General features: G+C 38.0%; 1 protein-coding gene, 1 non-coding gene and 2 pseudogenes across 2 annotated transcripts; 1 reads left to right on the top strand and 3 right to left on the bottom strand.

The window, feature by feature from the left end:
- Positions 1-10268: 10268 nt before the first annotated feature.
- LOC149007618 (putative 2' cyclic ADP-D-ribose synthase BdTIR pseudogene) lies at positions 10269-10727 on the top strand (annotated as a pseudogene).
- Positions 10728-42130: 31403 nt separating this feature from the next.
- Positions 42131-44387, bottom strand: LOC149007617 (aspartyl protease family protein At5g10770-like). Its single transcript, XM_089165941.1, has 2 exons — positions 44163-44387; positions 42131-43439 (listed from the first exon to the last, which is right to left on the bottom strand). Exons 1-2 carry the CDS (start codon positions 44338-44340, stop codon positions 42175-42177), a joined length of 1443 nt encoding a protein of 480 aa, XP_089022067.1. The 5' UTR covers positions 44341-44387; the 3' UTR covers positions 42131-42174.
- Positions 44388-63705: 19318 nt separating this feature from the next.
- LOC149007616 (small nucleolar RNA R71) lies at positions 63706-63812 on the bottom strand. Its single transcript, XR_016175442.1, has one exon. It is a non-coding gene; the product is annotated as a small nucleolar RNA R71 (small nucleolar RNA).
- A 5523-nt stretch (positions 63813-69335) lies between these two features.
- LOC149007615 (aspartyl protease family protein At5g10770 pseudogene) lies at positions 69336-70741 on the bottom strand (annotated as a pseudogene).
- Between the last annotated feature and the right edge of the window lie 1348 nt (positions 70742-72089).

Below are 72089 nucleotides of genomic sequence, written 5' to 3'. Positions count from 1 at the left end.
AGTAGTACTATGTGTAAAATCCAGCTTTTACCTAACCTTGACCCGACACGGAAATTGTTGTGTTTGTAGGTCCGAAGACCCGAAGTGGTGGTAGAAGGGACTTGTGGACCCTACTAGTTGATGACGTGGTGTCGGAACTCCATTATATGGGCATTGATGATGTTGCTCATTCCTTGAGCACATTATCAGTGTTAAGTTAGAATCTGCGCACTGATGAAGAATGAGATAATTGAGATATCAAACAGACTCTTGTGCACAATCCTAAGGTATTCCTAGAAACTAGACTTCTTGAGTGAACTATAGGAGAAAACCCCATGTAATTTGACCTTGTATAGCCCTCCAAGTCCACACCTAAAGTTTCTGAACTGTTTCTGAAAATTCTGCTGAAACATGTTTGGGTCGATACTGTGGGTCGATACCATCGACCCAATGTATCGACCAACACATACTGAATCCGGATTTAAAGATTCTGTGGAATATCCCCTACTCTATTTATTCCATCCTCGTGTTTTGAACCCTATTCTAATCATTGAGGCACCTGAGAACGTGGATGAGACTCCCAATAACTCCTCCTTGGTAATGGTGAAGCATCTTCCCCACTAATCATTGCCAACTACTCACTTCCACTCTCTTATTTTACTCTCAATGTATGACTCTCTCTCCTAGTCTCTTTCTCACTCATCTTTACTCTCATTTTTACTGTTGGGACCATGGCCAAGGTACTGCAACCTTGCAAACAACTTGCCATGAGTCTTCTTTACCTAATACATTAATGTTTTCCCCAATCTTGCTATGATTTACTTACCCCTTGATCATTAACTATGCATTTCCATGATTTGTTGCTCACCAACTTGCTTTATTAACCAAAACTGAAAGGTAGGCTATGATTAGCCTAATTTCTACCTTGCCTATGATTACAATAATGCTCCTAATCTATTCCCTACCTAATTCACTATGTTTTTCCCCAATTTGCATTAAGTAATAACCAATGCCATGATTTCCAACTCTTGAACTTGATATGCCAATTTGGGGAGTTTTAAATGGACCATTGGATTATGTTAATTCTTTGATAATTAGTGTCTCTATATTGTATTTGAACTGTTCCCCAAGTTTCGTATCGATCCGAGACCCGAAAGACCAATTTTGAGCCAAAACCCAAAAATCCAATTTGCTGTTCGAGATTCTTTGGGTCGATACTTGTTGATCGTTACCATCGACCCAATGTATTGACCAATAGTGTAGTTGTCAGCAACTTTTGCCTAGTTTTGATTCGTTCGATCTCCGATTGTTCTGATTTCTTCTCTAATCCTTCATATATGTTTGTTTAGGGTTTTAAGACTAAGTGAGCCACTTGCTTGTGATCTTGGACCATCTTCTTCTCCAACTCAAAGTAAGGATAGTTATTGCTATAATTACATAGGATGTGTGATTTTTGACTTGATGTTCCTAACATAGTGAACATAGTCTCTATCTCATATTCTTACCATTTTAGACTTGCTACATATGTCTTATAATAGTAACATTGTGTTTACATTAGTTTTATTACAATGCCTTATTATGTCTATCAATATATGATGAATTATATCAATGTTATGAATAGAATGTTTACTATGATGTTGTATCTTGTGAATTGATATGATGGACTTGGGCATGTGATTGCTTATGTATAACTTGGGATTGAGAAGTACCCTACTGGTGCTTCTGTCCTTGGACATTGAAGGGAATAATATGGGATGTTCTCCGAAGATGTCCATCGACGCTTTCCCGGGTTATTGGATGACATACATAGGACTTGTCTAGTGGTGTTTGGCTAGGATGTCCCTATCATATCAGACCCGAATCGGAAGGGCATTGAGATCGAACGACCCATGGTAGTAGTGGGGATTTGTGGGCGCTCAAGACCAGTAACCATTCCGTGAGAGGACATGAATTGCATTGTGGATACCCGAAAGAGCCATTTATTGGTAGATTTGCAAATGGCTAGGCTCACGGGCACTCAAGACTAGTGAAATGATCCGTGAGGGGACGTGAGAGCTTCCTGTCTACTATTTGTGGATGACCAATAGGATTGATGAGTCCGGTGGGTAATATCCGTGACTTTAGTGTGAAGGATACCGGAAAGGATCCCGAGAGGGGAGGAATGGACGTATCTGGAACCGACATGATATGATTGAGTAGATGATTTGCATTGGGCTAGGCTTTAAAGCATGTCTACCATAGATGACCAGCATACTTAGAGTTAGAATCATATTGCATCATATGTCTCATATCATCTGCATTATTTTATTATTGTTATCATGTGGCTTATGTGTTGTGGAATAACTACCTTGCTGAGTTCTTTTGAACTCATTCCTTTTCTGTTGCAATGTTTTGTTAGATTACTCTACAGGTGATTATTCAGATGGTATGTTCCCCGAGGCGGACTCGGATACCCCATACCACTATCCAGAGGATAGCTACAATGAAGACTTCGGTGACGGTACCGAAGAAGATCATTCGGCGTATCAGGGTTAGCCCTTGGATAGTTTGGGAGTAGCCATGTTGGATCTCTATAGTCTTCACTTTTGAAGAGAACTTATATGTTGTAGAGGAGACTTATGAGTAGATGCCCACCCCCTTTCTTTGGTGTCTGTTAAACTTAGAGAAATTGTAATAACTTTTGATTTCTCTTTATAACTTGGGATTGTAATTAACTAGTTTTGACCACACTTTCCGCTTGATTGAAGGAGTGGATTCCGCCCACCGCCTTCTTAATTTTATCTGATATAATATCTATTCCCGTACTCTGATTATCTCTTGGTATCTCATTTCTGAATTCCATTATTATATGCTTTTACCTTATTTATGATTGTTCATGATTGTGTTATCGTCGATGTGGGAGGTATGGTCTCCTTGATCAAGCATCCTTGGGCTGTGGATCACATCCCGAGTATGCCAGATAGGGTACCGGCTGGGTGGATGTGACACTATGCCTGTAACATCCTCTCCTGGGGTTTTATGAGAAATGTCTTCAAGATCTTCATGATCAATTGTTTCCATTTTATGACCATCTTAACCATTTGCTTCTTTCCTTTTTATAAGATTTTATCATTGGAAACAATTGGCATTCCACGTTTTAAACGTGGTTTAATTTCATTTGTATTGATAGATTGTTTTGCCGGTACATTAACCCAAATTGAAGCATTTGCAACTGGAATATGAGATTTAATAACTATTGACAAGTCATCAAATTTGACAATTGATTCATAATACTTTGTAGATGCATTATCTGTTGAGCTTCAGGTTCACATTGTTCAGTGCGAGGATCTAAATGAGATAATGAAAATTCATTTCAATCAATCTTTTTTTCAATTGTTTATTCTCTCCCCCTCATGTTGGAAAACTAATTCATCAAAATGATAATCAGCAAGTCTTACTTTATATAAATCTCCAATCATTGGCAAGATATTGAAGTATACAAGGAGATTCATATCTAACATATATTCCCATCGGGCGCTATGCAATCAACTATTGATCTAGTTAGGGAAAAGCATCCACCTGTTGCTTGGTTCCTGTTGGTTTGTCGAAAGAAGTCACACCCAAAGTATGCATTTATCTCTTGTCTTGCAATTCATTGTAAACTACCAACGTTAGACATATTAAATGCTTTGGGTTAGACACCAATGCAATGTGTGTCTTGTGCCAGATTGAAGATGAAAGTCACCACCATCTATTTTTCAGTTATCGCTTCTCTAAAGAGGTGTGAGTGTATATGCTATCACCTAATGGTTATCATGGCCATGAACCTTTGAGTTGGTGGATGAAGTTTGGTGGGCCACCACTCACTTTAGTGGGCCACCACTCACTTTAGTGGTGCAACTTATTTTCATTTATTTAAGTGTATGAGTTTTATTTCCATTGTTTATGCTATCTATCAAGAGTTAAACTCTAGGCAGTCTCGAGTTGTTGCACGAAAGCCCAGGCTAATTGTCCATCAAGTAATTACTTGGGTTCAAAGTCAGTTTCATGGCAATGCAAACATGTTAGATGGCACCGACAATAATCAATCTTTCTGTGCTCACTGGGTGTTCAACCTACATTAAATCAGACAATTCCTACTGTTTGTCATTGGTTTCCCCCACCGGATGGATGGTTGGCAGTCAATACCGATGCTTCTACTCATGGTGACTATGGTGGTTATGGATGTATTGGCAGGGATACTAGGGGGCGTGTTGTCTTTGCAGGTGCAGGTGGGACCTCATCATTGAGTGTCCTTTGTGAGCTATTCGGGGTCAGGTGTGGGTTGAGCAAGTCTCAGAGGCGTGGTGCTCAACATGTTCATGTTCAAACCGACTCCATGCATGTCATGTAGCTACTCCTAGGTGTCCTTCAGCCTCCTTGGTATGCGTTTGTTGGAGATATTCAAGGTTTGTGAGAGACTTTTAGCTCTTGTATTATCTCCCATATGGTGCACGAAATGAACCGTTATGCCGTTATTTGGCATCATTGGCTCCATTATCAGATATGTTTCATCTTGATCCTTTGTTTCTCCCTGCACAACTCCATCGCTATGTACGTGAAGAAGCAAAAGATAGACATTCTTACCAATATATATATATATATATATATATATATATATATATATATATATATATATATATATATATATATATATATATCAACTTCTTTCCCAAAAAAAAATATATATAAAACCATAGTGATCTTGATTATTGTTAGAAAAGGATAGTTGAATAGACAAAGAGAGAAGAAGAGAGAAAAGTTGGAGGAGAGAAAGAGAGAGAGAAGAATTCATGAAACTGTAAATCTTACTAAAACTAGGTCATTTCTATTGAACTAAAAAGGAATTGAATCAAGAATCAAAGAAATGTGAAGTGATGAGAATGAATATTTGGAGTAAACTTCTCTCACAAACCTGATACGACTAACCAAAGATTCCTGGAGACAGGGAAACGAAATGATCCAAAACATTGAGGACCAGCAACTTCCAATCAAGAATTTCGACTTTCTTATCAAAAAAGAGGAAATATAAATTCTGAATCCAGTGATACCTGCGAGATTTTGAGCCTGGAGTGTTGGATATTGCCTCCGAAAAACGAGTACGTCTTCGTGAAAATGAAGTAGAGATGACACTGCGTTCTATTTTTGCTTTCCCCTTCCCGTAGTGATCTTGATTACTGTTAGAAAAGGATAGTTGAATAGAGGAAGAGAGAAGAAGAGAGAAAAGTTGGAGGAGAGATACAGAGAGAGAGAGAGAGAGAGAGAGAGAGAGAGAGAGAGAGAGAGAGAGAGAGCATGTAAGTGAGAGAGTATTATTTCACATAAATTTACAAGGAGTTAGTACAAGGCTCTATATAGAAATAGAGTCCTTCTTCCTCAATGTTCTAAGACTCTTAAGTTACATTTTGGTTTACATGAAGGTAGGTGTTTTAGATTACATAAAATATTGACCAGGGTTTTGTACCAATCAGTATCAAACTCTTCTTTGGGTTGCCTAGAGTCTTTGTGAGTACCAATTGTAAAGTTCTTCTTGAATGTAGTAGCTACTGTGCGACTTCTAACAACAGTTGAACTCTTGGAAGCCTTGAATGTAGTAACTGGTGTTTGATCAGTTGTGGGACTTCTAATAGCAGTGGAACTCTTGGAAGCAACCCTAGTTGCGTAAGCTTGAGATGAAGTGGCAGCTAGGGTATCCCTAATACGCCCTTGCAAACTCAAGGGATGTGAAGTGACATTAAGGTTGGCCAGAAAGGTGTTGAAATGTGGAGTAGATAGTGGCTTGGTGAAGATGTCAGCCAGTTGATCCTTAGTAGATAAGAAACGAACATGAAGATCTCCACATGTTTGGTACTAGCATGAAATACAGAATTTGCAGTGAGATAGGTGGCACCAATATTATCACACCAGAGTACAGAAGCAACACTTGGAATATATGAAGCTCGCAAAGTAGAGATTTTAGCCAAGTGAGCTCAACCGTAGTATTAGCAATAGTTTGATATTCATACTCTTAAGGAGGCATAGTCCAGATGGATATTAAAGAGTTTGTAGTGTGGTGAAAAATTGCCCAAAACAGGGGTAGGAATCTTATTTATAAGAAATATTGTAGTTTCAAAAACATAGTTCCAAAATCTTCTAGGGCAAGAAGAATAAGCTAGCAAGGTAAGGCCAGTTTCAACAATATGTGATGACAGCGCTTGACAATCCTATTTTGCTCATAAGTGTGAAGACAAGGGAGGCGATGATCAATCCCACAAGAAGTGAGAAAGGTAGACACAATGCGAGATTTTCCACCCCAATCACTCTGAAATAGTTTAATCCGGCTTGAAAATAAATTTTCAACAAGTAATTTAAACTGTTGAAGAATCCCAACAACCTCAGATTCAAATGCATAGGATATAACCAAGTGTATTTATGAAAGGCATCCACAAAAATAACATAGTAGAAGAGGAGAAGTGGAGTTTATAACTCTTTCCTTTTTGACAAGCATAAAAAAAAAATATGAATTTTCTCAGCAGTAACAGGTAATTTAAATTGAGAAACAAGACGATGGACTATTTTAAAAGTAAGATGGCCAAGTCTAGAGTGCCACTTGGAGACAGAAGCGCGTTCACCAATGAAAGCTTGTGGAGAAAAGTCACCCAAGGGCATCTAGTAAAGCCCATTCCTAACAGTTCCTTGGAGAAAACAAGTCTTTGTTGCTCGATCCTTCACATAAAACATGTCAGGATAAAACTCAAAGATAGCATTATTGTCACGAGTAAACTTGGAAACAGATAAAAAGTTCTTTTGAATACAGGGAACATGAAGAACTTTATTGAAAAAAAATAGAAGAATTCTATGTAGGGAGAGAAAAAGTATTAGTGTGAGTGATTGGCAAGTCTATATGTTACCTACCAAAACCTTATTCGAACTCATGTAAGTTTGAGCCAGTTGAAGACTGTCAAGGGCATTGGTGATATGATATGTATCCCTAGAGTTAGGATACCAAGTGTTGTCTATATGAGGTCCTCTAAAGAGTTCAAAAACATGTATAGAGGGGGGAGAATTGGTTGTACCTTGAATAGCATAATTGTAGTGTTGATAACAATCACGAGCTTTTATGGCCGTGATGATCACAAATTTGGCAAGTAATGAGAGAGGACTGTTGTTGTTTGTAACCACTGATAGAGGGTGGAGTGGCAAGAAGTGGAGGACGGTAGCTAGAAGAAAATCCACGAAAAAGTTTGTCTTTGTAGTGTGATCGACCTCAAAAGGGAGGACGATAATTGAGAGCATTGCCAGTCTGAACCAGATTAACCAAAGGTAAAGAGGTGTCATAGGCTAAGTCATCCTCAAGACTAATTTCTTGAGTGGGTAACATTCCTTTTAACTCACCAAAAGTGACAGGGACGCCATGAGTTGTAATAGAAGTAACAAAGGCCGAATAATTAGGGCCCAATCCATTGAAAACATGAAGACAAATATCATCATCTGAAACAGTCTTATTGGAAGCCGCAAGTTGATCGGTAGTATGCTTAATATGAAGAAGATAATCATGAATCGTACTATTACCTTGTTTCATGTTTTATAATTGAAGGCGAAGTTGCATAATCTTTGCTATAGAGGGTTTGGCACAGGTAGATTCAAGATAAAGCCAAGATGCTTTGGCGGTAGAACATTCAACAATTTGAGCATCAATGGATTCTATGAGCGAGACAATAAGCCAACACATGAGAAGTTGGTCTTGACAAATCCATGAATTGTAGGAATGATTTGGTTTGCATATAGGAATGGAGTCTTCTTTATTGACTATAGTTGCCGGAGGACAGATGGAGGAGCCATCTACAAGAAAAAATAAGTCATAAGTCTTCAAGAGAGGAACAAGTTGCAACCTCCATAGTAAGTAATTGTTGTCCGTGAGTTTGATGGTTAGTAGATTGTTGAGGGAGAGAAATGAATCAAGGGAGAAGAAAAAACCTGGTGCTTTGATGCCATGTTAGAAAATGATAGTTGAATAGAAAAAGAGAGAAGAAGAGAGAAACGATGTTGAAGGAGGAGAGAGAGAGAGAGAGAGAGAGAGTATTATTTCACATAAATTTAAAAGGAGTTAGTAAGAAATAGAGTCCTTCTTCCTCAGTGTTCTAAGACTCTTGTAGTCGTATAGGACTCTTGAGTTACAGTGTTTTGGTTTACATGAAAGTAGGCGTTTTAGATTATATAAAATAATTGACTAGGGTTTTGTACTAATTAGTATCAAAACTCTTTTTTGGTTTGACTAGAGTCTTTGTAAATATCAATTGTAGAGTTCTTGAATGTAATAACCAATATTTGATCAGTTATGGGACTTCTAACGGCAATGGAACTCTTAGAAGCCTTGGATGTAGTAACTAATATTTGATCAGTTGTGTGACTTTTAATAGTGGTGGAACTCATGAAAATAATCATACTCGTATAAACTTGAGATGAAGTGGTGACTAGAATATCCCTAATAATTACACTGCACAACATACAAGACGAAGGACTTGCCCATTATAAGACCGAGGAAATATGAATAAGATGAAATTGTCTGATCCGTTAGAGAAAAATGCTTATGGTCATGACGAGTAGCATCCACTTAAAAAACAAAAAAGTAAAACAAACAAAAAAGTAAATCTAAAAATCCCCGTTTGCCACGGATTAAGAGGAGATAATCCATTCAAAGGACCTTCTGGAAGTCAATAATACACGTTTTCTTCATCTTTAATTAATTCAATTTGATGTCTATCGACATTAAAAGTACATAAGCATTGAATGACACTTGGCTGGAAGAATCTGTTATGTCTTCCTTTTTAGCGGCTGGAAGGAGCTGTCGCCCGTACATTTGAGACAATCTTCTTTTAGTGGTACGTGGGCGAAGGTGTAGACTATCCACACGTTGAAAGTGATTCACGTTGGGGAAAATTGCTTTAACACTGAGTACTGAGGTGTAAATAGTGTGAATGAATTCTAGTAGATCTTGAATACTCATTTTAATTTTTTTCCCTCACTTTTTGAATTACACTACTAAAAAAAATTATAATAATAATAAAATAAATAACACAACCACCACTATAAATTTGGACCATTCATAGTTAAGTGTTTCACACGTTAGATATTAAAACCCTATTCTTCTGGCCTCAAGTGTATTCCCTGCACTAATAATGAAGTTCTGTTAACAGTACGTTGTAATGGCAGTAGTAACCATGCTAGAACATTCTATTTGGCTACTTAATTAATGAACTCTTAATAATATTTAAAAGGAAGGTGGTGGCTGAATGATTGTGTAAATTGCTTGACTGAACAATTCTAGAAATCATACCATTAAATTTGGTGGGATTAAATCTGAATCGTCTATCATAAACGGTTCAGATTTAATTCAATACATTTAATTGTAGGATTTATTTAAACAGCTGTTTAGCCATATTTATGTCATATTTAAATTAATAATATGATGAAAAAAGTCATAGTCATACACAAAGTATTAGGGTTTTGAAAGTTGGAACGAAGGCAGGGATGCATGAATGATTTACATGCCTTTTCTCACGTCCAGGATGATGGCTTGGAAGGATGAATATGGCCAAAGGTAGGTATTGAGGGTTATCTGGGTAATTTTGCAATTAGGCACACGTCTGTAATGCTGACTGTAATAGTCTCTTATATATACCATTAATGAACCATTAATGGTGGGCCTTGATGTACTATTAATTGTGGGGATGGCCGGACTACCTCTTAACATATGGGACTTGTTTGTTAATAGAGGGTTAGTGAAGTGGTTGTGAGCCTTCCCTCTCAGTGGAGAGGTTGTAAATTCAACCCAATTTTCCTATACGTAAAGCCCCAAACATATGGGCACTGTGGATGGTAAAAGAAGTTGACTCCGTGTGTTTAACCTTACTTGATATGATAAAGTGTTAATTCCTTATTCATGCTACGTGAACTGCAGTGTGATTGGTTATTTGATGATACATAGTAATGCTTAATGACATATATAATGGATTTTTTATGGAAAGATTATTTTTCTGGTCGTGTAGTCATTCTGTCAGCAAGTCATTTTGACCCGATGAGAACTTATGTAAATATTATTTTAATTCACAAAGAATCCAACAGGCAAGGCAACAGTGGTATCATTAGTTCATTATTCACGAGGATTTCATGCTATAAAAGGACTGCTGGACATTGCTTGATCAAGCGTACGCTCCTCTGGTCTGGGTTTCCATTTGTCTGTTAAGTGAATTGCAGAAGAGATGAGCGGATCCTTATCCAAGGGGTTAATGATGGGTCGTAGAAACCACAGAAGCACCTATCAGAAAACTGGCATGGCCGGTGTCTGTGATGTTTTTATAAACCATAGGGGGATGGATACCAAGCATACTATAGCTGGGTTGCTGTACGATCGCCTGACCCATCTAAAACTCAAGCCGTTCTTGGATTCTAAGAGCATGATGCCAGGAGACGAGCTATGGAAGAGCATTGAAAGTGGCATACGAGAGTGTAAGGTTGGGGTGGCCATCTTCTCACCAAATTATTGTCATTCTTACTACTGTCTTCATGAATTGGTTCTCATGACAAAATGCCAGAAGAAGATCATTCCAATCTTCTATGATGTCAATCCTTCTGATCTTGTGCTTGTGGATGATGGCACTTATTCTGCCAAAGACCTGGACAGGTATAGATGGGCGCTTGAGCTGGCCAAACGCAGGATTGGCCTCCCTTTTGATTCCCGCAATGGGTGAGGATCATCAAACTATAGTTCTTTTATTTTTATTTTTTATTTTTTCATTTTTTCCCTTTTGGTTTGAGATACATATATCTATGAGTGAATATGAATGTTCTCAGTAAACTTTTACGGTTTTAAGACATTCTTAACAACATTCTAATTGTTTTTCAATGAATCGATCTCAAGGAATTGGCCGCGTCTACTAGATAAAGTTTCGACCAGTGTTGTGAAAAGCTTGGTGGAGACGGAGGCAAAAGAGAAAAATTTGGAGTATTAATAGGAGCACGTACCACCCTTTTCTTCATGTTAAATGCAAGATCCATAGATGTTGCCAACACAAAGTTGTTCTAGTGGTAAGATCAATATTTCTTAGTAAAAAGGTCATGGGTTTAGCTCTTTCACCAATTGCATATATTATGTAATACCTCATGTTAAAAAGTAAATCCTTGGAATGCTATGTTTAATGAGAAGGAGGCCTTTTTCTTTTTCTTTTTTTTTTTTTTTTTTTTTTTTTGGGGGGGGGGGGGGGTGGTGTAGAAATGAGAAGGAGCCTTTTACTCCCAAAAGCTGGCCAGAGGAGTTTTCGAAATTGCATCTACAACCCAAGATGTCCAAAAAGCTCACTGCTCTTCCGCTCGTCCGGTGCCTCCTGGTAGTACCAGAGTTAGGTCAAAAAGAAAATGAAGTTATTCATGTAAATTGTATTCATCATTACCTCTTTGATCTTTTCTTTGTCCTAGACAGCTGCATTTCAAGTCGTCCATGGAGCTTTGAGATGGCCTAGAGTGGCAGATTCATCATTTGGACTCAACTCAGATGAATTTGAGGCTCCTTTACTGGAGAAGCATCATCCTTGCTTAGATTCCACCATAGAACGTTGTATAGGCACCTTGGGTTGGTCTCAATTATTGCAAGCCTTACTCGTCTCTTTTGCTTGGGTCCTCGGTGCCCAACAAACCTTCGCTAAGTGTCTTCATCACTGACGCTGATCCCACTTGGCACTACACTCGCTTCAACGACAATTGGTCACAAGAACATGCTTTTCCTCTCGTGTTCATTTGTGTCTGTAACAGCGGCTTCCACCGCTTTTCTCCCAATGTCAAGGTTTATTCTAGCCGGAGACCGAGTGAGATGAGGACAGACGACGTTTTGGAAAGAGTGTGGAAACTAGGTTTTGCTTTCACTGGCCAAATCTTGTTGCATTCGCATAAAATCCGCTTGCAAAGCACGTGACTATATATGAAGGATTAAGAGAGTGAGATCTTTGAAATTATTTTATGAGATATCCCAATGTGCAATAAAATAAAAACAAACGCCAGAAAAGAAGCGATAATTTTCTAGGGATAATGGTATGCATCCCAGTTAAAGGAAAGATAAAGCATTTGCCTTCTACGGGCTCTAAATTGAATTCTAATTGAATATTGAGAAAATCATTTTCAAATTCAATGTCCTAGTTGAGACCTGGGGATAATATAACGTGAAATGTTTTTCTTTCTTTCAAAAAAATTAACAAAGAGAGTTGAATACCCATAATCTCAAATTATCAAAATTCTTTTTCTAATAACTCATGTTCAAAGAGGGGTCATCCCATTGAAGTTTGGATTTTTAGAATGTTCTGTTTTGGTGATTGTTTAACATTCTAAGTAGTAACGGGACAATATTGATTTTCCTTGCTCTGTTTAATTTCTAGATAAGTCCAAAGAAAAATAAAGGATGTGCAGCTTTCATACGACGGGCAACATTGTAACACTGCAATGTTGTGATCAAATCTCAAAAAACGAATACAAAAGTAAGTGTGATCAAATTACCCTCTTTACAGAAAATTGACACTATCTTTCTAGACAGTGCTGGAAATAGATGATTGCTAGATTTGACATATGGGAAGGAGACCCATCTTTGGGTTGGGTTTTGGGTTAGGGGAGGGAGATGAAGGGAGGTTGGGAGTTCGAAATTGAGAAGTTGGAACAGAGTATGTTATCTAATGTAAATCAAAAGACAACATATATATGAAGTCCCCATTGTACAGCAAGGAGAGCCTTCGCTGAAAAGCCTTGGAAAACAGAAAGGAAATTAAGGATAATCCCTTAATGAATGTATCTAACCAGGGATAGGAATATAAATAATTAAAATAAAAGGATGAAGATTATGATCTGCCTCCTACAATTTACACATCTCTCTAATTTTCTCAAGTTTCATGTAAAGGATGATTGGTCAATAAATCAAGAAATTATCAAATTGTCCTACATGAATCTAGTGACCCTGTACGCTAAATGACTTTCAGCTGATTCATGCAGGTGATTGTTTCAGCATAATGATCCTGTATCTTTAACAAGCTTCAAGACACAACTGGTATAGAACCATTTGAAGTATACAAAGGCACCTAAATAATTAGATTCAGAAGATCGAAAGTGGGGGAGAAAGCAGAAAACGGAACTTCATGTAATTCACACGAAAAAAAAAAAGAAAAAAGAAAAAAGAAAACAGTTGTTAATGTTTATTTTCCCCCTTTTTTATCATGTGGGAAATGCAAGGGGCAATAAACTACTGCTGCTGGATAAACCAATTTAAGAATAACAAAGAAGCATGTATACAAACTATAACAGATGAACAAACCAATGAAGAATGACAAAGAAACATGAAACCTTAAGAGTTCAGCGTCGGCTTTGACGACAATCTTCTATATTTCTTTACTCATCAGTGTTTTCAGACGTGAAGTGTAAGTGGTAATTGCCTGAAGCAGTTGAGGAGGATTCTTGAGGCAATTCAAAATAACATCGGCTGGGATTTCCCCCTCAAAATCAATACTTAACTTGGCAGCCTCTAAATGCGGATTCAGATGAATGCCACTCCCATTATAAGCTGGGAAAGAATTACGTATTCTGTCCATCATATGATCAGCAAGCAATTCACAAACCTTCTGGACATCCCTTTCCGGAGTAGTTTCAATAAGAATGACATCATCCAAAGAATTACTTCCCTTGACAGTAGAGTACACTGCCTCTTTATCACCTTTCAAATGGAAATCATTAGCTACGTCAGCAACAGAGTTAACACTGGACCTCTGAGCATCTCTAGCTTGATTAACATAGTGTTGAAGACGATTTCGATCCTCTGCAACTATTCTAGTAGCTTCATCGCACTATTGATCATAAGCCTCCAACATTACTTGTTTGTGCCTGCCCATCAGAAATGACGATAAACAAAAATAAATATCAAAGAACAGGTCAAACAATTTTCTCCTCTATGCGAAGAACTTGAAAAACACTGCAAGCTTTAACCCTCCCATGCATAACGACTAAGACATACTTGCTCATTAGTGTGAGCGTACTGAACTCCAGTAGAGTTACTGCATTTGTAATTTTAGGCATGCAAAAAATGGGCACTTGCAGGATGAAATACCAAAAAAAGGAGTGAAGAAATTAACAAGAGAGGATGACAAATTAATGGTTTTCAGGTAGCCCACCTATAATTTGACCTTTGGTCAAGCTTCCGTTTGCGCTCAGCTTCCTCCCAAGAGATCTCAAGCATTCGAGCTCTCAGCGGTGTTATTCTTTTTCTCTTTTTAGTTTTTTCCAGAACTAATGGTATAGATGTTATGCTGTAGAGGACTCACAACCAAACTTCAAGAAATCTAGAGAAGGTATTTAGAGTATAGTATATTAAGTAATCTTTTCTCATATTGTAACGATTATTTACATTCTATAAATACAAGATTATAATCTCATAGTGAGATTATGCATTCATTTAACATGGTATCATTCCCGAAGGTTCGCTCCTGAGATTTTATTTCGTTTTTTGCTCCCTTGCGCTCTTTTCTCTCTCCTCCTTTCTTGATATTCTCTACGGTTCTTGAGTTTTTGCTCTATCAATGGCTTCCGATTCAATTACTTCTGCCGCATCCATGGAATCTCCTTCTGCTCGCTATTCTTCATCATTGGGATTCTCGAACATTCATCACTTTCTCACGATTCGCTTAACCTCTGAAAATTATCTTGTTTGGCAAAGTCAGTTCCTTCCTTTGCTTCGAAGTTCTGGATTGATGGGGCTCATTGATGGTACCAAACTCATGCCTCCTCCATTCTTACATCCTGAGTCGGCTTCCCCTACTACAAATCCCGGATTTCTTGCCTTGCAGTATCAAGATCAAACTCTTCTAAGCTGGATTCTCTCTAGTCTCACGGAGTCTGTTCATTCCCAAGTTTTCGGTCTTCGCACCTCTGCTGAGGTTTGGGCTGCGCTCTCCTCTACTTTTGCTTCATCTTCTCAAGCACGGATTATGCAGTTACGTCTGCAACTCCATCAAGTGAAGAAGGGTTCTGACTCTATGGCCGATTACTTACTCAAAATCAAAAAGCTTGTTGATGCCCTAGTTCTTGCATCCCAACCAGTACCTGATTCGGATCTGGTGTTGTATATTCTTGGAGGATTAAGCTCTGAATATCAAGCCTTTGTGACATCTGTAACGACTTGAGACTCTCCAATCAAGATTTCAGATCTTTATGGTCTTCTTTCTTGTGAAGAACTGCGGTTATCCTCTGCTTTACAAGATCTCACCAATATTACTGCTCAAGTGGCTACTACATCTCGTGGGGGCTTCAATCGTGGTGGTTCATTTTCTCGTGGCAGTAATCCTCGTTTTCCGGAGGTCGTTTTGGTGGCCGATTTGCTTCTTCTGGTGGTCGTCATGGAGGACGCCACAGTGCTTCTTTGTTTTGCCAGATCTGTGATCGATCAGATCATACTGCAAAAACTTGTTTTCATCTTCAACGATATGCTTCAGGTTCTGCTCCCTTCTCTCCAAAGGCTAATGTTGCTACTGCAAATCGTGGAATAATGCATTGGATACCCGATTCTGGAGCCTCTCATCACACAACCTCCGATTTGGGTGCTCTTAGTTCACCTATCGAGTATCTAGGTGCTGATTCTATTCGTCTTGGCGATGGTTCAGGTCTGCACATATCTCATACTGGTTCTTCTTCCTTCTCTGTGAATGGCAATAATTTCCATCTTGCTAATGTTCTACATGTGCCTACTATTGCTCACAATTTATTATCTGTGCATCGTTTTGCTTGTTATAATGATGTTGTGCTTCAATTTGATGCTTTTGGTTTTGTTATTAAGGATCGGTGCTCGGGCCATGTCCTTCTCAGAGGTCCTGCTGATAATGGTGTTTACACACTTCCTGTGATGTTGCATAATACTTCTGTTAAAGCTTTCTCTAGTACATGTGTTACTCCTGATGTTTGGCATTTTAGGCTAGGTCATGCTAGTTTTCTTGTTGTCAATCGTATGATACATACCTTTCATCTTCCATCTTCTGGTTCTCTTTCTTCTTCTGTTTGCTCTTCCTGTCAACTTGGTAAATCTCATAGATTACCTTTTAAATCTTGTTCTACTACTACTGCAACCCCTCTTCAATTGGTCTATTCTGACTTGTGGGGGCCTTCCACTATTCTTTCCACTGAAGGCCATCATTATTATATTTCATTTGTGAATGATTTTACCCGTTTTACATGGCTATACACCATTACTAAAAAGTTTGATGCTCTTCAAGTTTTTCAAATTTTTAAAGCTCTAGCTGAATATCAATTTTCTTGTTCTCTTAAGAGTATTCAATCTGACTCGGGAGGGGAATTTCGCAGTTTTACTACCTTTTTGCAGTCTTGTGGTATACTTCATCGCCTTTTATGTCCTCACACCTCTGAACAAAATGGCCGGGTCGAACGTAAACATCGTCATATTGTGGAAATAGGCCTTTCTTTACTTGCACATTCTGGTTTACCATTAAAGTTTTGGTATGAGGCCTTCTCTACTACTGTCTTCCTTATTAATTGTTTGCCTACTACTGTTTTAGCTTCTGACACTCCTTTTCATAAGCTTTTTAATTGCCATCCTGACTATACATTTCTTAAAGTGTTTGGCTGTAGTTGTTTTCCATTCTTAAGACCTTTTCAAAAACACAAACTTGATTTTAGGTCTTCTGCCTCTGTTTTCATTGGCTACAACCCTAAACATCATGGGTATAAATGTTTGTCTTTAGCTACTGGAAAGGTTGTCATTTCTCGTCATGTTATATTTGATGAATCTTCTTTTCCATTTCGTTCAATGCCTTCTACTATTTCCCGTTCTTCCTTATCCCAATCTCCTTTATATGTTTCTTGTCTTTCATTACCTGCACATACATTTTTCAAATCAGCTTCTCATACTAGTTAGTCATCTCCTTGTTCAATCTTCACCGAGAATACACATATTGCCACACCCCACCCATCGGTCTCGGTTACCCGCCCGACAACCCGTGGGTGCGATCCGTCACAAGATCCAAGGTTTTAGTCTATCAACAATATTTAAGACAAATAAAGATAATCAAGAGCAAAGACTATTCAATAACTGAATTAAATGAATTACAGGAGTCCAAAATACTTCAATGTCAATAAATAAAGGAAAGAAATAATGAATAAAATGGATAAAGGTTTCAGCGGAAGTAAACAAAAAGGTTATATCAATTTCTTCCCGGTTTCCTTTTCTAAATCTAAAAAATGTTTTTCATGGATCTCAAGGTAAGGTGTTCTCCAATTCAACTTTATTCGCCGAGCAAACTTTCTGACCACCCTCCGCCTTTGATCATCAATAGGTGCGATAAGCGCACTCCATGTAGCTACAGGAGCTCCCGCACATGCTATTTCCATCTCCCACTGACGGTGCCACATCTTCTTCATACGGGATGGTTTCTTCATAGGAAACTAGTCCATCTTCCTGTAAAGTTCCTTCTTCTGTGCAAGCTAATAAACAATACAAAATAAAGACGTGAGTTCTAAAGAACTCAGTAAGAAACAATCAACATCCCATCAATATATCCAATAATGCCAAGATACATGAATAATATAAATGAAGGCAAAACATGAATGATACTATGATTTCTAACTATGCAGGTCTCTAATAGTTGATATGCTTTAAGTTAGACACCAGCCCTCCTCTGGGTAAGTCTCATCACTCTGATCCGGCAAGGACTGGCTACCTCTGTAGGGATCCTGGGTAAAAGGGGAAAGTCCACACCTGGCTCTCAATTCCATGGCTGGGGGTTAAGTCAACACTCTCTTACCATGACCATTGGTAATGAGTACTGGCGCATGTCGGGGTTTCTAATCCAATGCAAGGTCATATTGGTTACATGTCTACATGAAGTCCAGATACATCCCCTATGGCACCAACCAACTCGGTTCAGTATCCTTCGCAACCTAGGAGAGAGAATCTTCACGGACTGGATACCTCTGTTGGACTCCACTCCTTAACCCTATGGTCATCCACATATTATTGGGGTGGATGCTCTCATGATTCCTCATGACACCCGGTCCGATCCTTGGACATCCATGAGCCCAACCCTAACATATGCAACCCTCCCATTTATATGACTAACAGTGGACCACCAAGTCACATCACTGTCATCACGGGTCACTCGGTTTCAATCCCCCTACCAAAAGGGTAGTAGCATGTGGGGTACCTAACCATGCAATTTAGACTCTACCTAAATAATGCCATCAAATAGTAAAGACAGTGCTGGAGACATCAGTAGGCATGTGTCCCATTCCACAGCCTCCTGATATCCCTAGCTAAGATATCCCAAAGTAGATACCTCATCCATCAGAACCATATACCAACTACCATTAATACATAACATCCATCATCAACACAATATGTATATAATTAAGACAAACAGCAGTAAAGTAATATGATTTCAAATATACACTAGGTTAACATATTATAAGTCTATTTAAGAGATAGGATGAATTGTCCTTACCTGCATATAATAAGATTGTCCGTAAAATGAAATCCGATAACAATTATATGACTTTTCTTTCAAACAGTGGTTACCTATATACAAGGTTACAGTAACATATAAGTTAAATGAATCAATTTGAATCAGAACCAAAAACCATTTGGTCTCTGTTTACCAGCCGATCGCTTGGGCCGGTCGCTTAGGTTGAGCGACCGCCCCAAAAACAGTGAGTTTCAATCCGAAACTCAGGCTTCTGATTACTCAATTTCAATCTGGATTTCGAGTAATCTTGACCTACGTCTCGAATCAAACACTCCCTAAGCCAAAAGGGTGAGGGAAAACTAACCATTACCATCAATAGATTACCCATAACCCTCCCTTGACTGGATTAACCTTCTCACGGAAACAGGGTTTCGTTTACGGTTAATTCATCTCAAGTAGATTAAAAAGAGAGTTAAAATATCCAAGGGGGTAATCACAAAGACGAGGGAAAAAGGGTTAATATTAATTTAACGGACAAAGAGAGTAAAGAACAAAGGATTTATTCAATACCTCACGCCAGAGAGTCAGAGAAGGAAAGGACTGATCTTCCAAGTCACTGCCAGCACTCCAGAGACTCTTTCGAATCTTCCCCGCAGCTGTCCAACCTCCCAAATAAGCAACCACGAATAAAGTATTCGTTAATTAGACGAAAGTTGCCTTTTATAGAAGTCAGGGGGCAAAATAGGGCAAAATCCCCGAACACAAATCGGGCGGTCGCTCCAGGCGGTCACTTGGTTTGATCGACCGCCATTAGTAACCGCCCCCATGTAATTTGCCATACAAGGGTGCTTTTGCTAGGGGGTTGATACCCAAGGCCAACGTAGCCCTAAATAAGAGACGGGGGAGATCTTACCTTCATTCCGGACATCTCTAAACAACACCTGACTTTCAGAATTCCAAAATCCAACCAAGGCAGGCTCTTCAGATAAAGGATCCAGATCCATGGGTCCAGGGTATGGATCATGGGCTTCAATCCGAACACTCCACAAGTTCACCCGACTAGACCTTCGGGTTCTCGGACCTGGAATACGGATCTCGGGTTAGAAATATGGGGGTTGTCACATTCCTCCCTCCTTAAAAGAAATTTCGTCCCCGAAATTACAACGTACCTAAAGGTCCAAAAAGGTGAGGATACTTGGACCGCATCTCATCTTCTTTCTCCCAAGATGCTTCCTCAAAGGAGTGATTCTTCCATCTGATCTTCACCAAAGGTATAGTCCGATTTCTCAACTGCTTGTCCTTCCGACCCAAAATCTCAGCCGGTTCTTCATCATACATCAAATCCGCACTCAAACCTTCCGGTTCATGCTGGAGCAACTGCTCTACACTTGTCAAGCATTGCCTTAGCATAGACACATGGAATACATCATGCACACCAGCAAGAGACGGGGGCAAAGCTAACCGATAAGCTACTGGTCCTACCTTTTCAATAATGTCAAAGGGACCAATATACCTAGGGCTGAGCTTTCCTTTAACATTAAAATGCATGACTCCCTTCATCGGCGAAACTTTCAAAAATGCACGCTCACCAACTTGAAACTCAAGGTCAGACCTTCTTTTATCCGCATAGGACTTCTGTAGAGACTGAGCAGTTTTGATCCTTTCTCTAATCATATCCACCATGGTGCTGGAGGTTTCGATTAGATCAAGGCCAAGAACACGCCTTTCCCCAACTTCATCCCAATACAGAGGAGTTCTACAAGTCTTTCCATACAGAGCTTTAAACGGGGCCATTTCAATAGTAGACTAATAACTGTTATTATAAGCAAACTCTACCAAGGCTAGGTGGTCATCCCAGTTACCACTCATATCTATGACACACGCTCTAAGCATATCTTCCAAAATCTGTATGGTTCTTTCCGATTGGCCATCGGTCTGAGGATGATGAGCAGTACTCAAATTCAGCTGAGTACCGAGAGCTTTCTGCAAACTATTCCAGAAACGCAACGTGAATCTCGGGTCTCTATCTGACACAAGGCTAACTAGAACACCATGCAGTCTCACCACATTATCAACATAGAGTCGGGCCAACTTATCCATAGAATAGGTGATCTTCATTGAAATGAAGTGTGCCGATTTGGTTAATCGGTCCACTACCACCCACACCGAATCATTCCCTTTTCCAAATCGGGGCAGACCAGTGACAAAATCCATAGCAATGTCTTCCCACTTCCAACTAGGTACTGGAAGAGGTTACAGAATGCCAGACAAAGGCTGCCGGACAGCTTTCACACGTTGACAAGTTCCACACTTAGCAATGAAATCTTCCACATCATTCTTCATGCCAGACCACCAAAAATACCCTTTCATATCATGGTACATCTTCACGCTTCCGGGATGAATAGTAAAGATGGACTGATGAGCATCAGTCAAGATTTCGCTTATGAGGTCTTCTACAATAGGAACATAAACTCTTCCTCTAAAAACAAGAGCACCATCAAAGGCTAGGGAGAAATCTTCCACGTCCTTAGTCTTTGAAGTGATCAAGTCAATCTTCTTCTTCAATTTCGGATCAGTCGACTGTAGAGCAACAATTCGGTCCCTCAAACTAGGTCGAACTGACACTGCTGCCAAAATAGCACCAGAACTTTCTGACAAAATCTCAAGTCCAAATCTTACAACGGAGAACAATAAGGGCTTACTGAGACACGTTAGAACCACACTTCCTCGATTACTCTTTCTACTTAAGGCATCAGCAACCACATTAGCTTTTCCTGGATGATACTGAACATCACAATCATAGTCCTTCACCAGTTCTAGCCATCTTCTCTGTCTCATATTCAACTCCTTCTGAGTAAAGAAATACTTGAGACTCTTGTGGTCAGTGAAAATCGATATCTTTTCACCATAAAGATAGTGACGCCAAATCTTCAGAGCAAAAACCACAGCTGCCAATTCCAAGTCATGAGTAGGATAATTATGCTCGTAGTTCTTCAACTGCCTAGAAGCATAAGCTACCACCTTCCCATGCTGCATCAAAACACAACCCAAACCAACTTTAGAGACATCGGTATACACTGTCAAACCTCCAGAGTCATTTGGTATTGTCAACACAGGAGCGTTAGTTAACCTTTTCTCGAGTTCTTGGAAACTCTCTTCATAGGCTTCCTTCCACTCGAACTTGACTCCTTTTCTGGTAAGCTTTGTCATAGGTGCTGAAATTCTGGAGAAATTCTCAATGAAGTACCTATAATAACCCGCCATACCAAGAAAACTTCGAATCTCAGTGACTGACTTAGGTCGGTCCCAATCAGCCACAGCTTGAACCTTTGCAGGGTCAACCTTAATACCGTCAGCAGAAACAATGTGACCTAAGAACATAACTTTAGGTAACCAAAAGTCACATTTGCTGAACTTGGCAAACAATTTCTTCTCTCTCAAACGCTGCAAAGCAAAACCCAAATGCCCAACATGTTCTTCTTCGCTCTTTGAATAAATCAGACTGTCTTCAATAAATACAATGATAAACTTATCTAAGACATCCTGAAATACTCGGTTCATCAGATCCATGAACGCTGCCAGAGCATTAGTAAGACCAAAAGGCATAACTCGGAATTCATAATGCCCATATCTAGTCCTAAATGCAGTCCTGCAGATATCACTGGACTTCACTTTTAACTGATGATACCCAGATCTCAGATCGATCTTCGAGAACACAGAGGCACCTTTCAACTGATCAAACAAGTCGTCGATCCTAGGGAGAGGATATTTATTTTTAATCGTCAACTTGTTCAATTCCCGATAGTCTATGGACATTCGCATACTACCGTCCTTTTTCTTCACAAACAACACCGGGGCTCCCCAAGGCGAAATATTGGGTTGGATAAACCCTTTGCTTGACAAATCATTTAATTGAGTTTGAAGTTCCTTCAACTCAGTCGGAGCCATCCGATACGGAGCTTTCGACACAGGAGCTGCTCCAGGAATTAGATCAATTGAAAACTCTAACTCCCTTTCTGGAGGCAAACCAGACAAATCATCAGGGAAAACATCAGGAAAGTCCCTGACAACTTCAATATCAGACAACCGTTTCACACCTTCCGAGACATCCACAGAAGAGGAAAGAAGTCCAACATCCTTAGTCCACTGCCTGACTTTCACAGTCGCAGCCACTATCTTCTTGCTCAACTTCCCTTGACTACTTTGATGCTCAAACGGACTATCATCCGTAGGATGAAACAGTACCTTCCTTTCTGAGCAAAGGATAACTGCGCCATACTTAGATAACCAATCCATTCCAAATATCACATCAAAATCAGACACGTCCAACTTGATCAAACGGGCTTCAAGGGTTCTACCAGCAATAACAACGGGACAAGATTCAACCACTTCATATAATCTAACAACAGATTTGGTAGGAGTACTAATAACTAGTCCTCTTTCCAACTTCGTAAGTGTAACAGGAATACGACTCACAAATGAAGATGCTATGAATGAATGCAACGCACCAGTATCAAATAATACGAAAGCAGAGGTAGAAGATACTGAAATAATACCTGTCACAACATCGTGATCTGTTTCAGATTCTGAACCAACAACACTGAACACTTTACCATTACCAGTGGGAACACTCAAAGCGGGCTTCAAAGCTGACACCTGAGAATTCGGCTTCTGAGTGCAGTTACGAGAATAATGACCCTGCTTCCCACAGTTAAAGCAGATCAAATCCCTACTGCTCACAGGAGCTGCTGAAGAAGGATATGCAGGTCTCTGGTTATTAACCACTGGACGAGGGTTAGCATATATCGGTCCAAAGTACCCTGACTATCTGCAACAGAACGCACCGGTGCACCACTAGAACCATAGCTCGAAGCAGAGCTGAAACTGGAACTAGCTCCTCTAGGCTGAAACGAAGGGGTAGTATAAGGAGCAGGCCTAGAGAATCTCCGGTTACGGTCACCCAAATGATTCCTGTTCGCAACGGAAACGCGGAGCAGATAATTCTCTCTCTCATTATCTTCTACCTTCTTCGCATTCTGTACCATCTCAACATAATCCACAATAGGATGAATTGCCAGGTAAGTCTTCAGTGACGGCCTCAAACCTTTGAAGAACTTCTTTGCCTTCTCATGGTCACCTTTGAAAGCATCAGGGGCAAAGTAGAACAATTCTTCAAACTTCTTCTAGTACTCCGAACCAGTACTAGGTCCTTGTGTGAGTGCCATGAATTCAGCTTTCTTAGCATCTCTCACAGACTCGGGAAAGTAATTCTTGCAAAATGCTTCCTTGAAAATTTCCCAAGTAAGAACCGGGTGCGAAGCTTCCAAAATAGGTCCGGTAGCATTCCACCACGCATCAGCTTCATGCTGCAGATCTGCGTTCGCACATAGAATCTTCGAGCTTCATTGCAACGGAGGTTGCGAAAGCTTTTTCCATCTCTCGGATCCACTTGTTAGGGAACAATGTATCCGACGAAATACCAGTAAAAGCAGGGATCTGAAGCTTCAAGAAATGCTCCATCAACCTTGCATGCGGACCAGGGGCAAAACCGTCCACAAAAGTACCAGCTGCAGAAGTACCAGCTCCATTAGGATTAAGAGCTGCCTGGGCATTCTGCTGAGTAGTCGCAAAACCTTGCATCATAGTAGTAAACTGATTCTTCTGCTGATGCATCATGTTCCCCAGAATGTTCATCACATCCTAAATAGAGACTACTTGCGGTGCTGCCGGAGGATTTCCACCAGTGGTAGGAATATCAACTCGGGGAGGCTCAGTTCCAATGTTTACTATAGGTATCTCAACACGGTTCTGATTCTCACCACCTTCTTCTCCATCTTGACCATTAACAGCACGATTCCTTAATTGAACCATTCTGCGAAAGAATTCTAGAGATTAGCAACACTCAATGATCAAGTCTGGAAAAATTTCACAAGTCAAAATAACTCCACAACATGGCCAACATTCACAAACATAAGCAGCAACAAGCACAAATTCCAAAATCAACAAAACAGAGCCAAAATCCAAAAATCTGGGCAACAGGAACTGGACCGGTCGCTCAAATCTATCGACCGCCAGTAGCGACCGCCCCAAAATACGCGCGACAGCAATGTTTCAAATAAGGTTTTGGGGTTTCATTTCACTTTTACACTTCTCAAAACACATTTTGGGCATTGGGGATTTCGTGCAAAGGGTTAGGAAAGTATTTTGGAGACTCCGTTGGCTTCGGATCTACTTACCACGCGACGTTTGCACGCTACACAGGTAATCTTCTCATAAAACCCTTCATTTCTATGGTTTGCATGATAGAACTACAATGTGTAACTATTTTTAGGTTTTCTTTTGTGCAAAAATGTTTCTTTTACTTCTCATAACATGTCTTGGCATAGATCTACTGTTCACTATGCATTTTTACACTAATAGGTAATTACTAGACATCTCATGACTTCTCATTTTGCATCTTTTTCGCCTAAAAACAGATTTTCTCACTAGATGGCTGCCCGCGGAGGTAGGAGAGTACCCATTCGCGGCCGAGGTCGTGGTCGAGGTAGAGGTGACGCACATGACCCAGTCCATCCAGACTACTTTAGATCATTGGAGGCACAGGAGCTGTACTTCGGCCACTTCAGTCAGCGTCCGATTGAGCATGGTCGACCAGTAGTGACTTCAGAGGTAGCACAGTTCCAAATCGAGAGTAGATTTGCGGCTATGGGCTGGAGAGGTACCTTGTTTTTGAACGAGGATGCCTATCCCAAGCTAGTTAGGTTATTCTACAGCAACCTGACCTTCCACAGAGAGATGGATGGAGAGCACGACACTAGGCTAGTGATAGAGAGCCGGGTGAAGACTACCGACATACGCTTCACCACAGAGGAGCTGGCTCACATCCTAGACGTGCCATACATCCACGGCGAGATTGTCCTAGTTTTTTATTGATATTGGCCAATTCCTGACCAATATGAGTCGAGTGATCTTTTGCATTACGATCACGACCTCAAACAACACGATCATCACGAGCTATTCGATCATCACGAACGGCCCGTCTGTCACGAATATTCCGCTCATCGTGAACTGCTCGATCATCACGAACGGTTCGTCTAACAGTTGGTGAGTGAGTCCTCATTCCTGTATCCAACCTTGTATTTGAATCGGTTGTACTTTCCTGTGGTCTGTCAAACCGATCGTCCCGCCTAGGTTGATCTTCGATTCTCCTAGGCCCTCGATCACCTTCGCGAAAGTTCTGACCGATATTCCGATCTTCAGTCAATCTTTGATCCCATGGTAATACACACCTCCCTGAATCGCGATGATCAGGTCCTTGTGGTAATACCACTCGTCTAGTTAGCACGCGGAGTGCTTGACTCACATCCAAAAGTTGAATCTTACCTGATTCAATTGATCTTGGAATGTCCCCAGAGGATCATGTCCTCCTTGACCACCTTCTTCTTCAATAGGTGGTAAGCTTCTCTGAGGAATGTCTGGATTATTTTCTCCAGGAATTTGGACACCAGTATCACGTTGTGCAGTGGCTGCTACGGCTGCCGCCGATCTAGTCACCATAGCTTTATAAGTCTTTCCCACAGACGGCGCCAAATGATGCATCCAAAATCTGCTCTGCCCTTAGATCTCCTTGTGATGACTTGCAAAACGAAAGTGTCAGATGTGGCCCGACCACTGGGGTCGGGAGTCCACCTCCGAAGGCTAAGTCAGTTGATGAACTTAATCACAAACGGCTCTGCTAGACGCACAGAGCCAAGGAATGAAAAACTGGGAAAGTGATCTAGATTGTAAGCCTCTGATAGTTTACGTCTACCAGTGTGTATGTGGATCTGAGTCCTCCTCACCTCGTAGGTAAGTAAGGTTTATATATAGTGTACCTTCGAATCTTCTTCATTGGATGCATTTGAGCCTTCTTCGGATAGTCATTGGATCCTAACAATTAGATCCATTGAGCGATAGACTTCTACTAGTTTGAACTAGTAGAGGACTCCTGAGATAACCTCACGGTTATTCAATGAATATCCCTTCAATAATGATAAGTGACAGCTGCCAAGTTGTGTCTGCCATCATTAGGGTAATTAACCTAATCCATAAGTCGGATTAGGGCGTGCCTGTAGCTGATTTAGTTTTGTTCCTCAGCAAGCTATCTTCTGGACCCGGCTCGCTCGAAAGCGAGTCGATTCCCTCCGTCTCGACAGGGGTCGAGGGTCAAACCGAGTATGAACCAGGTTCGATCATATTTCCTCCGTATCAACCACCAAAGTGGTTATCTCTTCACCACCAAATCAGCTTCTATCTCTTCACCAACGAAGTGACTTCATTCTCTAGGCACAAGGCCATGTACACCTTGTAGATTGTAATCATTGGCACAGACATAGTCCTTCCACTTTACTCTTACGACAATGGTTATGCTTGTCAGCACTATATATTTAATTCGGTTTCAATCTTGCATTTATTAAACTTTAATCTTTTAAAATGCATGGTAATTTAAGGATAATAAAAAATACATAATTAAATCCATTGGATTACCAAATTATAGCCAAATCTTAAAACACATGCAAATTCACCAATCAATTAGGCACAAAGTATGCAAATTAATCAAGTGCAAAGTATGTGAATCAATTAGGAGCACAATGTGAATCAATTAGGCGTCACATCCAATCGGGGGTAGGGCCTCCAATTAGCCGGTATCCATTCACCCGAATATCCAAGGGAGTGATCCACATTCCAACAGATTAGGTCTTAGACAATCACCAACCATTTCACACAAAAGTCCAATCATGAGCAAGAATAAATCAATGTCATAAATATTAATAAAGAAATATATCAAGTAACAAGGATCTCAAAAATTAAATCAGAGTGCAAAAGTGATGACAAAACCAAAGTAAACAACTGGAAAGGGGAAAAGAAAGTATAATCAAAACTCCTAAGTCTTATAATGTTTCACCTTCTTCTCCAATCGTTTGTACACCTACAACTTAGGATCAATATAAAGCTCATAGTCCTATCGGCGAATGAGGTGTCTTCTATCATTGTTGATCGGAGCTATAATAGTGGTCCATACTAGTATTGGGGTCGTTCCACGGGCCATTGTCAGTTCCCATTGCTTCTTTAGCTATATAATAAACGGGAAATATTTCCAAACCAGAGCTTGGGATCTCTTCTTTACCTGCATAGTCATCTAAAACAACAAATTCCCCGAAGTATGAGCTCAAAATAATTCAGCGAGTAATTTAGAAACAGATAACTAATATCACAGTCTAAATCAATACATCATATAGTGCAACATGACATGAAGTGGAATGCAACCAGGCAACTATACTCTAACTGATGCTAGTCTCTATGTGATAGACATGCATTAAGATATAACACTAGCCTCCTCTAGGTAGATCTCCTCACTCTGATCTCTCAAGGGTAGGTTATCGGTCTTAAGATCCCGGGTAAGGGGTCAAGGCATCTTTCTTAGACTATCATCATGGCTAGGGTTTAGGTCATCACTCTCTCACCACACCATTGGCATGAGAATTGGCGCATGTCAGTGATATGCCTAACCCAGTGCAAGTCATCTACTTAGACACATCGTTCTAGGTTCAGATACCTCTCTCATGCTTTTGGCCTTTTTGGTTCAGTATCCTTCCCTATCTAGAGTCAATATTTCCTTCTCGGACTACACCTTCCTTTAACCCTATTGGTCATCCACATATAATGGGCGGGAAGCTCTCGTGTCCCCTCATGCTTCTCGTCTTCTTGGGCGCCCATGAGCGCAAGCCCATTATATGCAGCCCTACCAATGAATGTTCCCTATGACAATGTTGTGTCCCCACATGCTTCTTATAGTCTTAGGCACCCACCAACCAAATACTGCTGCCACGAGTCACTCGGCATCAATACCTTGCCGATAGGGTGATGATATGTCGGGGTACCTAACCTAACTCCTCTAGACTTCCTAGTTATGGCAACCAGTAATCATAAAAAGTGTTGGGGGCATCAAAGGATTCTGTCCCATACCACCTCAACTGATATCCCAAGCCAGAAACACCTAAATAGGTATTCCCCAATCCACAATCACAAAACAAAGTAATAAAAGGTTCAATCGCATTCCCAATTCATAATTCAATGTAAGCCCATAATGTCACATGTTGATCCATACATCATAACAAACGACTTACATTTTATAGTATTAGAATCATAAACATCATTCCTAAATCCTAAAACAACAACATGTGTTATAATAAACAAGTTTCATGTTATCTAAAAGTGTAACAACGGCTATGTGCAAGTGAACGTCCTCACCTTGCTATTGATTTGCAATTTTGAAAAGTAAGTCAAACAGTATGTTGACTTTTCCCAAAAAGTCCTATTAACATGTTGGTTCAAAGTTAGAAATAACCTTATAGGTCCTATATTGATAAGGAAAACAAAAGATCAACATTGCAGGGTTTGGTTGGTTGGAGTGGTTGCCCTAGAGCAAACCGCTTGGGGTGGTCGCCCCAACCTACGAGTACGGACAGAATTGAGTTGGTCGTCAGAAGGCTTCCCGATTGAGTTCTAAACTACTCCAAAAATACTTAAAAAATTCTGAAATAATAGTAGAACATGATTTATCATAGTTTATACATCAAACAAAGCAAAATGAATGAAAACCTAACCAATCCTATATTAGGTCTTCTTTGAAATCTATCCGGAAGATTCACAGATAAGCCAGAGTGAATGGGGAATCAATCTAGAGTAAAGAGGGTCGAAGAAATAGGTTGATACAATAACTAGAAGCCTTTAACGATGTATATATAGTAGGGGAAATCAATCATAGAAGAGAATTAGAAAGAAGAAGATGAGTACTAACCTTTAAGAAAGTTAATCTCCATTCATAAACTTTGTCGGATGCTCTCCACACTAACTTTCACCTTCGCAGAGTGTTCTCTGACAAGCTTTGACGTTTTTTGACGACTTTAGATCATAATGACACGTTTTAAAACAAAACACGTTATATAGGGCTTTAAAAATAAAGTTTCTAAAATTGCCCTTTCTTTCACTGTACCAGGCTGGTCGGTTGGAGCAACCAAGGCAGTCAACCAGCCCCTTGAACTTCTGTTCTAAGAGCATAATCAAGACCTGAAAGCCCATCCTTTACCCTAGTTCCTATTCTATATTATAGAAGGGTCTTGCCTGATTTTCGGGATCTTCTACACGTGTCATCACAATATACTTGATCCATCTACAAGTTCGTTAACTTCCGAGTTAGATCTCCTTCCAAACTCTAACAGAACTCTCAACTCAGCATCATCTCCATATAATTCAATTGGTTCGGAATCCAACCCAATGGTCTTTACCTAGATGACCCATAGTTGTCTTCTTTCTACACTCTGGGTTTTTTTGACCGACAATAAGGATTTTTGGGTTAGAATATTGGAGGATTTCACAGTGTGCGAATGTAAATCAATTTAGGTACATAGTATGCGAATCAATTAGAAACATAATATGCGAATCAATGAGAGGTATAATGTGTGAATTAATCAGGTACACAATATGCGAATCAATCAGAAGTGTAATATGTGAATCAATTAGGAGCATAGTATGTGAATCAAATAGAAACAATGTGAGAATCAATCAGAAACATAGTATGCAAATCAAACAAATAACATTGTGTGACCATAAATGCACATAAGTTATTGAGACCATAACATGAGTTGGGTTATTATACTCACTTGTCTTTCATAACAAAATGCTTTCTTTGAAACCGAATGGTTTTTGATTATTCCAAAATATGCGAGAAATCAAATGAGGTTGCCCCTCTCTCTCTCTCTCTCTCTCTCTCTCTCTCTCTCTCTCTCTCTCTCTCTTTTTCTCTCTCTTTTCTCTCTCTTCTCTCTTCTTGAAATCACAATATCCATTTGCCATTCACCCCCACCCCCTTATTCGTAGTTGAACATATGAGATATCAAATTTTTTTTTTTTTGTTAGTATATTTATATTTTATTTAACCTATCAATGGCATCTCATCCCTTCTTTTCCGTTTACCTCTCCCACTTCCACGTGTGGGAGAAGTGAGTACCACCTCCTCCTTCTTCTTTGATTACTAACCACTTTTAATTAAATACTTTATATTTTTATTATAACATATACATAATTATATATATCCTATGTTATTTAAATGTAATATAAAAATGTATATATGTATATACAGACATATATTTAGTACCTTTGATTAAATAATTAGTGGCCTCCTTATGGGTTTGTGGGCCCACTCCAATTTCTTATGTGAGGCCCATTCAAGGATTTAATTATTAGTTCTTTTGGGTTCAGAGAATTATGTGTATTCTTTCCTCATCATTGATTTAGTCTAATTCGGCCATATGAGAGACCAATGGATGGAAATGCGTATCAATCCCGTTATGGATTAGGGGTCCAAACGTCAATAATTATTTAAAGGGTAAATATCACTTACACCCCTCTTAGTTGGATAATATCACTTACCTCCCATCTTACCTAATAAATATATCAAACAACATCCCTCTGTTAACTTTCTCGGTTAAATTTAACTTTTACCGTTAAATATTTTTCTAAAACCCAAACTACCTTTGGCTAAAAATATTTTTTTATTTATCTTAAATTAGTAATCACCCTAACCGTTAAAATACTAAATTACTCTTATTTAAAATAATTATTAAAAGCCCAACATACCCTTTTTTTTTTTTAATTTTTTTATCAAACAATTAAAAAAACACGTACTACTATCAAGTAAAATTAAAAATGCAATTAAAAAAAAAAAAAAAAAGGAGTATGTTGATAAAATTAAACACGTACTACTATTTTGGGTTTTTTTCAATTGTTTGATAAATATTTAAAAAAAAAAGAGTATTCTAGGATAGGTAAAAATTAACGTGAACATTACACGCTAAATTTAATTGATTAATTAACTCATTAGTCTTATTTTTTTTAATTGTTTGAAAAATATTTTTCTTAAAAAAAGGGTATGTTGGGCTTTTAATAATTAAAGATAATTTGGGTTTTAATTATGATGTTTTGGTTTTTAACAATTATTTTAATTGAAGGTAATTTAGTATTTTAACTGCTAGGGTGATTACGGTAATTTAAGGTTTAAAATAAAAAATATTGTTAACCAAGGGTAGTTTGGACTTTTAGAAAAATATTTAACTGTAAAAATTAAATTTAACTGAGAAAGTTAACAGATAAGAGGTGTTTGATATATTTGCTAGGTAAGAGGGGAGGTAAGTGATATTATCCAACTAAGAGGGTGGGTTTAAGTGCTATTTGTCTAGCTAAGAGGGGAGGTAAATGATATTTACCCTTATTTAAATTGTCTAGAGGGATTGGGAATATATTAACAGTACATTAAAATAGTAGTATAATGAAATATGGGGCATCGGATGAGCACTCTTAGGGGTGTCAACGGTACGGTTTGGAGCGGTTTCGGGCCGGGCCTAACGGTTTCGGGCTGCAAAACCCCCAGCCCAAACCAGCCCATTTAATAGATAACGGTTTCGGTGCGGTTTCGGTTTGGTGCGGTTTGGGTTCGGGTTGACTAACGGTTTGGCCTAATGATTTGGATTCGATTTGGCTAATGATTTGAACTAAATTAAAAATCAATATTGAAATTTATTTTTATTTTTTCCTCAACTTCAAATCCTAGTTTCTCACCCACAAAACTACAAAAGATAGAAGATGAAGAATCCAAGTAGATCCAACGATAAGTGATGGCATTAGAAACCCTGATGCCTGATTTCAGAAAAGTGAAAATGTGAAAGACTGAAAGTTTGAAACTGAAACAGCACATTAACGATTAAGATTAAGACTTAATAGTTATCAATTAAGACTTTTAAATTTTAAAATAATAAAACTAAATGAAACTTGAAAATTAAAAAGTTAACGATTAATATTAAGACTTAAGAGTTAAGAGTTATCAATTAAGACTTTTAAAATTTTGAAATAATAAAACTAAATAAAATTTGAAAATTAAAAAGTTAACGATTAAGATTAAGATTAAGACTTAAGACTTAAGAGTTATCAATTAAGACTTTTAAATTTTAAAGTTATAAAACTAAATGAAATTTGAAAATTAAAAAGTTAAAACTTAAAACTTAAATCGTTAAATGTGTTAACAGTCAACTACTCAAACTCGAGTCTTAAACACCGAAATTCATGGATCATTAATTACATTTAAACAATACCAAAAAAATTTTAATTACATTTAATATTTTAATTTTATTTATGTAAAAAACTAACGGGCTGACGGGCTGCACACGGGCTGGGCCGGGCCAGCCCGAAACCGTTCGGGCTGAGGACCCTCAGCCCAATTACGGCCCATTAAGGATCGGTTCGGGCTATAACAGGCCGGTTCGGTCCGGTTTTAACGGTTTGGGTTGAAAATTGACACCCCTAAGCACTCTTATTAAACTGACAACTAAGATAAACGCTTAGACATAGCGGTTACGGTTACAATTTTAATTAAACTAATAATGCAAGAAAATGGTGTCGAACCAACATCTTTAGAGATGGCACAAAATGGGGATGAAAACATAACACATTTAGCACTGGCTTTAGCAAAACAGTTATACAAACCTCGACGCTTACTCTCAATGCCAAAACCTTCTGAAACATCCTTGACAACAAAACGATCACCATTAAACTCAACCACACAATTCAGGTCTCCAATAAGCTGGAAGCCTGGGAACAGATATTAAATTTCCTCTAATAGACGGAACATGAGGACATCCTTCAAAGACAAAGTAGAATGACCAACAAACAATTCACATGATCCCGTATGTATAATCGGAAAACCTGCTTCCTCTAAAAAGGAATTTCAAAAGAAAATGGCTTAGGAAAGTGCATATTATTTAATTCCACATCAGCAACCAAACAGTTGGAATCCGTGTTAATTCATAGGTACTGCCTATTAATTTTTTTAAAATTTATTTTTAGGTAAGAAATATCTTTATTAGAGAGAGAACCCACGATTACAACGTAGAGATAAAACATCAAATAACATTAACCACCTTACATGAGTAGGGTGTGTGTGCAAGTATAAAAAGGCTTCTTGAGTTAAAGCTCCTTTCTTGGCCAAAGCATCTGCAACTATATTTGTCTCCCGGGGCACATGAGTAAAGCAACAGCCATACTTTTGACATTTGCGGTTATGGGAAGAAGCTTCCAAGGTGCCTCAGTAGGGTGTTTTTGTAGGATGGCAATTAGCTCTTGGTTGTCGCTTTCCATCGCTTCTTTAAGTCAATTTAAAATCTTGGGCCCAGAGTATGGCTTACCGCATGGCCAAAGCCTCTAGAGTGAGAACATCTTGAGATGATGTACCACACTCAAAACCAAACAACATCTTGCCCAGATAATTACGTGCAATTCCACCATAGCTAGTTGGACGCTTCTCTTTAAACAAAGAGCCATCAACATTAACTTTGGTAATATGTTGATGAGGGAGTATTGCCTATTAATCTTAAATTGATGATAATTAAACAAAATAATGTGGATGAAATGTATATGTGAGGACGGTTTACTATCCAAGAGCGCATGGGGCATGCGCAATGGGTTATTTAAGAACTTTTGGCGCACACACTTAGTTTTAAGCAAGATCTTTGGTTAACATTTGATCAAGGTTGTGGGACCATTAGATTCCAAAAAGATCACTCAATCCAGACTGTCAGATCAAATAGTTGAATAATCCAATGGCTCGGATTTGATTTATAAATATGACTATATAGAAAGGTACCTTATGTATAGAGTCATGAGTATATATATAATATATTTTTTTGGTACCAAGCTGAAATATTTCATTCATGAACTTGAAAGGAAATACAGACACATCAAAAGAAAGACGGAAATACAAAAGATGAATACATGGAAACACAAGGTTCGATCCAAACCAATGAATGGAAATTGACCAAATGTCATACATGCAATAGACAAGGTCATCCTAACTAAGGAATGGGTCTAGCCCAAGCCCTTAGAATAATGGTTGTAACAACCATAATAATAATTAAGCACAAGGAATATGACATACGTATCCTCCATCATAAACGCCCACAGAGGCAACATGCCATAAAGGCAAATAAAGACACACCACAAGGGCAGAAACACATGCCACAAGGGCGGAGAGATAACATGCCACAAGGGCGGAACGCCCTCCTAAACTGTTCGTTGTAATCTTCTTGCTTATAGTGGTGAGGCTTAATTAAGTCTTCAAAAAAATGACACTGTAATGTACTTGAAAGTACTAAAATCATCTCATCTCATTGTTTTTTTATTTTTTATTTTCTTTGTACTAAAAGTAGACTGGGGCGACCAAGAAAAGTTTTTTTTTTTTTTATATTTATTTTTTAGAATACTTGTGACTCACTTAAATGAAAATTACTGGTGACTCATCTTAATATTACAAGTTACTTGCATTTAACAAAATTAGCTCATCTTTGTTTAGTAATTCAAATTTTGAAATGTAGATGACAAAAGTTCCCTTGTGTAAAGTGTCATGACCAAACTGTCCCCATCACTTTCACTAAATCCACCCACCACCTAAAAAAATCACTATACCCCCTTCCCCTACCGGCCACCACTGCCCCCACCTTCCCGCTGCCGCTAATGGAAATCACACACCAAACGAAGAAATAGTAATGATATTAAGGCTCTTTTTGGTATCTATTCTCATTCCTCCGCTGACGGGGCTAGTACTTGCGCTGGTGGTGCACAGGGCTAATGCTTGCATAGGTCGCACTCGATAAAAAGTCCGAACATTGCATAGCGGGGGGGGGGGCGCTAGGTCGCCGCTACTGCATCCCCTCTTTTGTTTACCAAAAAACAAAAAATTATCTATTCTCATTCTCAATGCTTGGTATTTTTCATTATTTTAAAATGTCTTGTATCTACAGTTTTATTTTTATTTAAAATAAAAAAAATTCCCAAAATTCATAATAGACTTTTTGTCTATTAGGGATTATGAATGACAATTCATTCTCCCTATTGTTGCACAATTGTACTTACAAATTTCATATTAAGATGAGAGTAAAATGGTAAATGCACATTCTTTTATAAAATCGCTATTGTTTTTCCTTCTTTTCTCACTTCTCACTCTCAAGCCATAAGGTTGCTCTAGGAAGAACAAATTGCGCTCGGTGGTTGAAGACTTCTCAAGTCCTACAACTGATTCGTCATTATAAGGGAAATTTTCTTCATAAAATCTCTTGATTATTTATTATTGCACTCATCTTGATCTTTTATGTTTTGCTTTCGTGTTGTTTGTGATGGGATTTACATCATATTGTGTGTTAAGTTTTCTAACCTCGCTCCTCTGAAGAAAAAATTTTTCCCCTACAGAAGTCGTGTTTTTCTCAAATCTCTTGTTCTCCCTTGTCTTCTACTTCACGTTTCTATACTTTTAAGAGTTGTTAATTTTAATCATTGAGATATCAACTATGTGTTCGAGGAAAGTCCTCAATGGTGGAGCCCATGTCGTCTGCTTTCTATTACCGTTTTGGTTTTCTATTTTTTGCACAACTACCTTGCTTTTTATCCCTGCAAAAGGTATTTGGTTGAGAGATAACCTTTGGTAATTGGATCTTTAATAGGTTCTACTCTTTCTACTTATCTCAATTTGGAAATCGAAAACCTTTTGCTTAAATACCAATGGCCCATGGACTCTCAACTTGGTAAGTCACCGAGCACAGAGCCTTCTAAATGCTTGGCAACCTCATTTTTTGTTCTGATTCAGGTATATTGTCGCCAGATGTCAATGCCCAGTTCATGAAAATTTTGATATGAAAGTATATCTGACGCAGTTCATGAAAAGATTATCCATTATTGAGGTTTGAACAGTTCAGGGGTATTAGATGAATAACAAATCAACCCAAAAGAAAGTAGTAGTAATTGAAAATGAATTAGGAAATTACAGCTTAGTGAGGTTTGATATTTCCAGGTGCTCATGTCTACAAGCTTCTACAGTTCTTAGAAACAATGTGTCACACCCACCCAACCGGTACCCTACTTGGCATACCCGAATGTGTAATCTACAGCCTCGAAGATCAAGTATCGAGAAAACCAATCTCCCACATTTATAATAACATAATCATGAACAAGGTATAATCGATCAATATAACATTACATAAACAAAGAGACCAAGATAAGATGAAGATAAATACAACATAATCACAGTGTGGAAAGAACGACACCAATATAATAATCAACGTTGAATAATCACATGTAGAGTGTGTGAAAAATCATTCCACATAACACAATAGAATGTAGCTCGAAACTAAAAGAAAAGATTAAAACTGGTTCCCAAAATGAAAGGAAAAAAAGAAGTAAATCAAACTAAACTAAAGTCTCTTCTAACTTATAAATACAACTTCTAAAATTAAAATTCTCAGAATCCAAATAGCGAGTAGCTAGCACATGAGTGCGACTAATCCTAATGCGATCTGTCTTCACTTTCTAGTCACCGTAGCCACCAGTTTGAGAGTAGTATGCGTCATCTGTTTGTGCTTCATAGTAATGGCCTTCATAGTCATTAGTAATTACAGGATAGTCTAACAATGATTTTTGCAAAAAGGAGTTTGTTCAAAAGAATTCAGCAAGGCAAGTTATTCCATAACAACAAAAATAACATAACAGCAGAACATAGCAGATGCAATATGGTATGAAACAAATAATGCATGTATGAATATAACTCTATGTATGCTGGTCTCTATTGGTAGACATGTTTTTAGTCATTACACCATACTTCTTTGGGTAGGTCTCAAATCATTCTCCCTCAACCATCTTGATATCTTGGGTTTTCCGGTGGTAATTGGGTCCTGCATCCCTTTTGGACATTCCTTGGCTGGGGTTTAGGTCACTGCTCTCTCACATCACCATTGATCTAAGTATTGGTGCATGTCAAGGTGAAATCTAGCCAAATGCAAGTCATCTACATGATTATATCAAATCAAAGTCAGATACTTCCATTCCTCCCCTCTCGGGATCCTTTCTGGTATCCTTCTCACTAGAGTCAGTGTATCCTATGGCTACAACCAACTCAGACTATGGACTCATCAACCCAATTGGTCATCCACAAATAACAAAACATGAAGCTCTCATGTCCTCTCACGAATGTCACACCGGTCTTGAGCACCCATGAGCCCAAATCTACTACTTGCAACCTTACCAATAAATGGCCCCCACAATGTGATCCATGTCCTCTCACGGGTTGGTTACCGGTCTTGAGCACCCACAAACCCACATTGCTACCATAGGTTACTCAGTCTCAATACCCTTCCCAATCGGGTTTGATATAATAGGGACATCTTAACTAAACACTTCTAATCAAGCCCTATGTATCACAAACAATAATCCGGGAAATAGTCAAAGGATACCACTTCCACTGATGTCCAAGGACATAAATGTCAAAAGGACATTCCCAATCCCAAATCATACCTAAACCATCACATTCCCAATTCAGTGTAACATACATAACTGATATTCCAACATATAGAAAGATATCATATAAACATGATCAATCAAATATACAAATTCAAAAATAAGTATCCATACATGATCAAAGTAATATGAAGAATACATGAACAAAGTCCTACTGTACTTGAAGTACTTACAACAGTAATATCATATTAAGAAAATAGAAGAACAACAAAGAATCTATAAAATTCCCAAACTAGAAACTAAGATTCATGAAATCTATGTTAATATGGAAATAATTGTCCTTACCTTAATTAGATCCGAAGAAAATCCGAAGGAACGAGAGATCAGGTCCAAAGTTAGCAAATACACCCTAAACAAGCATAGATACATCATTAGGAAAAAGCCCTATAATATTGGAGGTCAAACGGATCAAATCGGACGTTGAAAACCATTGTTGTCTTGCCTGGCACCTTGGTCCAGTTGAACAGGTGAACAGTTCGCAGCCAAATTGAGAATTTTGATCTAAAACTCATCTTCCGGGATTCAAACACTGAAATTTCAAGGGAACATTAGGAACAATAATCAAGACTAACTAGCATGGTTTAGACACCAAACAATGATCAAATTCATGACTTTCTAATTTGGAAACATGAATTTCTAATTTGATAAAAAGAACATGGTTTTCAATGAAAACAACCATGGATTCAAAGGAGAAATTAGAGAGAACAAGGTTTCACTCTAAAGGATCATTAGCAATAGTTCAAAGATGAATACTAACATGAAATCAAATCTAATATGCTAGAGAAATCAAATTAATGGAATTATCATGGCTTCATGAAGATATCAAATAATCATGGCTAAGAATCAAGCATGAAGATCATAGCATCAATGGAATGAATGTAGATTCATTCTCAATAATGGAGATTGTAGAAGAGGTGTTTGCAAGGTTGCAATACCATCTTCATAATCACAACAGTAGAATTAGATCAATACAAGAGTAAATCAAAAGAAAGTTAAGAGATTTCTAACCTTGAAGATGAACAAGAGATGAAGAACTTGAGATCTTGCAAGAGCCCTTCAACAACACCAAGGAGAGGCTTTGAGAGAGCTTCCCACGTTCTTTAGAAGTTTTAGAAACAAAAAAGGCTAAGAAACACAAAGTCCTATTAAATAGAGCATCAAAAACCCTAAACAGAAGATTTACATTAATTCAGTCAGCAGCTGGTCGACTGGGCCAGTTGACTAGGCAGTCGACCAAGCTTTCTCAACAATGCCAAACAGGGAAATCAAGGCCCAGTCCTCTTCAAATTCAAGTGGGCTTCTCCCAACTCAACAAATGACTCACCTAGCATAGAGGAATGCCTTCAAACCATGTTCAACTAGGCTTTAGGTCCATCAACTAATCTCTTCTTCATCAAGGTGCAGTTTCTTCTCAAACACTGCCAAAGTTTTTAAGTATGGAGCACCATCATCAATCTCCATGGGTTCTGGGTCAAACACCTTGTCTTCTACTGAGATAACCCATAATTGCCTTCTTCCTTCACTTCGGGTCTTCGGACCTACAAACAACAGGGTTTTCGGGTCAAGGTTAGTGCTGGATTTCACATTATGTGTGTATGTATCTCAAAATAAGTTCCTCCAGTAGCTATTAATGAATGCTCTAGCTTTCCATATTGGGCACTAGAGAAGAAAATAATTGTCTTAACTATAGAAAAGCAAGAGTTGTATTAAACCTTCCCCACCGAACCATATTCCCATCTTTCTCATCATTAACCTTGCTTCGCTCTTCCTCAACTTCTAAACCAACCACTCTAATTTCTGCTGTTGCAGAGCTTTGTTCTTAGGTTGTCCTCGAATCTGATACTGCCATGGTACAAGAAACAGTTTCCCTGCTTTATTTCCTTTGATTTTATAAATATTGGCTAGTTCTCTCCAACACATACCAACTAAGCACACTAAGAGTGAGCAAACCAATCCTTCAGAGTAGAAGGCATTTTGTATGCTTTATTTCATTTGGTTTTATAAATATTGCTAGTTAGTTTTTATTTTTCTTGGTTATAAATTTGTTTGCTGAAATTATCTATTTTTATTGAGTTTTGAGTTTTGAGTAATTGAATTTGTGGTGGTTCATGATTGAAGGAGCTTTCACTCATCAGGATTTTGGAGGAAATAAAGGTACCATTAGAACTGGTGATGTACATATATGAATGTTGTTTAAATACAATTTGAGTATTCTTTATTTGATCCATTTGTGATTCTTCATGGTTATCTAGTGCTACGTTCTTTGTGGATGACTGTTGGTAGAGGTATAATTCACATAGAGATGCCTTGTCATGAAGGGATCAATAAGGGATTGCAACTTTGGATCAATTAAGCTTTGCACCTTTCATCTTCTCTTGTGCCAATGCTTTGGAGACACCGAGCTTCAATTTTAAACTCTGGAGACGCAGTTGTTCATGATACATCCGTCAACAATTACATGCATTTGTTATTAATGGAGATTAGGTGAAAAGGTTTGAAAAAACTTGAAGATGTTGACATGGCACAACATACCTTCTAGATTGCGGGTAAATGGCATAGATTCTCATTCTGGCAAAAACGTCAAAGAAATCGACAATTTAAGATTATAGATCTCCAATCTTGGCTTGGATCTAATCTTCAAGATGGATTAAGGTCGCACCAGATGCCTTCTATTTGATACTTTTTTCTTATAGTTAACTAATTGTTAATTTTTTTTTACCAAAAATATTAATTATTATTAATTGATTAATTGGGATTTTTTTGTTGTCAATTTTTAGTATCATTTTTTAACAATTTTTCATTTTGAGATACCAAACTTATTTTTCATTCCATAATTTATTCTCGATAAAAGTCACCAAACTATTTTTCATTTTTGTCCAAAAATGAATTCTTGCACTCATTTATTTTAGATAGGCATAATAGGGAAGGATAATTGACGTCAAAAAGTGCCTAATACCTGGTGCCTTTAGCTCCCGAAACCAAAACCAGAACAACGATTCTCCTTCTCATCCCATTTTGCTTCTCTTCTACTACCAAATCTTCTTTCTTCCCCAATTTGATGATTGGATCCACCTCTCTATTCAAGCAGCTCCACCGCCTAAAATGGTGGAGAACAATAGAAAAAACAACAGCAGCAATAAAGATGATTTCTCAGCTAGACAAGCACAAGGTTTAGCCATTTGGACTAGCTCAGAACTGGTGGCCTCGTGTTAGAGATGAAGTGTGGAACAACGAGAGAGAGAGAGAGAGAGAGAGAGAGAGAGAGAGAGAGAGAGAGAGAGAGAGAGAGAGAGAGAGAGAGAGAGAGAGAGAGAGAGAGAGAGAGAGAGAGAGAGAGAGAGAGAGAGAGAGACGGTGATGCCTGAGTCCTAAGTCCTAAGAAGGGGCATACTTATTACCGACTTTCCGCGAGAGGAAGAGAAGAAGCAAAGAGAAAGGATCGTGAAGAGAAATAACTTTGATTGGAATGAGAAGAAAGACATGGCTTTTAGGTCGTAATCAAGAAGAAGCCCAAAAATTTTATCAAAAGAAGAAACTAGTGAGAAGATCTTGGAGGCTTTTCAGCATTGTTTTAATCTCTTTATCTAAAGAAAACACGGTTTGGGTCTTGGATTGCGTGTGAATAAAGTTCCTCTAACAAAGACAAATCAAGAACAAATTAGGGAAGGAAGTTAAGTTTTGGCCTCATTACTTTTTATAAAGTTTGTTGCAAAGAGGGAAGAAAGAAAGAAAACTTAAGAAACTCCCATTCACAAATTCTCAAGCACTTTGAAATTTGTCAACCACTCTGAAATTTTAAAGTACACAAAGAAGATGGGTGGAGCAATTCTACTTAAAGGTTGACTATGAGGATAATTACAAGAGATTGATGGCGATAGTATAGTTTATATATTTTTGTTATTTGTATTTCAAAATTTAAATTATTCAATAATAACTGACTCTATTAAGTGTGAGTAACTAATAATATTAGGGTGAGTTACAAATAATTTTTGACATTTAAGGGAAACACCTTTAATTTCAACTTAAGAAGTCACCTACAAATATGAATATAATGAATATAATTTCATCGGCAAACACAAACCAGCACCCACCCCATCATCTTTGGCATCACCAACACCTTAATTACTATAATTGCAAGTATATTAATTAAGAAAAATGATAGTATACAACACTCTAAATACTGGAAAAGAAAAAAGTTAAACATCCGCATCTTATGCTTCTAATTTGTTTTGCCTTGTTCAGATTCTTACTTCCTTCTTTCGAAAGGTAAGCTCTCTAATCAGTTACAAGCTTTAGACCCAAATCCCAGTTTCTCTCCTGCCACATTGTAAACTACCTCATATGTTTGCTGTTGCATACTCCCAATGATCTGCACAGAAGCTGGGCTGCTTAATGCAAAAGCCAAGCAATATATAGTTGAGCTTTCTTGGACCATAATCCCAGATTTATCAACATTCAAGTCTGCACCTCCACTGAAATGCAATATTATGGCCGGTATATCTGCAGTACCATATGCAGACAAGTTATAGCAAGTGTCGAATAGTAAACGTGGTGGTGCCATGGGGTACCTAGACATTGCTCGACGAAATGCCGAGCTGAGAGCTGAATAAGCTGGTGGTGCCAATCGAGTGATCACAGTTCCAGAGTCTATAATGGTTCCTGGAGTAGTAAAAACTGATTCTGCGATTGCTAGCTTCTGCCCTCCAACACTTATTCCTGTCATATGTAGATAATAAAACGAGGGGCTAATCTTATCTGTAAGTAGTGGAGTGTACTGAGCATTAGAAGATGAAGAACCCGCTTGGCTACCGAATGCAAGAAAACCAGTGGAGCTAGTTGATGATGGAAGACAATAGGAGAAAAGTTTTCCATACTTCTGAGCAGTCTGTGATACCGTCGAGATCTCTTCGCGGCCGAGACCTAGTAGTCCATCTGCAGTACCAAAGAGGCCATCGTTGCTATGCCCACAACCAAATTCAAAATTAGGGATTGTATCTGAAGAAGATAGTGTCAGTGTATCGGTTACAAAGTCCCCTTTTGAGTATGAATTGTCACCATATGAGACCTGGTAGAGGCAATTGGAGGTGCAAGAAGACTGTGCATAACCAGATTCCCTCAGTTGCGAGCATGCAGCTGAGCCACATTTGACAGTGGAATAGGTTGAAGAAGCAGCAGAGTTGAAATAAGGATCTTGTTGTGAATAACACCGTTTGGCAGAGCATGGTAGGCATTGGATCCAAGTGAGATCACTACCTGTATCGAACACTACTGTGAACTTTTGCTTGGGTGTTCCAAATCCAATGTTGACAACAAAGCCTCCTGTATCTAATGATTCACCAGAGTTAGCAGGAATTTTCACATTAGAATCTGAGACGGCTGATGTCTGACTGTTTGAGATTTTGGATTGGATTGACTTGACTCGGGTTTCGTCATTAATGAGAATCTCATGAAGACTTGGGATTTTTGATTTCCCTTCTGTTAACGGTGAGCAAGGTCCATATCTGTGAGCTACTTGCATCAATGGCCTGCTTGAGACTTCATAACCTAGAAGAACAAAAGGCCACAATCAATATATAGAAGAGATATCAATACTCCCGTGTCGGGCGGTTTGTTTGGGCTTAAAAGTACTTTTTAAGGGAAAAAATATCGTTTCCAAATAAGGACCATTTGCTGAATAACAGTTTTAGTTGAGATTTACTAATGGTTTAGACTAACAGCGTAATTCGGGTTTAATCAATTTTAAGATCATTATCAATTTGTATCCAACCATTATAGCCTATTTCAAATTAAAATTATATAGTTCTTGCATCTTGCCTTTTGGTCCAAATAAAATAATCTATCTAGCATCTTTAATACTTTTAATAAGCTAGCACAATGATAACAAGTGATAAGACTCAGAATGGTTTGGGAATGTATAATGGTATGGTTCAGATAACGGTTCAGCCCATTTGATTCGGTCTAATGGGCTGTGAATGTGTTGGACTGAACCAGCTTGAAATGGTTCAATTTTTCATCCCTCAGGCCATACTCAGTCAAGCCACGATTTGATTCGATTCGGACCACAGCGGGCTGGTTGATTTGGTCGAAAAATTGACACCCTTATCTTTCTGGGTTTATTTTTTGAGCACTGAAATCAAGTTTTCTGCTGTTAGGAGTAGGCAAGCCTTCTCTTGCGGCAAAGAACTAGTAGGTCAGTTGGCCGGTGGCTTGATAAGGAAATAATCTAAACAAACAGAAACACAAGCATAGAGCTGAAAGAGAACTCACCTTTAGATAGAATAGAGCAAACATTAGCTGGCTTGAAGGAACTAAGGGAAATGACATGAGTCTGGAGTTGATGATTTGCCGTCAGTTCTTCGAATCTGTAAGCATCTAGCTTCTGTAAAGAACAAGCAGAGAAGAAAAACAAAGAAAGAAGGAAAAGGAAGGAGTAGTTAACAGCCATAGATGATGGATATTGGTTTCTCAAGCTGACTATTTCACTATCTCTCTCAATACAATGGTTTATTGCAGTATTAACCCAACCTTATTGTTATATATATAAAAGGAAGGACCACAAACATGATATTACTTGGCGGAAATTTCAGAGCAATAATCCATTTTTATAGACGAAGACTTTGAATTGTATTGCTCCAAGTCTTCTCAGCCATCAATTAAAGTATGGAAAACAAGAGACAGTTCTCATTTCCTTTACTAAATATTTAATATTAGATTTGAGTCACATTTTCTTAAGGGGTTCAATCTAATAACGAAACCATATGGAAATCATCATGAACAATATATATATTTATCATACATGGAGAAAGTTAATTTGATCGAAGTATTAAAAAATAATAAATAATTAAAAAAATCTGTTTTAAGTATATAATTTGGGAATTTAAGAAGCATTGTTGACTCGTGGTCAGTCTTTTCTAAACCACTGGGCAGTTATAGAATGATTGTTTTTGCATTCATACTGACCAGTCACTGGAATACACTCAGTGGGGTTTGTTTTTCTTTTTCGTTCAAATCAACAAGTAAACCATTATTGGAGATGGAGGAGAGAGAAACTCTGAAGAAAGAAGCTTTGGAGAAAGATGGTGCGCATAGGTCTTCGGATAGGGCTGCTAATGGCTTCTCTCAAAAGATGGACGGTGGGAGATCTTACGCTGGGGTGGTAGGGACTTCCATTATGCCTGAGATTGATTCCCTCCCATCCCCTATGCAGGCTGGATCTTATCGGCGTATTGTTATTCCTCAATCTGAGTATGAGTTGCAGCGTACTCAATTTCGTTTCTCCTTGATTGGGAGGGCAAACTTTCGTCAGACAACAATGGATGCTTTACGTGATATAGCTTCTAAATCATGGAAACTGAAACAAGGAGTTTCTTTTCATTCCTTGGGAAAGGGTTTCGTGATTTTTCAATTTAGATGTGAGGAAGATTTGTTAGAAGTTTGGAGAAGAGGTGTCTGGAATATTGGCAATCAACTGATTCGATTCCAACGTTGGCGTCCGGATTTTAACATTCATGCTCCTCAACCGTCTGCCAAATTGGTTTGGATTCGTTTCCCTGATCTTCCTCTTGAATACCGGCATGCCAAGGTATTACTTTCTATTGCTAAGACGGTAGGTCGTCCTATTTCTTTAGACCGTCGTACTCGTCTTGGTTCTGTGGGACATTACGCAAGAATTCTAGTGGAATTAGAATTGGAAGTTGAGCGTGTCTCTGAAGTTCAAATAGAACGCCTTGAACCTGGTTCTACACGTGTTTTCAGCTTCATTCAAAAGGTGATCTATGAGGATGGAATTCAAAGAATATATATATATATATATATATATATATATATATATATATATATATATATATATATATATATATATATATATATATATATATATATATATATATATATATATATATATATATATCATACATGGAGAAAGTTAATTTGATCGAAGTATTAAGAAACAATAAATAATTAAAAACAAACTCTTTAAGTATATAATTTAGGAATTTAAGAAGCATTGTTGACTCGTGGTCAGTATTTTCTAAACCACCGGTCAGTTACAGAATGATTGTTTGTGCATTCATACTGGACCAGTCACTGGAATACACGGTTGTGGGGTTGTTTTTTTTTTTTTTTTTTTTTTTGTTCAAATCAACAAGCAAAACCATAATTGAAAAAAAGAGACAAGGGTGACGAAGGGGACTAAAAGTCTAAAAAGAACTCAATGGTATTTATCCTAATAGTTTTAAAATTGGATAACTGAAAGTTGAAGCCAACCTCAAGATGTACTGGCAGACAAGCTTCTTTTTTTTATTATTTTTGTTTGTTTGTTTGTTTGTTTGTTTTATTTATTATATATTTTTTTATTTTTTTAATTATTATTGGTATTGAGTATTGTATCGGTCGGATGATTTTAAGAGACATTGTTTCAAATCGAGAATTGAGTCGTATTGGTCAATACATTTTGGTGCAATTCAGTGTGTTCCCTTTAACAGAACAAAATTAAAAAAAAAAACATATCAACATGTATTTTATCGGTTGTATCAACATGGATACACAACAACTAGTATAATATCATACCGTGACATACTTTAAACCTTGCTTCTAGGTCTTATAACTTGTTTGTTCAGTCCACCATTTGGAGAATCTTTTGTTAAATGAATTATGTAATCTCTTGATGCCTAAGAGTTTAGAGTTTTAAGCATATATAGGAGGTGGGAGACTTAAGAGTCCACTCCATAGACTGGTGAAAGCTAATCTACATGACTACAGATTGTTAGTCATATTGATGGCCGAGGATTCCTTGCTTCTAGAAACACATGACTAAGACTCTCACATGTGATAAGAGGCTGAACTGAACTAGGGTTACAGGAAAGAGTTCGTCTAGGGATAGGGTGGGGACTCCTATCATAGGGCCATTATTGACTACTTAAAAACCAATTACTTGTAACTCCTACTCAAGACTCCACAAACTCATCAAATTATAACCCTAATCCCTACCCCTACATGGATCCATCTACTTGCAACCATACTTTGTTATGTAAAGTAGAAGAGAAAAGAAATCATGAAAGGCATAAGATTCTTTTTATAAGAAGGCATGTAGAATGCAAACAAGTCATTTAAGAAAGACTCCAGCATTGTACCCAAAAAAATAAAAAATAAAAGGACTACAGAAAAGTGGAGGTAGATGTGCACTATATATCTACTAGACCACTGTATTCACTTTGCCTCTTTCTTTCTCCTGCTCGACCTATAATTCTCTATCTTCTCTTCGTTTTCAACACATATCAAGTCAATTTTTTTCTTCTACGGCTGGAGAAAGATGAACGAAGGCATACTAGAAGTCAATGGCATTTTGCTACTTTAGTTGGTAGATTTACTATTTTACTCGATTTATTTTCCATTTGAACTCAGTTTATCACTTTTCAAAGAACAACTAAATTTTATCAAGTTTGTAATGATTTTATTAAAAATATAAATCATAGTTGATTCTAACGATTTATAATAGAGTTGTATGATTTTTTTTTCCAGTATAATGACAACATTAAAAGACTCTTAGCTAGGTTTCAAAATTTAGACTCTTATTTAAGACATTTCCATCATCTATCTATGACTTAATAGAAGAAAGACAAGTCTAACAGGAGCCGGTTGGTACGATAGAACAAAAGTTTCTGGGAGATGATAAGTATTTCTTATCTAATATCCAATTTTTCAAATCCTTCAATCCAAATTGATACGGGAATCATTATAAAACCGGGTCCATCCTCGGTTCAATCCTTGACTCCGGTCGAGAACGGTCTGACCATGGCGAGGTTCGAACAAACCGGATTAATCATTAGCGTGATAAAGAAGGAACCTTGCAAGTCCAGAAGGCAGGCACGCACCCATGAAATTCGGGATGGAAAATCAATCAAGAAGCGGTTGTTATCACTTATGGAAGTTGGCGATCATGCAGGATATGGTAACTGCCATGCACTCAGGGCAAGGGATTGTGTGATTAAGGAAAGTCACCCACTACTTTACAAAAGAAATTTAATCGTGAAGATCTGACAGTCACCAAGATAAGGCTCAAATGAATCCAACGGTCAGGATTGGAAGGTAAAAACTATATAAACTCTGACCTACGTACAAAGGAGGTAACTGAATCATTTTCCAAATAACCGTATTCAATTTCGGCTTTGCAACTAGCCAGAACTTTGTGATCAGTCCCTTAACTGACTTAGCCTTTAGAGGTGGCCTCCCGACCCCCACGGCTGGGCCACGTCTGACATTGTTTTGCAGGTCATTCATCAGTAATCCAAGGACTGAGCAGATTTTGGACGCATCATTTGGCGCTGTCTGTGGGAAATGTTTCAAAAAGTCATGGTTACCAGATCAGTAAGCAGCGGCGGTGGCTCAACGAGACCTGAGCATTTGGCCTCCCGAGGGAAATAATCCAAATGATATTCCAGAAGGAAGTTGCGCTCGAGAGGTTCGCGAGTATGGAGGATTAGGTGGTAACGAACGCTTGAACCATCCAAATCCTCTTCAGCAACAAATGGATCAAATGCAGTTTCAGTTTCTGGAGATGCAACAGACGCTTCGTACATTGGTCAAGCAAGTGGTGGCTCCTCAGGCTCCTGATCAAGAGGAGGCTAGAAGACATGTAAGAGAAGTGGAGATATTTATACCTCCGGCATGAGGGCATTCCCAGCAAGGAGATAGACAAATAGCTGAAGGCCAAAATTATGGGCAGGACATTCAAAGGAACCCCCGAGGTCAGTCCAGGGAGTTAAGAACTCGAGAACATCCCAGAAGGGACGGTCAGCATGATCGGCCGCAAGCAAGCTGAACCGGAACAGTAACAAGATTCGGTAGAGGAGTTCGCACTCACTCACCAACTTCTAGATGCTCGGGACGAGAAAGCGTTCGGTCGGATGGTGGTCAAACAGTGCACATCGGTCGAGAGCTTGTTGATATAAATCATAGGTTGGGACAACTTTCTCGAGGGAGGATGGTAGATGACATTTATTCAATCATCAGAAAAACTCCATTTATTGAAGCTATAGTCGGATTCAAATTTCCTCACAACTTTCATCTCCCAACTTTTTCCTCGTTTGACGGTTTGGGAGATCCCATTGCCCATATTAGTTATTACTAGCAAACTATGGCAAGTAGCTGGCAATTCGATGAAATTCTTTGTAGAGTGTTCAGTTCTTCCTTGATTGGAGCGGCATAGAAGTGGTTCTCAAATCTTCCATCGGAAAGAATTGTTGATTTTGAGGAATTGGCCCAAAAGTTTATCAGTCGTTTTCAAAGTGGAATTCAAATTAAGAAGATGGAGGAAACATTATGTAATGCCCCGCATCTTTTTCTACTATTATTTTATTATTGTGAGCAAACGGCATTGGACGAGGTCAGACATCGTTTGTGGGTCCCATAACAGTGGAATTAGACTGAACTGAAAACGACGAAATGATCAGCATAAATTTCTGAACCCGGAGGTATGAATTTTCGCACCCCATAGTGGGTCATGTGTAAGTAAAAGAGTGGGCTCACAAGTCCATAAAGAAGCCCATGAAATAAGGATATATATATATATATCATATATGTAATAGATTATTATTAATATATATATTATTATTTTTGTAAAATGTGAGAAATAAGGGGGTGAGGTGTACCCGTATGAAAAAGGCAATGGAGGTGAGTGGAGGGAAAGAGGGAGGAGGTGACACCTCCCACTTTCCCACCGCCCTTGTGATTTTAATAAAGGAGTAAAGGAGAAGAAAGAGAAGAGGAAACGGAATGAAGAGCGGCAGCATGAGAGAGAAGAGGGATAGCATAGCGAGAGAGGAGAGGAAAGAGAAGAGGATTAAGGAGGAGAGAGGTGGAGGTTTAATAGAGGGAGAAGAAGCGATTAGAGAAGTGAGGAGAGAGAAGATTGAAGTGGAGAATAAGAAAAGTTGCAGGAAAATAGAGGTAAGTTGAGTGAAGAAAGTGGGGAAGAAGAGAAGCGTACGGGGAAAGAGAAGAGAGAGAAGAGAAATGGATTTCAGATTTTGGAGAAACGGTTAGAAGGTTAAGGAGAAGAGGAAAGAGGAGGAGTAAGAGGAGAGGAAAGGTGAGGAGTAAGAGGAGAGGAAAGGTGAGAGACGAAATAGAGAAGTGCAGAGGTAGAAGATGAATAGGAGAAAGGAGAGAGAAGGAGTGGAGGAAAAGTAGAAAATGAGAAGAAAAGACAAGAGAGGAGAGAGACAAACCGTGGGGAGGAGAGAGAAATAAAAGAGGAGAGAGGAAAGAAAGAGGAGAGAGAAATGAGAGGAAAAAGACAAGAAAGGAGGAGAGAGAAAATGAAGAGGAGAGAGAAAATAATATAAAAAGGGAAAAATTTTCCGTTGGCTCCGCGTTCAATTGCCGTGATCGATCGAGATGCGGGAGAGCGGATTATGATGGAACCAAGGTCGGGACACGCACGAAACAGGTAGTAATATTGACCAACCTATGTATGATAAGTTGGTATTTTTCTTTAATAGATATGTAGCATGCACATGGCAGCATAAAGTCTATGTTATTTATTCGATGATGCAATTTGTGTATTGAACAAAATGCATGGAATTTGATGACAGTTCAATGATTAGATTGAATTGGTTGAAATGGAATGTGGATAGTGTGTTTGAACTGTAATCATGAATTTGCAAGGATGTTTATGCATGTTAAATGTAATTACATGTTTTCATATGTAAATGATGGAATGTCATGAACCGTGTTCGGATGAGATTGAATGATATCATGCTCTCATGTTTAAATGATTGAATTGTATGGAATTGTGTCCACTTACTCATATGAGACTGAATGATGATTGAAATGAAAAATGTATATTGAAATTGGCGAGTATGGTAATGCAACCTGGAATTGAAGATGAAAAGAGTAAAAGAAAAAGGAATAAAATGTAAGCCGGTACTTATGTACCCAAATGGGAAGGCATGAAGCAAGACGAAAAGTGAAAATATTGAGTCGGCCGAGGCAACCACGAGGGACAAGGCCGGCCAGAAGCCACCGGGGGAAGAGACGAAGCCACCGGGGGAAGAACCGGGGGAAGAGACGAAGCCACCGGGGGAAGAGACGAAGCACCGGGGGAAGAGACGAAGCCACCGGTGGGAAGAGAGAAGCACGGGGGAAGAGAACCGGGGGAAGAGAAGTGCACCTCGGAGCCAGGCTCAAGACTATAATGTCGGATAACGAAATGCAAGTAAAAGAAAAGGGAAAAGGAAAAAGGAAAAAGAAAAAGAAAAGAAAAAGAAAAATGAACAGAAAAGGAAAAAGAAAGGAAAGTGGAAGAGATGAAGAGATGAGGAGGAGAGATAAGATAAAGCGAACACAGGGTAGAGGGCGCAAAGCTAAGAAAGTGACAAGTACCAAACAGATAAAGGCAAGGGGAGCAATGCAAAGTTGAAAAGAAATAGACGTGAGGAAAGGACGGAAGAATAGAGACGAGAGACCAGACAGGAAAGGTCAAAGAAAAAACGGACAGGAAAAAGAGAGGCAAAACAGGTGTTGTTGGAAAGAAGTTAGTCGATTTATAGTTAAAAAAGGTTTACGGAAGACACGGCTAGTGGAATGTACATGATGTGGGCCCCACCAAGCCTATGAAAACTCGGGTGTGACACATTATTCACTATCAAGCAAGGGAAGAATGAATCAATTCGGGAATAACTGAAAAGATTTAACAAAGTCACTATAGCTCCCACATAAATAAGGAGCTTTGCAGCAGCTACATAATGGGAGTTCGATGGAATATAGATGGAGATCGAGAATTTGGATGAACAGGTAGCCAAAACTGATCTTTTCACTAGGCTCACAAATCAAAGGCTACTGGAGTTATTACTTCAAGACATGCTTGCCACTTATTCCAAATTGGTGCAAAGATGTCCAAAACAGGCAGAAGTAACTGGAATTCTTGATGCACGTCAAGGGGAAGTAAAGGCCTCAAACAAATAGCAGAAGGCACCTGAAAGGAATCAGAAGCCAAAGCAATTCAACCATGATCAGGCAAAGAAACGATGCTTGGTTTGGAGGCAGTGTTCTCCTGATCAAAGTGAGTATACACCATTGAATGCTCCACGATCAAAAATTTTGACGCAGATCAAGAATTAAGACATTTAGAAATGGCCATCAAAGATGATAGAAAAACCAAGAGAAAGGAACATGGAGAAGTATTTTCGTTTTCACAAAGATTATGGGCATTACACCAATGAGTGTAGACACCTGAAGGCTGATATTGAGAGATTGATATCTCAGGGGCACCTATCCAGTTTTGTCAAAGGGTGATAGGCTGAACCGAGAGCATCTGTCAAAAAAAGAGCATTCAGGAAGCAGAGATCGGTGCTAGTCGATCTCCTATTCTTACCATATTTGGAGGACCCGAGCCTGAGTCCCTCAAAAAGCTAAAAGCTAAGTTTAAGTTCATTGGGACTGGAGAGACAAAAGAGGAAAAAGCTGAACGATGAAAGTTCTATTACTTTTGACGAAGAAGACGAAAGGGGTGTGTGTACGCCTCATGATGATGCAATGGTGATCAAAGTAGAAATATGACGCCGAGAGGTACACAGAGTATTGGTCGACACAAGGTCTTCGGCAAATCTTTTATCTTACGAAGCCTATCAAAAGCTAAAGGTCGAGGATGATTTAATGAAGCTGTCATCCACACATTTATATGGATTTGTTGGTTCATCAGCCGTAGCCGAAGGATCAGTTCAACTAGACCTCTCAGTAGGAAATTTCCCCAAGGAAACCACAATTCGGGTAAATTTCATAGTTTTTCGGGAGCTTCCATTGTTCCGACTAACAATGTCATTCTCGGCAGGCCATCCCTGACAAAGTTAGGTGCGGTAGTCTCAATGAAGCATATGAAGATCCAATTCCCAACTGATAAAGGAATCGGTCAGGTAACTTCTGATCAAATGATTTCCCGACAGTGCTATGTAGCATATATCAAGGATAAAGTTGGTCCCAAAAAGGCCACAACATTGCCAATTGAGATACGCGATGATCGGGACAAGGATGAGATATAGAGGGCTGAACCAGTGGAGAAACTGGAACGAATCCAGCTCGATCCGGAGGATGAAAAAAGAACAACTCTTATCGGGTCCGAACAGCCAAAAGATTTTAAAGAAGAATTGAAGAAATTCCTCCAAGAAAACAAAGATATATTTGCCTGGTCAGCTAAAGAACATGCCTCGGATAGATCAAAATGTGGCAGAACACAGGCTTTGGATAGATCCGAAAGCCAAACCTATGGTTCAAAGGAGGAGAAGCTTCTCAATGGAAAAGCACAAAGCTATTAGAGGCGAGGTTGAGAAGTTAAGAAATTCAAGGTTCATCAAACCCATTGAATGCCCGACTTGGCTAGCCAATGTGGTAATGGTCAAGAAGTCGAATAGAAAATGGAGGATGTGCACTGACTATACAAACCTCAACAAAGCTTGCCCAAAGGACTGCTACCCTTTACCCCGAATTGATCTTTTAATCGATGCCATGATCGGATATGAAACTTTGAGTTTCATGGATGCCTATTCAGGGTATAAGTAGATTCTGATGAGTCGGGAAGATGAAAAATTCACAGCTTTCATGACCAATCGTGAAAGTTTCTATTATAAAGTTATGCCATTTGGTTTGAAGAATGTGGGAGCTACCTGCCAAAGGGAAGTGAACAAAATTTTCAAAGATTTGATCGGGAAAAGCATGGAGGCTTATATGGATGACATGCTACTGAAAAGCATAGTGCGATTAGGACATGTTGCTGATTTAGCACAAGTATTTTTGGTGTTACACAAATACCAAATGAGGTTGAATCTGAAAAAATGTGCTTTCGATGTATCCTTGGGAAAATTCATAGGATTCATGGTTTCTCAAAGGGGGATAGAGGCTAATCCAGCCAAAATACAAGCTTTGATCAATATGGAGCCTCCAAAGACTGTTCAGGATGTACAGTGCTTAATCGAAAGAGTTGCAGCTTTAAATTACTTTATATCACAGTCGGGAGACAAGTGTCTGCCATTTTTCAAAGCCTTAAAGGATTTGAAAGGAAAAAAGGAAGCACGATGGACTGACAAATGCCAAAAGGCGTTCGAAAACTTGAAGGTCATGCTCGGGAGACCACCTCTCTTATCTCGACGGGAGAAAGGTGAAACTTTGCAAGTTTACTTAGCAACATCTCATTCCGTCGTAAGAGTAGTACTCATTCGGGAGAAGGAAAGAAAGCAATGGCCAATTTATTATGTCAGCCATGTACTCCTAGATACAGAAATCCAATACTCACAGATTGAGAAGTAGGCGTTAGTTCTCATGGTGGCAGCCAGAAAGTTAAGGCCTTATTTCCAGGCACATCCAATAGAGGTATTAACCACTTTTTCCTCTAAAAAAAGTTCTTATAAGCCTGATTTGTTTGGAAGAATGGTTGCGTGGTCGGTTGAGCTTGGTGAGTTCCAAGTAAACTTTAAACCTCGCACGACAATAAAAGCCCAAGCATTGGCGGATTTTGTCGTAGAAACCACAACTCCATTAGAGGAAGAAACCGAACCAAGTATCCCAACCATGTGGGAAGCTTATGTGGATGGTTTGAGTAATAAGCATGAAGCTAGAGCAGGAGTCCTACTCAAAAGTCCGACAAGCTTTATAATTCACTATGCCTTGAGGTTCGTGTTCAAAGCAAGCAATATGAAGCATAATACGAAGCCTTTATAGCAGGACTTCGTTTGGCTAAAGCTTTGGCAATAGCTAAAATAACTGTTTTTAGTGACTCTCAGCTTATTGTCAATCAAGTGCAAGGACAGTATGGCAACAAGGAGCCTCGGTTGCAAAAATATCAAGAGATCATACAGGCATTACGGAAGGAGAACACAATGGTGGAGGAACTCTCAAGATTAGCAAACACCAAAGAAAAGACACTTGAACCATCAACTTACATTGAAGAACTGGCCTTCCCAAGCAATCAAGTGTAGGAGGTTTTGTATATCGAAACCAAACGATGCTAGATGGACCCGATCATGGAGTATAACATTTGGGATGATAAGTGGGTATCAAACTAAATCCAAAATCTAATCTATTAGGCCAAGTGGATGTAGTTTAGAATGGGTGGCAAATTTGATTTGTCAATACTCCTAAGTGGGTATCAATGGTTCAACCCACAAGAGAGTGTAGCAATTTTGGCCATTCCACTTTCGTTATTTCTTACTAATGATATTTTATTTTGGGGTGGCAATAAGGATGGACAATTTATAGTCAAAGCAGTCTATCATGTGCAAATAAAGGACCTAGAAGAGTCCAAAGAGCTTGAAGCCTCTTCTTCAAAAGTCAAGGAATGAGAAACTTCACATGAAGCAACATGAAATCACATATGGAATTGTCCAACACTTCCTAAAATTAGAATTTTTATGTGGCGGGCTTGTAATGAAGGTGTGGCAACAGCAGAGGTGTTGAATGCTCGAAGTATGAAAACAGATTCTACTTGTGGTGAGTGTGGAGTAGTAGAAGAGTCTATTTCCCACATCTTATTTAATTGTAAGGTTGCTAAGCTAGTATGGTTTGGCAGCCCTTATTCGTGGAGGGTACCGAAAATAGTTGATAACTCCCTTGGGGATCGGACTACTTCTTGGAAACTTAGCATGAACAAGAATGATGGTGACTCGATTCAGTTGCAAAGCCTTGGCTCCTTTCATTGTATAGTCATTATGGAAGGGATGCAATGATAGTGTATCTGGAGAAAGAATATGGTCACCACAAGAGATTCTAGATGAAGCCTTGAGAGCCCATGCTGAATTTTGGAGTAACATGAAGCAACTCTTGCCAAAAAATAATCCCAACCTAGATATGCTTAGAAACCAAGGTATTTGGAAACCACCTGAACCTCCCTTTTGAAAATTAAACGTTGATGCATCTTAGAGAGAAAAGAGGAAATTAGGTGGATTGGGTATCATAATTCAGGGTGAAGATGGAAAGCCAAGATTGGCTAAATTCATACCAATTTCGTATTCTTCGGCATTAGAGGCTAAGGCATTGGCGATGAGGGCTGGACTATTGGAGGCACTTGACGAATGGATGGAACACATTTGGGTTGAATCTGATTGAAAGCAGCTAGTTGATATGCTTGTAACACAGATCAACCCTGCCTCTCCTTTCCTCTTACCCATTGTACAAGATATCCAATTCCTGATAGTGCAATTTATGGACTACGGAGTCCACCATATTTCTAGGCGATCCAATGTTATTGCAAATCTCCTATCTAGGAAGGCATCCAATATTGTGAGCCCAATTGAATGACCTATTTCCAATGAGTGGCTTGTACGCCTTTGCTCAGCCACTCCTTTGGCTCTTTTTCAATGAAATGTTGATTACCAAAAAGAAAATTCGGCCTAACCACTATATGCAAGAAGATTACAACGAATAGTTTAAGAGGGCTTATAAAAATTCAATAGATTCATTTTGTAAATCAGGTGGAGTATCCATTGGCGGAGAAGGCACCTATTCAATATACTCATGACTCTATACATAAGGTACCTTTCTATATAGTCATATCTATAAATGATCAGATCTGAGCCATTGAATCATTCAACTATTCAATCTAACAGTCTACATTGAACGATCGTATAGATTAGAATCTTCTTGGAATCTAACGGTCCCACAACCTTGATCAAATGTTGACCAAAAATCTTGCTAAAAGCTAAGTGTGTGCCGAAAGCTCCTAAATAGCCCATCACCCATGCCGCCCATGCGCACTTGGATGGTAAACCATCCTTACATATACATTTCACCCACATATTACTTTGTTTAATTATCATCACTTTAAAATTAATCGGCAGTACCTATCAATTAACACAAATTCCAACTATTTGGTTGTTGATATGGGATTAAAATAATATGCACTTTCCTAAGTCATTTTCTCTTGAAATTTCTTTTTAGAGGAAGCAGGTCTTTTGATTACACATACGGGATCATATGAATTGTTTGTTAGTCATTCTACTTGATGGGTGTCGAATCCACAAAAGATAATCCTTCTGTTAACTAAATTTGTAATAGCAGTGAGTAAGTTCAAATCCATAGAGAGTGGTGAAGATTTATTCCTTGATAAAAAAAATTGAGGGGTTTTTAATCAACAAACTAAATAATGAATAAAACAAATAAACGGATGCAGTAGTTAACAAGAAAATCAAAATAACAAAACTTTCAATCAAGATTTAATTTCAGTATTGATTCTCTGAATTGATCACTGACTTAAAAACAAAAACTTTAATTTCAGGTAGATTAGTTATGGTCATTGAGGATTTGTCCTCTAACAGCTAATTTTTCCCTACTTTCTCGACAACCTTTGGATTTGTTCTTTTGATTAATTTCTAAATTAATAAACATAACTTTCAGATATGTCCTTTGAATTATGTCTATTAATTGCATCAAATATGAAATACCCAATCCCTAGTCAATAAACTCGGAAAAGCCTTGTTTATTTAAACTAGGACATACATTCTCATAGCAAACTCTCCAGGGCATTGATTACACATTTGAGGATGTTATTTGTCACTTATATGAGAATAATAAATTATTCTAATTGACTAAGTATTGAATAAATCATCAAACATTAGGCCTATTGTCTAAGGATTAATCCAATAACATAATAAACATGGAAAATGTATAAATACTTGAGAATTAAAGAAGACTAATACTCGAAGTTTCACAATTGTCGAAAACCAAATTTCTATTAATCTTGATCGAAAGACAAAATTAGCTAAACATGGGAAAGAAGAATAAAGAAATGAAAATAGAAAATATCGTGCCGTTTCTTCCTCCGAACTATGGCTTCAGTTTGTTGTTGCGTGTGATGATCAATCATAAAAAATGCCTTCCTTCTTATAGAAGTTTCCTACCAATTCTGATTCCTTTCCAATTTTATCATTTCCATTGTTCTCTTTAACAATGCAATTCTTCCTAATTCAGTTGTTTCCTTTCTTTTGCCTTGCCCATTTGATTGTTTTCATTTTTCTTCATTTCCTATTTGATTATTTCCATTATCCTTCTTGCCAATGCAATGGGTTCTAATTTAGTCACTTTCAATTCTACTTCTTCCTTAGATGTCCGATCGCAAGAGAAAACGAAATCTTTGTTTGTTAATTAAGATATTTCACGAAAATCCATTTGATTTGGACAAAATCAATTCTCTAGCTATGGACAAAATCAAATCCTCCATCAAATTTCAACATTTAAGTATTTTAACAATTTCAATTAAACTTCATTAATCGACATGAATGAACTAGTTTTAACAAATCATCAGATTCAAGATGCATTAAGATCCAATACCCTCTCATTTGGATTCATTCTATACATTTAAGTGTGTAAGGGTAACAAAATCACTCAAATCAATCACAGAAGGATAATTTACCATATGCTTGCAAAAAAATCACACCTTCACCACTAAGCATTGAATCAAACACACACATCCAAAGGTCTTTAATAGGTTGTAATGAGACTTTAGGTAGGGTATGGAAAAACAAGGAAAACTGGGTAAAATGAAACCAAAAGAATGAGTTGAATCACAATAATATGTCATAATCAATTTTTATCAAGTTCTCAAACACTTGTGGAAGCCATAAAGTAAAAAGGCAAAATAATATACATTGAAAAAATGAAGTATTTAGCTCAATAATATTATTTCCCAAGCAACTAATTCTTTTCATTTTTTTTTTCAAGCAACTAATTCTTTTTTTTTTTTTTTGTCGGTGCACTTTAAGTAGAAGGTGCATTAAGTTTGACAATACTAGCCTTTCTTTCTCTCCATTAATTGATATTTCATATCAATAACTCAACCATCTTTTGGATTTGGGTTCAATAGAGTGAAAAGAGAGAAAAAAAAAAAGGTTAATGAGGTTTATACAGTGGTGCATTATCAAAAGAAAAGGTCAAGGCTCAAAGTGGGCTCCTAGAGGTAATAGTCAATCAGACTATCAAAAGAAAGCTAAAAAGCAGTGAATCCTAAGTGCCCTTGTCATTTGTATGCATTTAATTCAATTATGTAGTTTTAGCATGCAAAACCAAACAAGTTCTAGAAGTATCCAACCATAAAAGATTATCACAAACCAAGAAAATCAGAGCAAAACCAATGATATATGCTCTTAGGCTCAAAATCTCACAAAAAGTTCCCTCTAAATTAGAAATTAAAATAATCTTTCATTAGCATGTGATTTCAAAGAATTTAATTGATTATGATTCATCAAAATTGAATTCAACCTATAAAGATTGGTCATGCATTCTATTGAACTCATAGAAAATGAAACATCATTAAAAAAAATTCAGAAAATTTTACCCTCAAAAAGTATAAATATGATCCCCTCCCCCACACTTAAATTTAACAAGTACCCATTGTCATGGAAATAAGAGAGTCTAGGAATACTCCCCTAATATATAGAATAGTGGACTGAAGCTGAGCAATCAAGCGAAAGGTGTAGAGTTAAAAAAAATAAAAAAATCTAGTATTTAGAAAAGAAAAGAAGAAAAGGAAATTAAGATTTCTAACAATATGAAAAAATAACAAGTAATTAATGAAATCAATCAAAAAGAGGAAAATAATTAAAGTAAAGAAAATTGGGTTGCCTCCCAATAGCGCCATCATTTATCGTCTTTGGCTAGACATGGTGCATTTTCATTCCTTGTATTTTGGAATATCAAGCTCAATTTCAACATTATGTACTTGAAAACCTTCATAAAAAGGTTTTAACCAATGACATTAACTTTGAATATTTTATTAGTGTCAAAACTTTGGATTCCAACTACACCATGAGAGAAGACATTAGTAACTACAAAAGGCCATAACCATCTAGAATGCAGTTTTCCTAGAAACAATTTAAAAAAATAATAAAAAATAAATAAAAAATTCAATCTAGATTGGTAAAGCAAAACTTTTTGACCAATTGTAAAATTCTTATCTCACAATTGTTGATCATGGAAAGCGTTTATTTTATCTTTGTAAATCCTTGAACTCTCATAAGCATTGTCGCAAATTTCTTCCAACTCTTGTAACTGAAGCATTCATTGCTTTCAAACTTTGTCCATCTCCATATTACATTGTTTTATAGCCCAAAATGCCCTATGCTCCATCTCTATAGGAAGGTAACAAGTATTTCCAAACACTAAGTGGTAAGGGGACATACCGATAGGTATTTTGTAGGCTGTCCAGTAGGCCCACAATGCATCATCAAGTCATAAACTCCAATTTTTTCTAATTGGATTTACGGTTTTCTCAAGAATGGACTTGACTTCTCGATTTGACACCTCAGCTTGTCCACTCATTTATGGATGGTATGTAGTGGAAACACGATGAGTGACATTATACTTGCAGAACAATGCTTCAATCACTAATCATTGCCTTGAGTGCCAAATCTGACAAAAATCTGAGACTTAACAAAATCCACAACTACTTTAGAATCATTAGTTCGGGTAGCTTTAGCCTCCACCCATTTAGAGGCATAATCCACAACAAAAATTATATAAAAAATTACCAAAAGAATTAGGAAAAGGATCTCTACTGTATGACGTGGCGATCATCTCACTGTATGCTGCTCAGTGCTGTGCAGACAGAGGCTTACAAGTCCATCTAGAAAACTTGCAAGAGATAGACAGGGAAGATACCATGTGAGGAAAGTGATTTCATTAATTAAGAATATTAGATTACAGCATATATATAGTATATATGTAGGTCAAGTACAAGAGTAATAGGATGGTTACACGTGTACAAATATATCAATTACATGGCTGCTGACCCTACGGTGACAAGTTTTTGATAAAATTCCTTTATGGTTTATCTATCAAAGGCTGAGCTCATTGCACAATTTTCTCCCTTCGATTGAGGGAAGACTACTGAGTAGTGACTGTTTTCATGATGCTAATCAAGGAACGAACTTTCGGCTAAGTTCGCCGTTTTGCCCTATGTCGAAACTGGCGAAACTTGTCGATAATTCGCCAAAAATCTTGACATTTCGTTGATGCCCAAAATAAGGTGTTCACGTGATCTCATTAAGATTTAAGAATTTAAAACCCCACTTCTTTGTCCCACATGCTGACATGCATTTAATGTTTAAAACCCAATTTCTAGAATTGGTCCCACATGCTGACATGAATTTAATGTTAAAACTTTTATAGAAAATTACACTAAGGCGGTGAGTGTTTCTTTAATTAATCTTTAGTTTCACTCTTCACTAGCGTCCGAAAGCTGAAAGCATACCAGGCGACCAGCGAGTGAACGGGCTTTGTTCAATGACTTCTGTCTCGTGAGTTCAACGAAAGCATCGATCAGATCAGAGCTTCCTTTTTTCTCATAATTTTCTTATAGATCTCCTCCATCGATCATTCTTCTTTTTCTTACCTGAGTAAACTCAAACTTAGGGTTGCACAATATAAAGATCTAACATGTTTTCCCCAGAAGAGCTTATGATCGAGATTGAAGCTGTCGAAAATGAAAAATAAAAAGCCAAGGAAGCTCCATCTGTGACGACTCTTCACCCTTCGTCGAACGGAACGATGGTTGTCGAATTGTACATCATGGATATTCCATCTGGGAACACCAAGGAAGATACCTGTATGTTTGTTGATACAATCGTTCGCTGCAATCTACAATCCCTAGCCAAATAAAAGGATTCAGGCTGAAGGCGTTGCCACTCTCTTCTCCGGTGTCTCTGCTACTTGATAAGTTGATTTCATGCATATTATTTTATATGATTAATTAACTATATTTCCATGTATTTACAATTGTTTTATATCAATTTACCCTAATATGATATGAAAATGAATATGTTGCACCCTTTCCTTTAATTTCTATAATTTTGGTGATTTTATATATTTCCTAACAAATTCTAATCAATATTTATTACTTTTACGTGTAGGAAATTATCAATCAAATATGGGTATTATTGCAAGGGTCCTACCTCAAGTCAAAAACATAGAGAGAATGAGTCCTTGCATGCTTCTATGTTTTATTTCCTATTTAGGATTTGATCAAAGAAGGGAAAAGAGGAAGAAGAATCCAATTCAAATAAGAAAGATAGAAGAATCCCGTTTTTGAGTGTCTCTGTCCAGTTTTGATCAAGATCTTCATCGGATGGTCATACGGTGTCCGATCGAGCCGATTTTTGGAGGAGAGCTTCACGACATTTTGGTCTTCAAATCCAACGGTGGGATTATGCATTGGAGATCTCTAAGTTAATCCGATTTATACATCAAAACATTCCTTGGTTAAGTCAGATAAGAACTCTGAGTTTGATTCAAACTCTGAGTTTAATTAATCTATAAAAGGAGAGCAAACTCCAGCAAAAGGAGGAGGACGTTTTTGGGAGCTTTGGAGGAGCGGAGAGATCGAACCAGGAGACGTTGGTTGGCTTTGGAGATCTGAAGCTTAGGAATAAGTTTTTATTGATCTTCTTTCAATGTTCTTGAACTCCTCTATAATGTCTTTAGTTTCTAGTATGAACTAATTTAGTTTTTCTAGGGATCAGATGTAGCCTATCTTTGAATTCTCACTCTTGACTTCGTCAGTATAATTTTGAATATTGTTTCCTTTGATTGAGTTTTTACTTCTATTCTTCATGCTTTTGATTAATTGGCCACTAATCAACTGATTGGTTAATCATAATGAACTGAGAGGGGATTTATGTGTTTAGTTCATTGGAGTAAAAGCCATGAATTACATGTAGGATAGAGATATACTTACATGGTTTGTGTAGTTGTTACATGGGAATCCATAGAATTTAATGATTTCTTAGTTGTTGTAACCCACATAGAAATATAGTGGGTTAGCAATTGAGGGAATTTCTGTTAGTACTCGAGAGAGACTAGTAGATAGGGAAGGGAATCTCGACTATCAATCAGGAAAATATTTATCAAATTATAAAGAGGGATAAGAGGGTGGGAATGCTTAGTTATGGTGAAATCTGACCCCTAGGTCTTTAGCAATTAATAAATCTCAATTTCAATTTGCATTATAGTCTAGAATAATTATCTTCCTTATTATTTGTTCAAATAAAATTGATATAATTAATTTGGTACTTAATATATAGTCTTCGAGGGATCGATCTTTTATCATTATATTACTTGTTACGACAGCGTACACTTGCGTTGTACTTTTTCACAACAAGTTTTTGGCGCCGTTGCCGGGGACTATTAGATTAATATCAATATCAGTTGCGTTGTACTTTTATTTAATTTTTTTTCTTTTCTATTATTTTATTTTATTTGTAGTTTGTGAATTTGAGTTTTTTTCAGGTCCTACTGATTTTGCATGAGAAGGAGAGGAAAGGATAATTTATTTCCTTTTGATCCTGAAATTGAAGCAACTTGTCGAATGAACTCAAAAGCAAAGAAAGATAGAACAAATTCATCTTCCACTTCTGGAACAATGGATCTTGATAATAATCAACCACCTCTTGAAGTTGAAGCACCAAGGCGCAAGACTTTAGGAGAGTATGTTGCACCAACTGTGAGAAATAATAGGACAGCTATAAGGCGTTCACCTGTAGCAGCTAACAACTTTGAAATCAAGCCTGCTATCATTACAATGGTGCAAAATAATCAATTTTCTGGATTGCCTAGTGAAGACCCAAATCTTCACATTGATGGGTTCTTGGACATTTGCGACACATTTAAGAGCAATGGCGTCACTGATGATGCCATAAGATTGAGATTGTTCCCTTTCTCATTAAGGGACAACGCTAAGAGTTGGTTGCATTCTCTACAACCAAGATCCATCACTATTTGGGATCAAATGGCTCAAAAATTTTTGGTAAAATTCTTTCCACCATCTAAGACTGCTAGTTTATTAATAGATATTTCTATTTTTTTGCAGTATGATTCGGAAACATTATTTGAGGCATGGGAAAGATTCAAGGACTTGCTAAGGAAGTGTCCATACCACGGAATAGAGCAATGGAGGCAAATTCAGATTTTTTATGATGGTCTATCTAATTCCACAAGAACATTAGTAGATGCTGCAGCAGGAGGATCAATCATGAACAAGGATCCAACATAAATTTTTGATCTTTTGAATGTTATGTCTTCAAATGCATATCAAAGGCCAAGGGATAGAGTTGCCCCAAAAAGAGTTTTGCAGAGGAATGAAATTGATCCCATGACAGCAGTGGCTATCCAACTTGAAGCATTAATAAAGCAAGTAGGGTTGTTAGCAACTCAAGGCACCAAACCTCCAGCTGTGATATGCAACTATTGTGAGGGAACACATTATAGCAATGAATGTCAGATGGCTAATCCTTTTGAGCAAAATCAGTTAGAGCAAGTAAAATATGTGGGGAACTTTAACTGACAGAACAATCCATATTCAAACACATACAATCTAGGGTGGAGAAACCATCCAAATTTTGGATGGAAAAACAATCAAGATACTGAAAGACAACCTAAAAATCAACAAGCTTAATCATTTCAGAAGAAGACTCCATTGGAAGATGCTATTGAGAAAATGGCTACAGTTTCTTCACAATTTATGCAGAAGCAAGAGATGACCAATCAGAATATTTTTGCATCCATTAAAAATTTGAAAGTACAAATGGGGCAACTCGCCCATGGGATGAATCAAAGGCAAAAAGGATCACTGCCTAATAATACTGAGACAAATCCTAGAGAGTATGCAAATGCTATTGAGCTTTGAAGTGGAAAAGTATTAGAGGAACCTTTCAAGAAAGCCGTAGTAACTGAACCTTCTTCTGAGGTGGTTCATGATGAGAAAAAAAAATGCAGAGGAATATGTTAAGGAGGAGAAACCAAAATCCAAATTGTTTCCAGATAATCCACCACCTTATAATCCACCTATTCCATATCCTCAGCGGTTCAGGAAGCAGAAACTAGATAAGCAGTTTTCTAAATTTCTTGATGTATTTAAAAAATTGCATATTAATATTCCTTTTGCAGATGCTTTGGAACAAATGCCGAGTTATGTCAAGTTTATGAAAGACATTCTTGCTAACAAGAGGAAACTTGAAGATTATGAGACTGTGGCATTGACAGAGGAATGCAGTGCTATTCTGCAGTTGAAGCTTCCACCTAAGCTAAAAGATCCAGGGAGTTTCACAATACCATGCACTATAGAAAATTTTCATTTTAATAAGGCTTTATGTGATATTGGTGCTAGTATTAATTTAATGCCTCTATCTATTTTCAAGAAACTAGGCCTTGGAGAAGCTAAACCTACCATAGTGTCACTTCAAATGGCGGATAGGTCGATTAAATATCCGAGGGGAATCATTGAAGACGTCTTGGTTAAAGTGGATAAGTTTATATTTCCAGTGGATTTCTTAGTATTGGATATAGAAGAAGATCAAGACATACCCATTATTCTTGGTAGGCCATTCTTGGCGACTGGGAGGACCTTGATTGATCTTCAAACAGGTGAACTTACTATAAGAGTACAAGATGAAAAGATCACATTCAATGTATTCAAGGCCATCAAGTTTCCAAATGAATCAGATAACTGCTTTAGAATTGATTCTATTGAGAGGTGTACAAAGGAGGTATTTCAAATAAGCTATCCAGTTGATCCAGTTGAAGTTTGTTTGGTAGGTGTGACAAATGCAGAAAATAAAGGAATTTTCGAATGTGAGATGCAGTTAGAAGCTTTATCACCTATATCTATTGACAAATTTCCTACCGAGGACCATGGCTAGTAACTTAATCACTACTTTGGAAGTGGCTTCGACCCTCAGAAGTCACTCTTTTCTTTGACCTAAAGTTGGGGGTAGTTTGGCTGCGAACTATGATGCAAGCGCTGTTTGGGAGGCAACCCAAAGTTTTTCTTTACTACGTCTTTGATTTTTCAATTGTTAATTTTTTTTTAGGTTTGATGTTTTTTGTTTCTTTTTCCATAATTTGTTTTTTTTTTAGGATAATGAAAAGAAGAGAGTGGATTTGGACTACATCACTCTCAAGGCTATGAATCAAGGGAGTCTCCTTCACCTTACTTCACATCTTATTATTTTTTTCCCATTGCATACATTTAATATTTTGATTTTTTCGTTGCATTGAGGACAATGCTCATTTTAAAGTTGGGTGTGGATGTTAAGATTCTTCACTATGGGTTGAGACTCACTATACTGAAATTTCTTTTCAAAGCAGAATTTTTCAATTCATTTCAAAACTTTTTATCAGTGGTTGAAGCTTACTTGTCTAGTTAGTAGAGTAAAATAGAAGGAAGTTATGACATTAAATCTCTAGATCTTATTTAGTATTTCATGTTTTAGTTGTGTTCATCTATAATTCTTTGAAATGATGAGTTTGCTAAATATCAGATGAGTATGTGAATCACTTTAACCTTGACTATGCGACCCACCCTTTGAGCACTAAACATTGCTATTGAGTTATTGTATTTAGGGATTTTCAAGTAAGACTACAATTTTTTGTTCAGTCAACATATTAGAATCCACCTAGATTTCCTCTTGAGGCAAAATTCATGAGTGCCACTTGTTTAAGGATATGATAGAGGCCATTATTCTTTCATTTAAAAAAAAAAAAAAAAAGAATTCTCTTCTAATCTGTTCCACCTCTACTATACCATGATTCACTACGTGGAAATGTATATGGTTTATATGCTAATACTTCATTGGTGACTCTCCCAAGTCGTGTGATCCCTTGAATAGACCGAAGGTGATATGGATTGTTAAAAGCATGGTGAGGGTTAAAAGCATTGTGAGTAGATCTTCTTTGTAGTTGCGGGTCTCCGTAGTTAATGCCATTGAGTGAGCCTTTTGGATTCTCACTGGGTTAACATTGCACAATTGGAGCTTAGGGACAAAGGCCACCGCAACGCTTGGATAGATAGTTATTTGAGAGCCATGTTACGGGTGTAGGATATGTCTTGGACTGCTTCTTGGGAGATGTGTTATCACCTTGAGAAAAAAAAGAGTATGAAATTGCTATTTCTTTTTGCAAAAGGAAGAAAAGAAAAGAAAAGAAAATTGGTGCTTCAATGTTATCATCTCCATATATGTATTTCAACTCTAGTCGATATTTCTTCCACCTTCACAAGTCCTCTTGACTTTGGATAAGTGATTGCTCTTCATTAGTGGAGAGAGGGATGATAGGCTGGACATATAAAAATTGACCTTGAAATTAGGGAGTTGTCAGTTGAATTTGGGATCTCAAACATGCATGCACTTGATTGGTTAAGGTATACACACACACACGGTTTGATTTTGTGATCTATCTACTCATCTCTTATTTAGCTTATTTTATACATTCCTTTGAATTATGGTTGAACTTGACTAAGATTGAATATTTAATCAAAATGAGAGTTTGTCTGATCCTAATATTTGCTCGAGGACTAGCAAATGTTAAAGTTGGGGGTAATTTGATAAGTTGATTTCATGCATATTATTTTATATGATTAATTAACTATATTTCCATGTATTTACAATTGTTTTATATCAATTTACCCTAATATGATATGAAAATGAATATGTTGCACCCTTTTCTTTAATTTCTATAATTTTGGTGATTTTATATATTTCCTAACATTCTAATCAATATTTATTACTTTTATATGTAGGAAATTATCAATCAAATCTGGGTATTATTGCAAGAGTCCTACCTCAAGTCAAAAACATAGAGAGAATGAGTCCTTGCATGCTTCTATGTTTTATTTCCTATTTAGGATTTGATCAAAGAAGGGAAAAGAGGAAGAAGAATCCAATTCAAATAAGAAAGATAGAAGAATCCCGTTTTTGAGTGTCTCTGTCCAGTTTTGATCAAGATCTTCATCGGATGGTCATATGGTGTCCGATCGAGCCCATTTTTGGAGGAGAGCTTCACGACGTTTTGGTCTTCAAATCCAACGGTGGGATTATGCATTGGAGATCTCTAAGTTAATCCGATTTATACATCAAAACATTCCTTGGTTAAGTCAGATAAGAACTCTGAGTTTGATTCAAACTTTGAGTTTAATTAATCTATAAAAGGAGAGCAAACTCCAGTAGAAGGAGGAGGACGTTTTTGGGAGCTTTGGAGGAGCGGAGAGATCGAACCAGGAGACGTTGGTTGGCTTTGGAGATCTGAAGCTTAGGAATAAGTTTTTATTGATCTTCTTTCAATGTTCTTGAACTCCTCTATAATGTCTTTAGTTTCTAGTATGAACTAATTTAGTTTTTCTAGGGATCAGATGTAGCCTATCTTTGAATTCCCACTCTTGACTTCGTCAATATAATTTTGAATATTGTTTCATTTGATTGAGTTTTTACTTCTATTCTTCATGCTTTTGATTAATTGGCCACTAATCAACTGATTGGTTAATCATAATGAACTGAGAGGGGATTTATGTGTTTAGTTCATTGGAGTAAAAGCCATGAATTACATGTAGGATAGAGATATACTTACATGGTTTGTGTTTGTTACATGGGAATCCATAGAATTTAATGATTTCTCAGTTGTTGTAACCCACATAGAAATATAGTGGGTTAGCAATTGAGGGAATTTCTGTTAGTACTCGAGAGAGACTAGTAGATAGGGAAGGGAATCTCGACTATCAATCAGGAAAATATTTATCAAATTATAAAGAGGGATAAGAGGGTGGGAATGCTTAGTTATGGTGAAATCTGACCCCTAGGTCTTTAGCAATTAATAAATCTCAATTTCAATTTGCATTATAGTCTAGAATAATTATCTTCCTTATTATTTGTTCAAATAAAATTGGTATAATTAATTTGGTACTTAATATATAGTCTTCGAGGGATCGATCTTTTATCATTATATTACTTGTTACGACAGCGTACACTTGCGTTGTACTTTTTCACAACACTACTGCCGAACCGGCGATATCTGCGGGATATCGTTTCGCTCCCTAGTTTCAGTTCGCCAGGGGGCAAAATCACCGATTTTCAGCGAAAATAAGTTCCTTGATGCTAATTATAATTCTAATTATAATTCAATTGTAGACTTCCTCGCTGCAAGACCAAGATGTCAATCATCTGAGATGACTAACTGGAGGCTAGCTTCTATTAAATCTTAATCAGAAGGATGTGACTTGTACATGTAGCGGTACGGATTTGAAAATTTTTCTTGTAGTCCACCGTCCTTTGAGGGTTTCTTGCTTGTGTAGGCCTTTAGTAGAGAGAGATGGGTAGAGAGATGATTCTTTTATTTAATAGGATCAAAATCTTACACTGAAAATGCACCAGAACCATCAGCCAGGAGGAACCCCACACACACACACACACACACACACACACACACACACACACACACACACACACACACACACACACACACACACACACACACACACACACACACACACACACACACACACACACACACACAAAAAAAAAAAAAAATCTTGAAGCCTAGAACTTTAAAACAAAAATAAAAAGAGCATCTTGAAGCCTAGTACTTTCTCTTCCTTGTTTAGTTATTTCTTCCCTTATATTTTATTTTTGAACGAGCTCATTAAGAACAACCTCCAGAGCCAAATCCCACCTTTTCTCCTGCCACGTTATATACCACCTCATATGCATGCTGCTGTTGGTTTCCAAGGATCTGCATATCGGTAGCATCACTGTTGCTAAGAAAAGTCAAGCAATATTGAGTTGAGCTTATTTCAAATAAAATCCCAGAAGGATGAACGTTCAACTCAGCACCTCCACTAAACTGCAATACTATAGATGGTAATTCTACGGAACTGTATCCAGACAAGTCATAGCATGTATCAAATTGTTCATATGCTGGTGCAATAGGGTACTTAGACATTGCTTGATGAAATGCAGAACGAAGAGCTGAATAAGCATCTGGTGCCAACCGAGTGATGACAGTTCCAGAATCTATAATGGTTCCTAAAGTAGTGAAAACTGATTCTACAATTGATAGCTTTTGCCCATTAACTCTAATGCCTGTCATTGTTAGGAAATAGAAGGAAGGGTGGTCGGCATTTGTTTGCAATGGAGTATATTGAACATTAGAAGAAGAACCCGCTTTGAATGCAAGAAAACCAGTAGAACTGATTGTGGATGGAAGACAATAGGAGAAGATCTTGCCATACTTTTGAGCTGTCTGTGATACTAAAGAGATCTGAGTACGGCCAAGGCCTAGTAATCCATCTGAAGTGCCAAATATCCCCTCATTGTTCTGACCACATCCAAATTCGAAATTCAGGATGGTTTCAGAGGAACATAATGTGTATCAGTTACAAAGTCCCCTCGAGAGTTTGAATCGTCACCATATGTAACCCTGTAGAGGCAATTGGTGGTGCAGAGGGCTTGTTCATAGCCTCATGATGTGAGTTGTGAGCATGTCTCTGAACCATACTGGACAGTTGAATAGGTGGACGAAGCAGAAAAGTTGAAGTAGGAGTCTTGATGATGATAACAGTAGATAGCACAAGGTTGGCATTGGGTCCAAGTGAAATCACTACCTGTATCAAATTCTAATGTCAACTTTTGTTCAGGTGTTCCACTTCCAATCCTCACAACAAAATTTCCAGAATCCCCAGTGTTGGCAGGAAGTTTTACTATAGAATCTGCTACCGATGACTGTTGGTTAGAGATTCTAGAATGGATTGACTCGACTTGAGTTTGGTCATTGATGATGTTAATCCTAGTGGGTGGGTCCCACTACAATTTGCGCCATAGGTGGTAGCAAGACGGTTATGTAGTCTAAGATAACTACCCCTTAATTTAGTTGAGTCTAAGCAGGACTCTAATATTCATCTCTTGGATGAGTCTAGGAAAACCTTAATTAAGGAACTAGGGTTGAGGGAAAATATTATAAATAGAGGAATGGAATATCAAATAGAGGTCTGACTGATATTGAATACTCTCCTATGCTCTACGAATTCTAAGCTAATCTTGAACCTCCATCATTGTGGTTCGCTGATTTGGAAGCATGGAAATAACGTATAGAGTACACAAGCTGAAAAAAGGGAAATGGAATGCAAAGAGGCACCTCCAGAGAAGATATTGGTCATAGTGCACCAAGTGGGAGCATGAACATAGATTGTGAACCTAGTGGGAGTGTACCTGGAGGGGACACACCCATAAACCAATGTGATCTCAATGCATGTAGAAGCACAAGAGGACATATTTCCCGTCATCGATTTAAGATTGAAGGGGACGTCTTATTGTGTGCCTTAGCTAATAAGGAGGAGCTTGCATCCCTAAAGGAAGCGCTATCATCACATGATAAGGACAAATGGTTGGTTGCTATAGAAGATGAGTTGTGTTCTATGGACAAGAACCGAGTCTGGGAGTTAGTTGATCCTCCATCTAATTGCAAAACTATTGGGAACAAATGGGTTTTTAAGGTTAAGCGTAAGGCCGATGGATCAATTGACAAATATAAGACACGAATTGTGACGAAATGCTACACCCAAAGAGATGGTGTGGACTATGATAAAACATTCTCCCCTGTGGTGAGGATAGCATCCATTTGTCTTATATTGTCCATTGTGGCAAGACTAGATCTAGAACTCTTTCAAATGGACTTCAAAACGACATTTCTCAATGGAGAACTGGACAAAGAGATTTATATGGATCAACCAGTGGGTTTAGAGTCCAAGGGACATGAGCACAAAGTTGGCCACCTTAAACTTTCCATATATGGCCTCAAACAAGCGTTTAGACAATGGTATTTTAGATTTCATCATGCTGTAACTTCGAATGGCTTTGATGTGATTGAAGAAGATCATTGTGTGTATATAAAACGGTCCAAAAAAGGATTCTTAGTTCTCTCTTTATATGTCGATGATATCTTTTTAGTAGGGAATGACATTGACATGATTGTCGCCACTAAAGAGTGGTTGTCCTCCACATTTGAGATGAAGGACATGGGCAAAGCCAACTTTGTGTTAAGCATCAAGATAGTGAGGAATTGCTCAAAGAATTTTCTTGGTTTGTCTCAACAAACTTACTTAGAGAAGGTCCTTGAACGATTCCACATGCAAAATTCTAAGCCCATCGACACACCAATGGACAAAATGTGCATACTGAGCGTAGAAAAATACCCTAAGAATGAAGAAGAGAAAAATCATATGTCAAGAGTACCCTATGCTTCTGCGGTTGGTAGTCTGATGTACGCAATGATGTGCACGCGCCTAGATATTTGCTGTGCTGTTGGGATGGTCAGTTATTACCAGAGTAACCCAGGACCTACCAATTGGTAGGCAGTAAAAAGGATTTTCTGTTACCTTTGTTGGACGACAAATCTCAT

The sequence above is a fragment of the Hakea prostrata genome, chromosome 8 (genome assembly GCF_041222555.1).
Source record: "Hakea prostrata isolate BN-2017 chromosome 8, UWA_Hpros_2, whole genome shotgun sequence".
Classification (NCBI taxonomy): Eukaryota; Viridiplantae; Streptophyta; class Magnoliopsida; order Proteales; family Proteaceae; genus Hakea; species Hakea prostrata.
This window is presented reverse-complemented; position numbering and strand designations above follow the sequence as displayed.

Bases quoted from the DNA above. Each gene is read 5' to 3' on its own strand.
- LOC149007617 (XM_089165941.1), bottom strand. From the start codon at position 44,340: ATGGCTGTTAACTACTCCTTCCTTTTCCTTCTTTCTTTGTTTTTCTTC. The intron at 43,440-44,162 runs GTGAGTTCTCTT...TTGTTCTTCTAG, and splicing joins TTGCTCTATTCTATCTAAAG to GTTATGAAGTCTCAAGCAGG.